The sequence below is a fragment of the Scatophagus argus genome, chromosome 8 (genome assembly GCF_020382885.2).
Source record: "Scatophagus argus isolate fScaArg1 chromosome 8, fScaArg1.pri, whole genome shotgun sequence".
Lineage (NCBI taxonomy): Eukaryota > Metazoa > Chordata > Actinopteri > Scatophagidae > Scatophagus > Scatophagus argus.
Genome location: NC_058500.1, coordinates 36,116 through 105,283, shown reverse-complemented (window position 1 = coordinate 105,283; position 69,168 = coordinate 36,116). Strand labels below are relative to the sequence as shown.

General features: G+C 43.6%; 8 protein-coding genes across 15 annotated transcripts in view; 4 read left to right on the top strand and 4 right to left on the bottom strand.

The window, feature by feature from the left end:
• plxnb3 (plexin B3) overlaps window positions 1–1,645 on the top strand; it is a 61,417-nt gene extending 59,772 nt beyond the window's left edge. For 2 of the 3 annotated variants that reach the window (XM_046397478.1, XM_046397480.1), the window contains one exon: window positions 1–406. This exon is cut by the window's left edge and continues 1,943 nt beyond it. The gene's annotated coding sequence lies outside the window, so the exon portion shown is untranslated. Of the gene's footprint in view, window positions 407–883 lie in introns of those variants that run through there. The other variant, XM_046397479.1, reaches the window with a different exon arrangement.
• A 2,905-nt stretch (window positions 1,646–4,550) lies between these two features.
• Window positions 4,551–18,496, top strand: srpk3 (SRSF protein kinase 3). Of its 5 annotated transcripts, none has more exons than XR_006844042.1 (17): window positions 4,554–5,067; window positions 5,742–5,829; window positions 7,518–8,413; window positions 8,996–9,104; window positions 9,197–9,284; window positions 9,523–9,610; window positions 9,696–9,802; window positions 10,147–10,312; window positions 10,847–10,872; window positions 11,231–11,323; window positions 11,857–11,911; window positions 14,853–15,071; window positions 15,313–15,410; window positions 15,531–15,638; window positions 15,894–15,963; window positions 16,079–17,380; window positions 17,512–18,496. XR_006844042.1 is itself a non-coding variant. In XM_046396367.1 (17 exons), exons 1-17 carry the CDS (start codon window positions 5,058–5,060, stop codon window positions 16,495–16,497), a joined length of 2,499 nt encoding a protein of 832 aa, XP_046252323.1. In that variant the 5' UTR covers window positions 4,562–5,057; the 3' UTR covers window positions 16,498–18,496. The 5 variants fall into 5 exon arrangements, 4 of the variants coding, with proteins under 4 accessions (XP_046252322.1, XP_046252321.1, XP_046252320.1 ...); XM_046396367.1 differs by having other exon boundaries at window positions 4,562–5,067; window positions 16,079–16,171; window positions 16,313–18,496; XM_046396365.1 differs by having other exon boundaries at window positions 4,553–5,067; window positions 5,745–5,829; window positions 16,079–18,496.
• A 4,158-nt stretch (window positions 18,497–22,654) lies between these two features.
• Window positions 22,655–26,135, bottom strand: tsr2 (TSR2 ribosome maturation factor). 2 transcript variants are annotated; one of them, XM_046396369.1, is made up of 6 exons: window positions 25,978–26,135; window positions 25,208–25,298; window positions 24,681–24,772; window positions 24,400–24,558; window positions 23,369–23,441; window positions 22,655–23,231 (listed from the first exon to the last, which is right to left on the bottom strand). In XM_046396369.1, exons 1-5 carry the CDS (start codon window positions 26,053–26,055, stop codon window positions 23,406–23,408), a joined length of 456 nt encoding a protein of 151 aa, XP_046252325.1. In that variant the 5' UTR covers window positions 26,056–26,135; the 3' UTR covers window positions 22,655–23,231; window positions 23,369–23,405. The 2 variants fall into 2 exon arrangements, with proteins under 2 accessions (XP_046252325.1, XP_046252324.1); XM_046396368.1 differs by lacking the exon at window positions 23,369–23,441.
• A 5,966-nt stretch (window positions 26,136–32,101) lies between these two features.
• Window positions 32,102–53,049, bottom strand: grm6a (glutamate receptor, metabotropic 6a). Its single transcript, XM_046396370.1, has 16 exons — window positions 52,652–53,049; window positions 51,081–51,710; window positions 47,087–47,303; window positions 46,147–46,282; window positions 45,863–46,017; window positions 45,627–45,767; window positions 45,322–45,522; window positions 41,619–41,758; window positions 41,288–41,410; window positions 39,611–39,875; window positions 37,471–37,706; window positions 37,218–37,379; window positions 36,841–36,990; window positions 34,363–34,503; window positions 34,135–34,247; window positions 32,102–32,221 (listed from the first exon to the last, which is right to left on the bottom strand). The coding sequence occupies exons 2-15, from the start codon at window positions 51,663–51,665 to the stop codon at window positions 34,161–34,163; spliced, it is 2,739 nt and encodes a 912-aa protein (XP_046252326.1). The 5' UTR covers window positions 51,666–51,710; window positions 52,652–53,049; the 3' UTR covers window positions 32,102–32,221; window positions 34,135–34,160.
• An 839-nt stretch (window positions 53,050–53,888) lies between these two features.
• On the bottom strand, window positions 53,889–56,316 carry rad51c (RAD51 paralog C). Its single transcript, XM_046397260.1, has 4 exons — window positions 56,107–56,316; window positions 55,338–55,581; window positions 54,967–55,183; window positions 53,889–54,865 (listed from the first exon to the last, which is right to left on the bottom strand). The coding sequence occupies exons 1-4, from the start codon at window positions 56,222–56,224 to the stop codon at window positions 54,365–54,367; spliced, it is 1,080 nt and encodes a 359-aa protein (XP_046253216.1). The 5' UTR covers window positions 56,225–56,316; the 3' UTR covers window positions 53,889–54,364.
• Window positions 56,317–56,991: 675 nt separating this feature from the next.
• Window positions 56,992–61,975, top strand: abt1 (activator of basal transcription 1). Its single transcript, XM_046397261.1, has 5 exons — window positions 56,992–57,126; window positions 60,195–60,496; window positions 60,649–60,824; window positions 61,423–61,605; window positions 61,700–61,975. Exons 1-5 carry the CDS (start codon window positions 57,101–57,103, stop codon window positions 61,877–61,879), a joined length of 867 nt encoding a protein of 288 aa, XP_046253217.1. The 5' UTR covers window positions 56,992–57,100; the 3' UTR covers window positions 61,880–61,975.
• Window positions 61,976–62,047: 72 nt separating this feature from the next.
• comta (catechol-O-methyltransferase a) lies at window positions 62,048–67,042 on the bottom strand. The gene is made up of 5 exons (XM_046397262.1): window positions 66,200–67,042; window positions 65,844–65,961; window positions 65,555–65,703; window positions 63,211–63,342; window positions 62,048–63,124 (listed from the first exon to the last, which is right to left on the bottom strand). Exons 1-5 carry the CDS (start codon window positions 66,359–66,361, stop codon window positions 62,879–62,881), a joined length of 807 nt encoding a protein of 268 aa, XP_046253218.1. The 5' UTR covers window positions 66,362–67,042; the 3' UTR covers window positions 62,048–62,878.
• Window positions 67,043–67,867: 825 nt separating this feature from the next.
• cdk16 (cyclin-dependent kinase 16) overlaps window positions 67,868–69,168 on the top strand; it is a 12,609-nt gene continuing 11,308 nt past the window's right edge. Inside the window, exon 1 of the mRNA XM_046397035.1 lies at window positions 67,868–68,052. The gene's annotated coding sequence lies outside the window, so the exon portion shown is untranslated. The remainder of the gene's footprint in view (window positions 68,053–69,168) is intronic.

Genomic DNA, 69,168 nt, shown 5'->3' with positions numbered 1-69,168 from the left:
CAATCCAGTGGTCTTAAGGGCAGCCTGACAGATCATATGTCCCAGTGCATCATGGGAAGAAAAAATAATTTTAATGTTTCCGTCTTTTTTGACACAGGAGGCAAAAGAACGGCAACATAGACGAATCTTGACTTATTTATGTACTTAAGCCCCACATAGCCCAGACTGAACCCAAACAGCCTGAGCGCACTTTAAAATATAAACCGCTCATACAACATTGTTATATTGCAGAACAACAAGCATGATGTCTTGCTAGGTTGAAAATAATCTCAACTCGCTCATTGACTTACCTGAGCAGAGTTTGTTGTGCAGACTGCTGTTTTCAAGGCCAAGAATTATCAGTTAATTTAAAGAAATGTCACAAGTTTATAACTTGTTTGTAGCTGCTATGATTTTGGCTAGCCAGAAATCAGAATCAGAATTCCTTTATTTATCCCTGGAGGGAAATTCTTGTTTTTTGTTTTTTTTTTCAGAAGATGGCTAGCATTACAGAGACACTAGGTCTTTGTATATCCATGTAAAGAATGTTGTAGGAGCTACAGCTATCAGCTTCAAATGGAATTCTGATTAATAAAGGAATTCTGATGTCATTGACAGGATGTTAAAAGCGTGTAGTATCGTCAAACAAAGAGAGTTACAGACACGGCTTGCATGAGACTGGGTATGTTAAACAGTTAGCATACCATCAGATATGTGGCTAGTTAACTCATGTCAAAACAATAATGATAATTTATATGAAGTTAGTTGTTTTATCTCCAGTTATCTTCAGACAACGTGGACTACATGCAATGTGTGGATCCTCAGCTGAGTGTTTGATCTGAATACATTATCAGTGTCACAGGGAAAGTTTGACTGAACTCTTCCACTTTCTGTACCTTAACAGAAAGCAGCACATATAGAAAACTGTCCAGACAAAAACTATGAGGCTACAGAGTCAACCACCTGGAAAGTCTCCTGTCAGAGTGCACTTGACATCCACAAGGACCGCAGGTCCAGAGGTCGGAGGTTTGGATTCAGTCTGGGGATTATCAGCTGTGTCTCCATGGCAACAAGTTGTTGTTTCGGGTGTTGATGTGTTTTTTCTGTGTGAAGTTGTCATAAAGTGAAGATTCTACTGGGTGTTGACAACCCTGTCAGAGTTTTATTTAATCTGCATGTCTAACTCAGCTGTCAGCCATACTGTGGGACGGGATACATCCTGGACTCTCCTCACAGGACACTTCCTGGGTTCTGTACTGTTTTTCAGTGTAAATGGACTCTGAGACTGAACCGATCAGACAACAAATAAACTGACAGCTGTCAGTGGTCGTGTCTGCTGCCGAACTGAAGCAGGAAATTGCCAGATTTTGTTCTAAAATGAGATGTTTGTTGAATAATCTTCCAGCCGATTGATTGCAGCTTCTATGCTTTTCTTCTTTGTCTTCTAATATTTCTTCTGATAATTGCTGTTTGAACTGAATGTCTCTCATCTGTGTTTTTGCCTTGTGTGTTTTTTGAGCCTGTGTTTGACCTGTAGTTGTAGTTCTCTGATCAGATTAGACTTCTGCATGCATATGATGGTGATGATGATTATTATGGCGATTTATAGTGCTTCTCCAATACCTTTTTTTAAGTAAAGATGAGGCAGAGCTCAAACTCTGCCTCGTCACTGATGATGTATGAAGATGGAGGATGAATGTTGGACTAAGCTTGACCTCGGACCTCCTGATCTCTGTACAGTTTTATAATCTTCTGGGTCATGATGAAACAGATTCTCAGCTCTGATTGGTCGAGCTCTATTTGTTACTGAAACAGTTTTTTTCTACAAGAGAATAAAAAAAGGATTTGTATAAAATAAATCAGGATCAACCATAACGAAGCTCTGACTGATTTCCTACTGACTGTGTACAGTTTGCTAACAGTGTGTAAATGTGCCTGTAAATACCCGTCTGAAAATTTTGATGATGATGATGAGCCAGTCTGCAATGGAAATGTGTTTTTATTGTTAAATGGCAGGAGGCCAAAACAGTTTTTATCATGCAAAAATAAAGTTATAATTTTAACAGTTCTCTATGTGTGAACTTTATGTTTTAGATCTCAGTATATTTGTGTTGAAACTATTTTTAATACCTGAGATTTTTTGATACCTTTGTATCAAAGTACCTTTGTAAAGTCTTGTGTTTTATCCCCATAAGCAAGTAAAGTCACAGTGAAAGACAAGAGAACCATAGATCCTCAAACTCCATGACCTCTAATGACTATATGATCTATACATATAGGCAGCGTCTGTTCCACCTCAGACGCCTCAGAGACTTCAGGCTCCCCCTCAAGGTGCTCAGGAACTTTTACACCTGCACCACTGAGAGCATCTTGAGTGGGAGCATCACCACATGGATGGGCAGCTGCACAAAGCAGGACCTCTCGGCCTTTAGGAGGGTAGTTAATCAGAACAACTCTACCCGACCTGCAGGACATTTACACCAAACGATGCAGGTCGAGAGCCGAGAAGATCCTCAGGCAGCCCCATCACCCCGGACACTCACTCTTCTCCCTGTTGCCATCAGGCCGTCGGTTCTGCTGCCTGAGAACCAACACTGAGAGGATGAGGAGAAGCTTCTTCCTCCAGGCCATCCGTCTGCTCAACAGTGAGCGTTAATCTGGACAATCCCACTCCCACCTGCACTACATGTAAATACTGCACATGTTCACATTTTTAATTTTATTATTTTTTTAAGCGTTCTATTTTACAATATTTAATTTTACTCACCTATTTTTTGGTAGCAGGGACATAAAGAATTTCACTGCACATTGTACCGTGTATGATTGTGTGTGTGACAAATAAACCTGTCTTGTATCTTGTATATAATAGAAAAAGATTTTTTTCCAATCTCTAGCTCATATTCCCGATAACATCTTGTGTGGAAAACATCTACGTCTTTTATTTTCATGATTTGTTTTCACACAAATTGTGCATATGAAAATGTCATCTTATTATTATTATTTGGGCTCTACATTTTGGTCAGTCGGTTATTTTACCTGAACACAGGATGTGAGCACATCTTCTATACCTTTTATCAGTAACCTGTATTCTGACCAGCTGTGTCACCACCTGGTGTGACAGCTGCAAACCTACAGAGGCTGGAGAAAACTGCTCAGCACAAGAGCCGGATGAGGCTGCGATCTGTGGACAAGCTCCAACCCCACATCCTGTCATCTCTGTGAGGGGTTGACACCTCACAAATCTTCTGTCTACAGCCCGGTCTCATGGTGACTATACAGCAGATTTAGATCTACACCTCTACCGAACACCCGTCAGCCAGAGTTTATTTTATTCTTGTAGTTTGGCTGCTGCTCTCTCCTGTGTCTTAAAATCTGGTTATTATAATTTCATAACCTGAAAACAAAACAATCTGAAAATTCTGCTTCACTGTTGTGCCTCTGATGAATAAAGAACCCGAATTCGTCTAATCGCATTCTCTTGATTTGAAGCCAGACGTCCTTCCACATCCAGACCTCTGGGGCCCAGAATAGCTGGATTTAACCCGCTCAAGACTGTGGAGATGACAGTGGACTTTAGGAAGAACCCACCCACCTTACCGCCTCTTACCATTTTCAACAACACAGTGTCTACTGTGGACTCCTTTAGGTTCCTGGGAACTACAATCGCCCGGGATCTCAAGTGGAAGTCCCACGTAGACCTAATCAGGAAAAAGGCCCAGCAGAGGTTGTATTTTCTGCGACAGCTGAAGAAGTTCAACCTGCCTCAGGAGCTGCTGACCATCTTCTACACCTCCATCGTCCAGTCTGTTCTCTGCACTTCCATCACTGTCTGGTTTGGATCGGCCACCAAACAGGACAGAAACAGACTGCAACGGACAATCAGATCTGCAGAAAAAATCATCGGGGCCGACCTGCCCTCCATCCAGGACTTATACCAGTCCAGGGTCAAAAAACGGGCAGGAAGCATCACTGCAGACCCCTCACACCCTGCACACAAACTATTTGATCTGCTTCCCTCTGGTAGGCGTTACAGAGCTCTGTATGCCAAGACCACCAGACACAAAACCAGTTTCTTCCCCCAGGCTGTCTCCCTGATCTCCCGTAAACCACCTGCCATTGTGTGAACCATCACACTGTTTGCACTACCTCATTCCACTGTTTGCACATGTATATATATATATATATATATATATTAAATATTTTATTCTTCATTTTATTATTATTATTATTGCTATTTTGTATGGTCACACATACTTGGCAAATAAAGCTGATTCTGATTCTGATTCTGGATTTGCCTTCTGATGGACCATGCAAAGACAGCAGTTGTTAAGGCATCCTTCAGACGTCAGAAGAAAGGGACAGAGAGAAAGATGAGAACAGTGAGAGGAACGAGAGACAGAGGGGGACAAACTGACTAAGGGAAGACAAGAAGCGACAGACATCGAGACAGTTGGACCTGATGATAAAATGATTTTTTTTTATTATTTTTTTTAGTTATTGGTGATTTTCTGATGTCATTTACCTGTCGAGATATTCAGTATCTTCATGAGAGGGCCGTCACCAATCGGGCCCCATGTTGAAACGTTCCATATCCGCCACTGGTCCCAGTTTTGGTCTAGTCTGAGCGTGGCCGGTCACTGCGCGTGCGCAAACCCCGGTGTCGGATGTCAGAGTGCAGCTGTTGAGCTCATGAACGGCAGGACCGAAGCATCAAAGAAAACACACCCAGAACAAGTGACTAGACTTGGTGTTAACCCGGGACTGAGGCGGTACGGAGGTGGTACTGACCGGGCTGAACTACTGCAGGGAGAGCTAACGGAACTAAAAGACCGTCAGTCGTTATCTAACGGGGCTAAGGGGTTAACTGACAGGCCACTGGCTCATGTTCACCACGCTGCACCGCACTGACCCGTTCTGATTCGGGTCAGTTCCTGGATGATCTGAACAACCCCCCAGTCGGATCGTCTCCGGCTTTCACTGACGGCTAACGGAGGCTAACGAGCAAACTGACAGACTACCGTCAGCCCAGCCGTGATAGACTGCTTCTACCCGGTTCAGTTTGAGGAGTGGAAGCCAGAATGCTGATAGGTAAAGTACTCGTGACTCGGGTCGGAGTCTCGGTTCCGCTGTCCGCGTTGTGGGGGCAGCTTGTGCCTGATTCGGTGACGTTTAAATCGGCACACTGACAGCAGAGAACGGGGCTAACAGGCTAAGCTAGCTTCCATTAGCTAACGGTACCAGCCTGCGACTGCAGCTGCTGACACTAACCGCACATTATGGTTTCTGGTGCAGCCGGGCTCCATTCGGAAATCTGCCCTTTATACCCCTGGCTTCCCAGCAGACCAGCAGAGGGTTTTTTATCCGCTAGATGAACATCGGATGGTTAATTCGGCACGCGTTGTCCTCCGATTGTCACTCAATGGACTTTTCTTGCTGGTTCACCGTCCATCATGTGTTAATCGTATTGGGTTATCTTGGGTTGTCCGAAATTAAACTTTAAAGTAAATTGAATTTATATTTTTTATGTATTTTCAGTATGACTGAGTCTGTCATACAATCTGGTGTACTGTATGAGTGAAAAACGGCCTCGTAGTTCGTTTATGAAACTGCTGCTCATGTTCCTGCAGTTATATATGAACCACTAAACTGACAGCTTTTTCTGTTGGGTTTGGTGTGTGGTTGAACCTCGTGTTGGTGAGCTGTGTTAAATGGCAGACTGTGAAGTCTGGATGTGACTCTGACCCCACTGTTCCTCCTCTCAGCAGCAGCAAGTGGAAACGCTGCCGCCACCGGCAAGAAAGCCCGACGGAGAGGCAAGAAACACCGGAAGGTCCGAACAGACGTGACGGGGTGAGGAACGAGCAGAGACGTTAGACACACACGGATGACCTCCACACACACACACACACACACACACACACACACACTTAGAGGCTAAATTTAGCTCAGTGTGTGTTTACGGACTGAGCTGTCGCTCTCTGTCTTGATTCAGTTTTTGGTGTGATGAGCTTTATTGACTTGATGGTTGAAATGCAGTGTTGTTTACTGCTCAGTGATTAAACCGATTTTACGGTTTGGCCGAACATCAAACAGGATTGAAAATATATCGGGCGTGTGTGTGTTATAACCTGTTGCAGTGTAGTGAAACTCCACTTGGTCAACGCTGGGTGCAAAGGCCTCCTTTCTCTCTTTCTTCTTTCTTAAGGGGAAAATCTAAGAATTGATTTAATGCTATTTCACGTCATATTTTCCCTTTCAAAACTTTGTTAACCACACAGAAGTTGTGGGATCCTTTATTTATCTGTTAGATGTGTAATATTAACCAAGTAACAAATCCACAGCACATTTTGCACTGTAACTCAGAAATGTTGCCAAAGACAAACTGGGCTACTTTTTATCATAAATAATCAATTTAACACTTAAAACGTTAAAGCCAGCAGTCTGCAGTGGCTTTCAGTGAGCTGTGGAGTTCCACAGGGCTCCTTCCTTGGTCCGGATCTTCTTCTTTTGGTTGATAGCATCAGGATACTTTTTTAGATGTTTGTGGGTGAGTCTTTATTACAGACATCACAGATGACAGAAAGTGATGGATGTTGTTGTTCATGGTTGGCACCTCAACCCACCATGTTACACCAGGAAACATGGAGGTGAAAGAGATTTCCCTGTGTTCCCAGTCCTTTTGCTAAGCTAGCTGGTGTCCTGCTGACAGGAAAGGTTTGGAGCTCGGTCTGGACAGACTCAGCTCCAAGAATAGAACCAGAGACGAATCATGATCCCACAATACACACAGACACACACGCACACTAACACACACACGCACACACACTCACACTCTTTCTCTCTCTCGTTAGTCTATTTCAGTGCAGCTCAGGCAAACCTCAACAATGTCCATGACTCAGAGATGTCATGGAGCAGGTGTGTGTGTGTGTGTGTGTGTGTGTGTATGTATGTGTGTGTGTGTGTGTGTGTGTGTGTGTGTGTATGGACAGACATATGATCCACCCTTTCCAGGTGTTCACAGTACACATTTTAGTGCATCTTTGTACATCACTAATGAAGGCTGCAGTGTAATGATTCTCCAGTTCAGGTTTGTGATGACATGCTGTGATTAAATTCATCTTTGTGTAAGCAGTCCTTTTGACTTTGATCAGACATCTGACAAACAGGGTTGTTATTAACCCCATCACACTGTCATGACATAGAAATTAGATCATTATTTGAGGACTGAATAAAATATAGCAATATTAATAAGCTTTTTATATTTAGGCTATGGTGGGTAGATCAATTGTTGTAATGATCAAGTAAAAAAAGAAATTCGATTCAGTTTATTCATATAGTGCCAAATCACAACAAATGTTGTCCCCATATCATTGAAATACAGAGAACAAAGCTGAGAGACGTTCAAAGTCTAGGTTTTCATGCTCATCACTGAGTGAAGTGGGAGTGATATCATCTGGTCTGAGAGTTTCGGGACCCAGCGCTATTAGGTGAACTCCTCAGAAGCCTTGGTTTTTTATCTTATTTTCCTCTGTTTTCAGGCCTAATGATATCTGTGACCATCAGAGTCTAAACACCCCACCAGACCCATTGAAGAGTTGCCCCCAAACCACTGAGCTGCCCCTCCAGAATACTCCAGAAACCACCACATCACCAGGAAATATGCAGAAGTGTACCAAAGGCCTCCATGAATCCACTATAGCACCCCGACAAAACCTCCAACACACCACCACGTTACCCAATGAAACCACCTTGCTGTCTTCCCCGAGTGTTCCACACACCCACTCACCAACGCCCCAAACTGGCATCGAAACCACACCTCCATTTCTGGATATAATAGATACCCCTCTTGTTAGTACCCTCCAGACTGCCCCACTGCCCTCTTTAAATATGACAGTCGCTGTGACTCCTCAGATTTTCAGCCAATCATCCCCCATCACATCTCAACATCCTGCTCACAGTCCCAGCCTATCACCACCAACTGTTAAGCGAACTGTTAACCTGAACTCGTCCAGCCCACCTAACAGAACTCAAGATGCCACTCTGTCTAATGGCCGAACAGATCTCTTCAAATCACCTCCAACTGGACCACACTACGTTAACCACAATGCCACTGAATTACCATCAGTGTCTGCCCGGTATCCCAACAAAGCTCCTCCCAGTCCTCCATTAAGCCCCTCCCACCCTGACCCTTTCCTGCTGACCTCGGTCACCTTCACATCCAGTGTCTCCTCCCTCCTCTGCTCCCCTGTCTGCTCCTCTTCTGCCTCCGGCCTCCACTCTCTTGACTCTCTGGGCCCCTCCGTTGGTCTGGTTCCCATGACGTCATCTGTCCCCCCTCGACTGACCACGCCTCCCCTAGAGTTAACTCCGCCCCCTGCACAGCTGCTGGGATCTGATGATGAAGAACAGGAAGACCCCTCAGATTACTGCAAAGGTGAGAATTGATTTCTAAATTCCTTTCAGACAACTGAACTGACTAGACAACAGGTCAGTCACATGACTCCTGTACAGCCTTTAAAAATAGGGGGTGGGGGTTCATAGTGAACATGTGTGGAGGCTGCAGTGTGGCACTTTATCTGCTTAGTCTAAAATGCATTATATGAGAATTATTGTCCATGAGCTGCAAGAGATTGCTGAGTCATGTTGTCTTTGCTGAGTCATGTGATGGCACATCAGGCTGGGCAAATTGATCTCGACATGTTCACACCGTACTGACCTGACCTTCATTAACAGTTTCATCACTGCACTAGCTTTCTTCCTCTGTGTTGTGCCACGTCAATGGCACAACTGAACACACCTGTTGCATTTAAGTGAAACTAATCTAACTTTCTATTGAACAGTTCGGACCCTCACCCCAAACCCAATAACAAACTCCTCTCAATGACCAGACTAAGTTCCAGGCTAAGTTGGACACCTGGCCTTCCTACCGATTCCTGTTTTGTAATTGCAGTGTCTCCAGAGTGCCCCTGTCCCTGCCATATTCTCTGCAATTTGTTCTGTTTTGTTTGTGTTTCAGGTGGTTACTACCCAGTGAAGATCGGTGATCTTTTTAATGGGAGGTACCATGTGGTCAGAAAACTGGGCTGGGGACATTTTTCTACAGTCTGGCTCTGCTGGGACCTGCAGTATGACACAATGCACACACTCCTCTTGTTTTTGGATTTATCAGAATGCATTACCGTCATGTCGCATCCCCTGAATCTGTGTCTGTGTTTAGGAAGAAGCGTTTTGTGGCGTTGAAGGTAGTAAAGAGTGCTCCACATTACACTGAGACGGCTCTGGACGAGATCAAGCTGCTCAGATGTGTGAGTCTCATTCACACACACTGGTTATAGTCCAGTCCTGGGCCGAGGACTGGTACCGGGCCGTTCTTTTTAGTACAGGACTGTAAGGAAATGATCAGATTTCAATAAAAAAACAACTGAATGAGTCAGTGTTGTCGCAGTAATGACAAATGATAAAGTCTGTGGTCTGTACTGCATCAATCCTGCATCACATTAAACCAGGTCTTCAGTATGCAGTAACCAGTCTGTCTGTTCACAGGTGAGAGACAGTGACCCCTCAGACCCCCACAGAGAAACTATTGTCCAACTGGTCGACGACTTCAAGATCTCTGGGGTCAATGGAATTCGTATCCTTTTGTCTGTCTGTCTGACAGACTAGCACTCTGTCTGTGTCAGTCCTTTGTGATTGACTTGTTCCTCAGCTTCTCTCAGATGTTTGTATGGTTCTGGAGGTTTTGGGCCATCAGCTGTTGAAATGGATCATTAAGTCAAACTACATGGGACTTCCTCTGGCCTGTGTGAAGACCATCATCAGACAGGTAACACACAAATACAGAAATACACATCACTGTGTACACATGACTTGTCATGTGTCTTCAATGACTTGGACATATTGACCTCAGAAACTTGGACATCTTCATCTCAGCAACAATTTGGGACACGTAGTCAGTGACTGACTTCCTTTGACCTCAGCATGATATTAGGATATGTTCGCTCAGACACATTGACCTGAGCAGCGATTCAGATCAGGTTGACCTCTGCAGCAACCCAGACACCTTGACCCCGGCAGTGACTCTGATGTGTTGACCTTTGCACTGACTTGGACTCATTCGTCTCGGCACTGACTTGGATACGTTGAAGTGACTCGACTGTGTGCTTGCAGGTGCTGCAGGGTCTGGACTACCTCCACACTAAGTGTAAGATCATCCACACTGACATCAAACCGGAGAACATCCTGCTGGACGTTGATGAGGTCTACGTCAGGAGGTTGGCAGCTGAGGCAACCATATGGCAGAGAGCTGGAGCCCCACCCCCTTCTGGGTCATCAGGTGAGCAGCAGGGCATGTGATTGTTCCAAAGGACAAGACAGAAAACAGTGACTGGTGGTGTGACATGAAGTGCTTGACTCCATGCTTCATGTTGTCACATCAGAGAAACAGGTACTAAGAACTATGACAGAAAGTCAATGTAAACGTTAGGAAAAACAAGGTGAAACCTGAGAACAGGAATTGGTGACCATAGTGACCACGTGTGGTGACATGGTGACTATGGTCAGACTTCAGGAACCAGTCAGTTAATCAATCAGGTTATTTGTGTCTGGACTAATTCATGAAGTTTAACGTAATATTATCTCAACCGACACGTTTTGTCTTCACTGGAGACAGTCAGCAGTCTTACTGGAAGCTGTGGCTTCCACTGCTGAAACAGACATCTTCATGTCTGTTTCCTGTCTGTCTGCTTGCTAAGCTGTCTCCTTCTTCTCTTCCTACAGTTTTCACCTTTCTGACCTGTCTTTCTTCTTTATTTCTCTCTGTTCCTATCTCTCTCTCTCTTTCTCTCTTTCTCTCTTTCTCTCTCTCTAGTTAGCATGGCTCCCAGGGATCTGCAGGTAAGTGTCCAGGTGTGATGCCTGCTGTGTTCTCATTGGTTACTGCTGGGTCACATTGAGAATTTGTTTGAGGCGACATGACACTGAAGTAAAAAGCTGTGAGTGAATTGGATAACCAACAAACAAACAGTAGAGGTTTGTTGAAACAGCAGCTTGTGTGCTTCCTGTGGGGTTTTATCAGATGTTGTGTTCCTCAGCTGAGGGTTAGGGTGTGTGTGAGCACCTTAACAAGTAGTGTTGATGTGTAGACACTTCACTCCCTGCCTGCCTGGCTGCCTGCCTGCCTGCCTGTCTGCCTGTCTGTCTGTCTGTCTGTCTGTCTGACTGTCTGTCTGACTGTCTGTCTGTCTGTCCATAGGTTGGCAAGCTGTCCAAGAACAAGAAGAAGAAGTTGAAGCGGAAAGCGAAGCGTCAGCAGAAGCTGTTGCAGGAGAGATTAATGGATATACAGGTACGGTAGCACTACTGGAGTACTGCTGTAATAGTACTGTAGTATTGCAGTAACACTGCTTAGACGTCAACCTGCTGCTGATCAATCTGTTGTCATTGCACATAAAGGCGTTCTCAGTGTCCACAAGCTCGTTTCAGCTCATCTGTAGTTCTGTTCTGATGTTTTATTGTTTTATTTTAGTATTGTCTTATTTCTAATTGTCTAATTCTTTCCATATTCTATATGTTATACTTCTTCATACTCTATATTTTACTACTTGATCGATCTATGTCTGTCTGTTCTGTTCTGATGTGTATGTGGCTCTCACAGTTTCATTTTATTGTGTTTCAGTCGATTTTATTTTAACTCGTCATTGTTTTTAAATGTTGTTCCAGTGCTTTTCATCACTTGTCTTACTGTAATACTACTGTAGCTGTTCTTACTTCAGCCTGTACCAGCACACACTACTACCGTTGAGCAGCCTGTCATAATCAAACAGGAAGTCACAAAATGTTCCCTTCAAAATAATTGTTTCCTTTCTGTCCTCTGTTCAGAGGATGGAGGAGGAGGACGGACTGTTGTTCCATCCCGACGACACCGACAGTAACTGTGAGTACACACTCTTACACACTGAGTGTGTCCTCATGAGCTTCTTAGTTTTGCAGTATGTAGATGCAAATACATTACAAAAAGTAGTATGATTAGATGTCCACATTATCCACAGCTACAGTTAGTTCCATATATATTGGGACCAGTATAAGTTTTTTGGCATTTGGCCTCTGTAAACCACCAAACTGAATTTGAAATGAAACACTGAAGAGGTGAGCGAAGGGAAGGCTTTCAGCTCTAATTCAAGGGGTTACATTAAACATTTAGGAATTACAGCCATTTTTAAACACCCACCATTTTTGGTGGTTCATAAAAGAAGGGACAAACTAACATAATTAGTAAAATGTCTGACACATGATGTGGTTTGCTTCAGATCATGATCTGTTCCTTTCCTTCTCCATACTTTTATCTTCCCATAATTCTGGAAGTTAATCTTGGTTTCATCAGTCCAAAGAATCTCATTCCGGAACTTTGCAGGCTTTTTAGGTGTTTTCCGGAGGAATGTAATATGACCTCTTTGTTGTTGAGCATTAGGTGGTTTGCATCTTGTTGTGAAGCCTCTGTATTTACTTTCATGAAGCCATGTCTTGACTTTAAACTTTGACAGTGACATGCTTAGCTTCTCAGCGGGGTTCTTGACTTGGCTAGACATTGTGGATTCTGTATTCATCCACTTTAGTTGTCTTCTGTGGTCTTCCAGGCCTTTTGTTGTTGCCAGTTAATTCCTTCTTGTTAAGAATATGCCAAACTGTTGTTTTGGCCACTGCCAATGTTTTCGCTTTCTCTCTGATGGGCTTATTTTATTTTTTTCATCCTAATGATGGCTTCTTTCACTTGCACAGACACTTCTGTTGTGCACTAGAAGGAGCAGTTTGGTTATTGGAGAGTCAATGATTATGGGGGATAATCATTAAAGCAAAATCAGTGTATGCTTTAAGTATGCTTTAAAAATCGGGGCACCACCCTGTCACCAGGGACCAATAGCCAAATTAATAAATAGGAAATAACAGTCTCTTAAAATTATGAAGGATGATTCCGAGCACTGACTGTCATGAATTCAGCTTTTATTACAAGTACATTCACATTAACCACAGACAACGACAGGTTAAACTATAACAGGATTTATTAACCAGCAACAACCATCCAGAGATAAGTATCACTTTCTAATAAACACTATTATAATCTAAGTTTTTATCTATCTATGAGTGTGCATGTATATATGCATAGGTGTATATACATGTGTGTGTGTGTGTGTGAGAGAGAGAGAGAGATGGCGATGGAGACCAAGATGGCGGAGGGATGACGCGGGGGTTGTGTCTCTCGAAGCCAAGATGGCAGGTCGTCGCGTGAATGACGTCAGCAAGACCAAGATGGCAGCAGAGTGGCACGCAGGGCTTGCAGCTCAGAGCCAAGATGGCGATTGCCCACATAATGTGGCTAATGTGGCAAACAAAGACTACGAAGGCAAAGACCCTCGAGCGTCACGTGTCTCGCGAGGAGATTCATGATCGCGTACTCAGACCTCTAACTCATGCCCATGTAAAAAATGTGAGAGAGATAAGGATAGAAGAGGAACTTAAAGAATTAAAAACCCAGTAAAGATCACCACTTCAGTTCTTTTGAGTCTCACACTATCACCACACAATAGCAGAGTCAGTAAACCGGAGTTTATCTGCTCAGATATTGGTCCTTTAACTGGTGATGCGCGAGCTCACTGAACTGATGAGCTTGGATGATCGTTAACAAATTAAATGAATGCAGCACTTACAAGTGAAAATCACACATCAACAATTCTACCTTAATAATGCCTGTATTGCAATTAAGTTCTTTGAATTCTCTGCCCAGACATAAGCCTCTTACTGTGAGTTGCTCCGGTCCTTCGGAGTTGGGAAAATTAATAGTCCTCTTAAACGTCCACAGCACTGTCCTGAACGAGGTGCTAACGGTCTGTTACTTCGCTCCTCTGGCGAAGCGGCATATCATTGTGTGTCCCTCGGCGGCAGCGGGGAAAATCACCGGTGAAGAAATTAACAAACTTTGTTTCATCCTTAACAAAGTGGGCCCACGGCTCGTTAATGTGCGATCAGCTGATTGCAGTGATCCACGTTGGAAAAAGAAAAAAAGGAAAAGTTACAGTAAAATACAGCAGTCTGTTTCTCGGCCCGCGAGTTGAAAACTGTGACACAGGATTTTAAAGTGATGATAATAATCAAATGTTTGACTGTTGCCCCCCTTTCGGCAGCTGGACACCTCGGAGAGCCTAATAGCTCTCATTGTCACAGCAAGCACAGGGAAAAAGCCACGACTGAAGGTCGCAGTGAACTTTTATTACCTGAGTGACGTCACCTCAGGCCCCCGTGGAGATGGCTGGACCACAGCTAAAGTCCGTGCCGGTCCTGAGTTTGAATTTAGGATTTATGTCTAGGTGTGCGTCATGGAGGGAGGTCTCTAATGGTCAGTTACTCTCGTTCAGGTCTCTTGGGTTACATGTAGGCCACTCTATTGTTCTCATGAGCACATGGCTAGAGATCCCAACACCTCTTTGGACCTCATGTTGAGTGTTCCAGTGAACGGCTGCCAAATGCAAAATGCAAATATAACACTGGGAACCAACTCCAGACCTTCATCTGCTTGATTTGTCATGGACTAACAAGGGAACAGGCCATACCAGGACAGTGAAACTGCTTGTCAGCCATTTGTCCTTTCATTTACAAGCCAATAGAAGAGGCTCACCTCTTCAGTGTTTCATTTCAAATTCAGTCTGGTGGTGTGCAGAGGCCAAGTGGCAAAAAACTTATACTGGTCCCAATATATATGGAACGAACTGTATAATGCTACACTATACTACATTAACTGTACAATATACATACTCAGGTCGACAGGGAGACAGACAGACGGGTGAAGAGGTTCTATAACCCTTGTACTTCGTCTTTGTTCTCAGGCTCTTTTATCATCAATGGCAGCACTTCTTGCTCCGCTGCTAACAGCAAGACGAGCCCAGAGTCCACCTGCTCCTGGACGGAAGACATTTGTAATGGCCACACTCTTGGACGGTTCTCCAGCCCTGCCTCCGGCCTATCAGGGCTCTCCAGCTCTGTAATGTCGGCAACGTCTGAGTCAGCACTTTCAACCCAGTCAGGATACTCTAGTGGACGAGATGGTGAGAAAACACACACACGTGCAGAGTACATCTGCACATGGTATACACACAGTTTACAGTTTACACTAACTGTAGTATACACGCAGTATACTACAGTTAGGTGATCAGTCAGTATGTACTCCTTCAGAAACTGTCAGAGAGGTTGAACAACAAGTGAGAGAGTCAGGGGACTCGTGAAACAGTCTGTCCACGAGACTACTTATCCTGAATATTCTAACGTCCTGCTGTTGGTGTGTTTCAGCATTCAGCGCCTCAGACTTCGTCCTCAGTCCTCTGGATCCTCTGAACGCCCACAAACTGAGAGTGAAGATCGCTGATCTGGGAAATGCATGCTGGGTGGTGAGACACCTTCATCTCCTCCTTCTCATCTGTATGCAAAGGTGTGGACATCAGACCAATCAGATGGCACCTCTGTGTGTGTGTGTGTGTGTGTGTGTGTGTGTGTGTGTGTCTTGTCAGCACAAACACTTCACAGAGGACATTCAGACCAGACAGTACAGAGCTCTGGAGGTTCTGATTGGAGCAGAGTACGGCCCACCTGCCGACATCTGGAGCACCGCCTGCATGGTACACACACACACACACACACACACACACACACCCTCCTGATGAGCCTGTTTTTCTATCAGACGGGGGACATTTCATGTTGCTTGTCTTATGTTTTTTTTCACTGTTGCTCTCTGGATGTTTTGTGTTCTCACTGATGTTTCTCTCTGTGAAAGTATAATCAATTATGTTGCAATAATTTAATATGGTCTAGGTTTTCTCCAGACGGAGTAAATGAGTTATCGATTAATCAGTTACAATCGATTGGTATTTCAGGCATTTGAGTTGGCGACAGGAGACTACCTGTTTGAACCTCACTCGGGGGAAGATTACACCAGAGATGAAGGTACTGCTGCAGTATATAAGTACTACACTCCAAATACTCCTGTGGTCAGAACACTCCTGACACGCAGCACTTCTCTGATTCTTTCGGTGTGTGTTTTTCCTCCTTGTGTGTTCAGATCACATTGCTCACATCATCGAGCTGCTCGGTCCGATTCCGCTGCCCTTCGCACTGTCTGGCAGGTACTCCAGAGAGTACTTCAACAGGAGAGGTGAGACAGGCTGGAGGAAAAATTGCACCTTGGGAGTTGCGATTGACTTCTCCCTTCAGTTTTTATGTCCACAGGAGGTTTCATGTGATCACAAACTGAGTCTCTCTCACGACCTGCCTCACGTCTTTATACCTGTCTCAGGTGAGCTGCGGCACATCTCCAGCCTGAAGCCCTGGGGTCTTTTCGAGGTTCTGCTGGAGAAGTACGAGTGGCCACTGGATCAGGCGGCTCAGTTCAGTGACTTCCTGTTGACCATGTTGGAGCTGCAGCCTGAACGCAGAGCAACGGCAGCACAGTGTCTGCAGCATGCATGGCTGCACACATAAACACACTTTACTGTACACGCACAGATAAACAGACTAATACACATACGCACACACACACACATACATTAAGACAACAACATGCACGTTGTGGTTGAGGAGTGGTAGATGTGTCTCACTCACTGTCAGTGTGGAGTTCATTTGTTTTAGGAAGTTATCACCTTGACTGTCGGACGGCTGCTGACTCCTAAATGGGCTGGCTGACTGTACAGGTTGATACCTCTGATCTAAATGTCTCTCTGAATATGATGTGTTCACTGTCATCACGTTCAGTCAGTGAGGGAATAAATTGCTCTGTCTGTGTTCAGGTCTGGACTAACAGGGTGTTGAATATGGTGTCCATCAGGGATCAGTTTTTGATCCCCTGCTGTTCCTCATTTACCTAAATGAATCATCTAAAGCAACATTATGTCAAAAGACTGTGCACCAAGCCAACTATGAACAGAACTTTGTGGTGTCATAAGGTGATGGGGTCATGAAGTAAGCAATTTTTGCTATGTGGCAGTCAAAGCGTGCACAGGTGTTGCACAAACACATGCTAATGTAATGCATGGCTATAACATGCTACCAGCTAACCCCTTGACACTGTGCTAACAGAGCCAAACATTGAGCAAGACACAACTTAGCAAGCAAGCCAACTAATATTCTTCAGTAGTCCAACAGGAAGAAGTCCAGCTCAGTGTCTACCTTACAGACTTTCACAAAGCTCTCGCAGACAGCTAAAAGCCAGTCCAAACTTTACTCGTGTCTCTTCCACAGTCTCCCTTTTCCCTTCTTAGCTTCCTCAGTCATCTGCTGCTTCAGTCTCTTCGGCTTTATCTTGATGTGGGTGCAGGCTGGAGCAATGATGTCCCAACAAAAAGAAAAAAAGTATCTGTGGGAACATGTGAGTTTGGCTTTCAAGTGGCTGAAAACATAACAGAGGCTAGCTAGTTTAGCTCTGTACCATTTAGGACCAAGTTAGGGTAACTTGTCTTATCTTTTTCCTAGCTTTACATATGTTGATGTTTCCCACAGCTGCAGGGATTATGAAAACGGTAACACACAGATGGAGGAAGAGATTTAGTGCTACCTCAAACAGGCGTCTACACCTGGTGAGTCAGACTGAAATCCTCCCCCTGCAGTACAACACTCATTTAATTAACTAGTAAATACGCTTAGCAGCTGTTAATGGTTACTTTAGCAACAATTTGCTCACTGGGCCATCAGTGACACTTCTAATGTCCACCTGGGATAAAAGTACTGACACGATTCACCTTATCACAAGTCAGGACACCACGATGAGTTTATTTTTAAGGTAAGAAGTTATATAATGTTGCTTTTATGTGACGTGATGCACTACAAAACAAAGATGCCAAACTCACTGCCGCAAACTCACTACAAGATGACAACAGGAAACACAAGCAATGGCTTAAATTCCTCTCGGCCCCAGAGCAGCAGTTTCACAGAGAGGAAATAACCTTGACCCCTCAAAGTGCTGGGGAATTAATTGACAATTAGACCAATAAGCAGATGGATAAAATATGATCAGTTCCATTCCCTAAAATTATACATTTTCAGCTTTAATTTTCAATCTGGTTAAAATGACATACCTGTGAAGTGTACAGGTGTGTTAATGTGGGTAACTCTCACGTTACACACTTCCTGTTGTTTCCCGCAGAATTCAGTTTATTTTTAACATTCTTTCTTCCTGTCCATTATGAAACCTTATTGATTACTGAGACTCCTGAACCTCCCTGACGATGAGATTTCAGACGAGTACATGGTAGCCTCTGATCACAGTATTGATCTCTGTAGCTCAAAGTGGAAGTGAGTTGTTTTTGCATCACCTCTTACTTCTCACCTGTTTCTATGTTCATATGATGAATAGTGCCTTGAAAATGACCTTTGACCCCAGCCCCTCCTTCACGTCACAGTGACATCACCAGTGACATAAAGAGGTTTTTCTACACGTGTCTATTTGTGTGAAATGTTTCTGTGAAAATAAAGATGAATGAAAGCTCATCAGAGGTTTTCTTTAACCTGTGAACTTAGGGTTTTGTTCAGGTAGTACGGTAGACGCCTGCCATAATATGGAGTCCTCACCTGCATTCTTTGTTATCTGAATTTTTAACACATAAAAATACAGAATGTTATTATGATCAAACTCCGTGTTTTAATGTTGCCAGAACATGAAATCTCTACATTGTTTGTGCAAATATTCTTCCATATGTAAAACCTGGTGTATCATGATGTCAGAGTGTAGTGAGAGAAGTTTCAGTACAGTGTGAAGTCAGAATATACTGTGATCCATCCATTTTCTACACCGCTTATCCATCCGACCGAGTTGTTTCGGGACGTCGAGACTCTGGCGTGTTCAGGTCAGCGTACTCCGTCATTTCCTGTTTGTCGTGCGCTGTGCTAAGCGTTGCATTGTTACACTGCTGTGCTCTATGTCCTTTTTAAGTTAAAACTCTTTCGTTGTTGTCCATATTAGAGCTCATCTACACACTAAAAGCTCACATTACTGTTGTTAAGCACTCGCCTCTATCTTATCACTTCAGTCTTAAGCCTGTAGCTTCGTAAGTTACGCTTGACTATGACCTCTCCTTCTTTCTCCCCCTCTGCTGCTCTGTCCTGCCCGGTGTGTCAAATGTTTAGCTATTCTTCCTCCTTCTTTAGTGATAAATGGTATTTGTAGAAACTGTAGCCTGTTGGTTAGGTTGGAGCCGAAGCTTAGCGATTTGGAATGCCGGCTCCACACCACTGAAACCAAACCGCTAGCTGCAGTTAGCCAAGCCCCGTTAGCCGGCGCGGAGCCACATAGCTTAGCTGTTAACTCTCCTCCGGCAACTCCCGAGCAGCCGGGAAACCAGGGCCGGTAGGTGACTGTTCGTAGAAGGCATGGCTTCAGACCAAACCCCGCCGAGTGCCACCAGCCACTTAACGTTTCTAATAGCTATTCCCCACTTGGCGACACACCCGCCGAAGAACCGGCTCTGATCATTGGAGACTCTGCTTTGCAAAACGTTAAGCTAGCGGAGCCAGCGACCGTAGTCTGCATTCTTGGGGGCAGAGCAGGTGACACTGAATCAAATTTGAAACTGCTGGCTCAGGCTAAACATAAATACAGTAAGATTGTTATTCACGTCGGCAGTAATGACATCCGTCTACGCCAATCGGAGGTCACTAAAGTTAGTGTTGAGTCTGTGTGTTCATACGCCAAAACAATGTCGGACTCTGTAGTTTTCTCTGGACCCCTGCCCAATTCGGCCAGCGATGAAATGTATAGCCGCTATTCATCCTTCAGTCGCTGGTTATCGAGGTGGTGCCCAGCAAACGGTGTGGGCTTTGTTAACAATTGGCAGGCCTTCTGGGGAAAACCTGGTCTAATTAGGAGAGACTGCATCCATCCCACTTTGGGTGGAGCAGCTCTCATTTCTAGTAATATGGTCAATTTTATCAGCATCCCAACACCCTGACAGTTCAGAGCTGCAGTGCTACACACTTCTCTGTGCTTCTCTTAGAGCAGTCACCTGCCCAAAACCCCATAGAGACTGTGTCTGTTCCTCGTTTATTTAGACCTAAAACTAATGTACGCAGTAGAGGAACTGGTCAAGATAATCTGATTAAAATTAGCCATTATTATACCGGATAGGAGAATTAAATGTGGACTGTTGAATATCCGGTCCCTGTCCTCAAAAGCTGTTCTTATTAATGAGCTCATTTCAGATAAAAATATTGATCTGTTTTGTCTAACTGAAACCTGGCTGTCTGAGGATGGCACAAAACTTATGGTTGAACAGACAAAAATCGATTCTGTGCTCAAAAAATATCTTCCTCCGCCTTTCCCTTAGTCTGCCTCAGCCACACTCGCTCAAGCTTTACACGTTAAAAATGTGTTATAAATGTACCACAAAGGTCAACCTATCAGAGAACTTGGAAGGTGAAAACTTGTCATTGGCTGCTGTCATTCTGCTCCAATCACATCGCAGCATCCACATGGGACACTTTACCATGGAGCTCAAAAGTGTGACGTGGCGGAGTAGGAAAACCGCAATGCATTGTGGGCTTTACGGGCAACTGAAAAGCGTGTTTACACCGGCCGCATGCGTGACGCTGCTCTTGTGTCCTGTTGTTTTATTTAAACAAGTTAAAACGTGGTGCAAACGTGCCGCGTCGTTCACGTGATCGCTTCTGTAAAAACAAACGATGGGCTGAGATCGTTCACGTCTAAAGCGCGGGGAGCGCGTGTAAGCGACAAGCACCTGGCCGAGCGGTGTGCCATCCTCAGGAAACGCTTACCGGGAGATCTGGTTTTGGCAGACCGTGGATTTAACATCGGGGATGAAGCTGGACTGATGTGTGCCGAGGTGCAAAGCCCGGGCTTCACAAGAGGACGTGCTGGACCCGAGACCTGCGGAGGAGACGCGGCAGCTCACCTAAGGGTCCGCGTGGAAGGAGTTTGGTATGACTCACCTGAGCGCAGCACACCAGGGAGCCTGCTGGGTCCACCTGAAGGTGAGGAACTTTCCTTCATTGATAAGACTGTGACTGTGTGCTGTGCTGTAAGTAACACGTCTCCCAGTGCCGCCATTAAACAGCGAGGCCCTGCGATAGCACACAGTGACTGACCGACAGAGTGAGTGCATTGAAGAGAACACACTGTAAACTGAACATAAAATGAACGGCTGCTAATCTTCCTCTGCTTATTTCTGTTTATGCTTAACATGTCATTGATATGTCAGGCACAGGAAAACCTCCTCACCTGCTACCTGCTCATATGACGACAAAAACCAGACCTGCACTTTACAAGGAAAGTTACTAAAACTATGCCTGATGGTGATAATAAATATTGTAGTTCAGTGGGAATATATTAAACTATATTCCCACTACTTTAATTGAGCCATAAGAAGTCCTCTGTGAACCATTTACTCAGGCAACAATGTGTGAAAACTTCTTGTTTCAAAGTGTTTTCAGTTTATTACAGACATTGTTGTGCAGTGCAGTGACTCTGTTAAAGTTCCAGTAAGAGTGCAGATAAGCTGCCGACAGCAGAAGACTGCGTGCAGACACATAAATATCACTTTAAATGAGGTCATTCCTAAATTCTTCACCGGTGTAATAACTAACGCAGCTGACGAGAAGCTCAGCTTCGGACATTTATATCCAGTGTCCAGTCAATGTGCTCATATGGATCCGTTCCACCAATTTTATTAATTTTTTTGAGGAACAAAATGCAAAAATTGCGACCGTAACACACAATGCATTGCGATATCACGTGCCCATTCCAGCCACAAAGAGTTCTACTAAGACCGCAAAGTAACAAGTCTTATTAAGATAACAGCGAAAAGTTTGTTGCTAAAAATCCAGTCAATTCTCGAGGCATTCAATGCAGAAGTAGTTCCTTCAGAGCGTAATAAGATTTTGGTTCACGAGTGGTGGCACAGTTCAACACGTGATCGTGTTACACCAATAGAGTGCTCGCTTTACGTCAACAGAAGGGGAACATGGCTGCCCCCATGGTTTTATTCAACGTTACTGATAAAGAGAAAAACAGCTGAAAGTCCTCTGAAGTGGGTCACATGGATTCTAAACAGTGCTGCATACGTAGCCGCCTCCTTTTTGCTGTTAGCTTAACAAGACTAGTTATTTTTAATGAACTAAAGATTGTGTAGTCCCCAGACTGTGGGGCGGAAATCAGTTTCTAAGACTTTTCGTGGTTCACCTTGCGGTCTAGTAAAACTCTATGGTAAAACTTCCCACGTGGATGCTGCGATGTGATTGGAGCAGAGGCAGGCAATGACAAGTTTTCGCCTTCCAAGTTCTCTGATTGGTTGACCTTTGTGGTACATTTATAACGTGCCAAGTTTGAGCAAGCGCCACTGAGGCAGACTGAGGGAAAGTCGCATTGTGAGCGCGCAGCAGTCTGCCTGAGCACGGAGGAAGATATTTTTTGAGCACAGAATCGATTTTTGTCTGCTCAACCATAAGTTTTGTGCGCTTGATCTTAATTTTTTGCGCTCAAAATTTCCCTGTGCGCGCTCAGAATTGTTGCGTGAATATAATTTCATAATTCTGGAGTGAGCCTCCTGCGGCAGCACTTAGGCATTGATCTAATGTTTCAGAGGCCAAGAACTAGAATCTAACAGGAGGATGACAAATAAAACATGACTACTGCTTTATGCACCAACATACATTTATTTACAGAGTAAAAACAAGGCTCTGCTGTGTGGGTGCACCCTACAGTTTAGTTTTGATGAAATAATACAAACAAAAACCTCTGCAACAAAACATGCGAACATGAATACCTCATTGTTCAGAGCTGTTGACTGAAAGGAAAATAAATCAAATTGTCTCCCCTAAATTTCTGCACCAGCAAACTATATTTTAGTATGTTTTTGTAGTCTTTAATTTCTTCTTCAGTTGCAGAGTTTTGGGAAGAAATTTTTTGTTCAATTCAACAACCTTCACAGGACACACAACATCAGCTTCAACAGGTTTAAAAAAACCAATCAGAGTGACTCTGGTTTCGACAAGCCGTCAGTATCACAGTTCATCTCCCGTTAAAAGCACGGGATCCATTTCAGCCACAGAGTCCCTTCCTAAAGGCCAACAGTTCACACCGCTCTTCATCCTCCTCCTCCTCACTTCTTCTTACGGACTACAGTCCAGCCATCCTCTTCGTCCTGAGGAGGAGGAAGAGGAGGAGGAGCTGTCCTGCTGACTGATGGACTGGATGATTCGCAGTCCATCGCCTGAAAACACAAATACATTCATTAGAGTTTACACTCATTGCGTCTTGAGTCATGTGACTGATTATGTCAGCAGAAACATGAAAATGTGTGACAGTATGAATTCTGTCAGAGATTAAGTCATCACGCTGTATTCTCACTTTACTGCATCTGAACAGCACTTTATTGTTCTGGTCCTCATACAAACAAGGGATCTTCACCTTTAAGCTCCACCTACACAGGTGAGTCAGAGGAACAGGAAATAACTGAATTGATCATTCCTTGTTCGCTGACGGTGAATTAAGTATTTTCACTTTCAGTCATGGCCTAGAGGTTGGAGAAACGACTTGTGACTGGAGTGATGCTGGTTCTCTCCCTGGACTGGCAAGAAAAATTTGGGTGTGGGGGGTGGGGTGGAGTTCAATTCAATTCAATTTTCAATTCAATTTTATTTATATAGCACCTTTTACAATCAAAATTGTCTCTAGGTGCTTTACAGAAACCCAGAGCAGACAGTGGCAAGGAAAAACTCCCTTTTAACAGGAAGAAACCTTGGAGTGATGATCAACGCGCTCTTCCCCCTATTATTAACGACTGACGTGCCCTTGAGCAGGGCACCTATGCCCGTAACTGCTGCCCGGGCACCTGACAGCGGCAGCCCACTGCTCCTGTGTGTGTGTGTGTTCCCTGCATGTAATTTGCTGGGTGTTGCATGTGTGCTCAATGGGGTAAATGCAGAGGAAAAATTCAGTGTATGTAAAAATACACATGGACATGAATATGAATGTTGACAAGCGACAGACCTGTGTGATGACACGCCGGACCTTTCATCATTTCTTTGTATCTTAGTGCAGTTGAACTTGTGTGAGTGGATGAAGTAAGCACAGCCGGTACTTCAGTAAAATCAGCAATACAAATGCTTACAAATGCGTACAAATGCTCTATTACAAGTAACAGTTCTGTTCGAAGTACCACAAGTCAAAGTACTTGTCATGCAGTGACATTATTGTAGCAGAAACAGTGGAGGTTGTGTCCACAGCTCAGTCAATCACATTTATCTTTTGGCCTCTGAATTACACCTGCTGTGACACACACTTCTTTAATCATCATTATGGATACCTCCTCTGACTCACCTGTGTGAGAACTGACCAGTTACAGGTGTGTGTGTGTGTGTGTGACAGGTGATATGTACCTGTGTTTCATCATCACTGTTGTCATCAGACTGTGTGGGCGGGGCTGTGACCTTTGCCCTCTGACTCATCTTCTGTGTCAGAGTGTTGATGGTGTGTTTGAGCTGCTGCAGCGCCCCCTGCTGCCACTGACTAAACACCTGCAGCAGACTGAGAGACACCTGCAGACATACAGATGGTAAGCACGTGACATCAGTACATTTGACTGGATGACCAGCTGTGCATCACTGTGACAACACAAACATCATGAGGATACATCTACTCCTAATCTGAGTGTGTGTACCTGAGGCAAACTCCCATCATCCACCACCGTATCAAACTCCTGATCCATCAGGTGACTGATGAAGTCCTCGACCTCATACTGCTGCAGGTCAGCTGACCTCACACACACACACACAGGAAGTAATGTGAGAGTAAACAGTAAAATAAGGTAGAGAATGAAGAAGAATTAAAAGGTGAGTTTGGAGTCATGTCTAATATTGAGTTTAATAATCACATTGTTTTAGCTCTGTGCTTGGTCTCCACCTCCTCAGGGAAACATCTGCTCTTTATCTGCTAAATGCTGCACTTTGTCCACCTGCTGGTCTGTTGTCTGTGGTCTACTGTCTGCTGGACTGTTGTCTGCTATCTACTGTCTGCTGGTTTGTTGTCTGCTAGACTAACAGAAATATTCATTTAGTCAGAACTAATGAAGTACAGCATGACTCTGAGCTGCTGTAACGTACTGTACATAATGTACATTCAAACCGTCAACAACAATCACTGACAACAATACACACCTACTCTCAGGTCTCTTGCATGGGTACTTACCGTTGTCATGGAAATACTGCTGGACGACATCCACCATCCAATCAGCTTTCTGCTGCCCGTATACTCCTCCAAATCCATTATCCACAGCGATCTGAAAACCCGCAGAGTTAGAGACCGGAGAACAACAAACTATCACCATTCAGCCAGTGTTTTAACTGCAGTATTCAGCCAGTGTGTGGTTTAAATTTACTGCAGTTACAAGAAACTTTTGTCTTAGTACTTAACCTGTAAAAAACAGATCTAAGGTCTCAGCGCAGAGATGAACATTAGGCCAAATGAAATCCTGAGAGCAGTTACCTCACAGTTTGAGCCAAAATATTTTAGCACATGACAAACGAATTCATGTACAGATAAATATGAAAAATGTAAGACAAATTCAGTTGCTTCAATTGTGTTCAAGTACAGAGAACTGACAAACGACGCAACAGAAAGCTGAAACGTCGTGCTGGTAGCAGAAGCTTTAGCTTCACTTTGGGCTACATGTGAGCCGCACGATGATGTGATGACACGCCGGACGTGTTGATGATGTGTTGCTAATCAGTCAGCACTCAGCAGCTGAACCCGCTGAGCGGAGCTTCAGACCGGGAGCCCGGGTCGCCCACAAGGTCCTCAACCCGGGGATTCATGGAAACTCAGCAGCCTGTTAGCTTTAGCCTGTTAGTCTGATCCTATCTGATCCCTGCTGGGTGTCTCAGTGACAGTCTGACAGCGTTTCGACTCCCTGCGGTTTCCTGTCTATCGGTCAGGTGTACCGTCGGTCATACATTTACCTGCAGAACAGGCCAGGTGTGCAGCACGGCTCTGACTCCATCGGTGAAAAGCTCACGTGAAGCTGCGGAGGCCGCCATGTTGGATCTGACAGACAGGCGCTGTAGAGTGAAGAGTCTCGATCAGACAGAAGCAGCTGATCCTGCGAGACCACTGGAAACATTCTGATAATAATAATAATAATAATAACACTTTTGTTAAGTAGCACTTTGAATCAGGAATCAGCAAAATAAATAAAAAAAATATAACAGGCCCCAGCAAACATGAACAGCTATATGTGTTGAAAATAAAAGAGAACATTAGTTTTAAAAAAGTGTTTTAAAAAGAGATTTAAATGATGCCACAGATTCTACAGGTGTCAGATCCTCAGACAAAGCAACTGAATGTGTTTATAAATAGACTTACCTGTTCAGCTGTCGGTAAAAGGTGAGTTTGACTGACATCCTATTGGCTTATTACAATGCATTTTCCCTGTCAGAGCAGACCACGCGTGTGTGTTTCTGATGTTCACAAATTAAGTTTACATATTTTCTGCTGAGGGATCTGAATTATCACAGAAGTACCAACACACACATAAACAAAGAGAATAACAACAACATGAATAAATAACCAGTCATGATTTGTGAAAGAGACATTTTTCAAATGGATTTTTTGTTTCTTTTAGCACCAAAACTGAAGACTCATCTGGTTCCTTCAGACTGAAGAGACACCTGCAAAACTCAGGACAGGACATTACAGTTCAGTTTAATGTCAGGAGTCTCCAGCAGGGGGCAGCAGCTGATCTCAGATCTCACACACTCAGTAAACCACGTGGAAGACATTTAGCTCGTCTTTTACTTGACTTTACTGAGTCAGCATGTTGGTAAATCAGCTTGTTATTTCATATAAATTCAGTCCTGATGCAGACAAAACACAACTGAAAACATTACTAACATTACTAAACCAACTAACCAGTTAACTAACTGACTCAGTAACCATCTCAGTCTTTGAGTCCAGCAGAAATTATGTTGTTCATTAATGTCCACAATGGATAACAGCTTGTTCAGCGTCCTGCTCCCCACCACGGTCTCAAAAGACTCCAGCCTGAGACCGAGTACAGAGCCAGCCCTCTTCATGATCTTATCAAGTCTGTTAGCGTCGCTGGCTCTGATGCTGCTGCCCCAACACACCACAGCAGAGAAAATGGCAACAACAGACTGGTAGAAGATCTCCAACATCTTGTAATGTGTAATAGTTTTTTTTGTTTTGTTTTCTTATTAAAAGTAAAATCCATTTTTATATAAATGGATTGTTTAGTTTAATTGTTTATTATAATGTGTACTAACTTTTGCTTTTCAAGATTCAGCAGGTTTATTTGTCATTACAGCTGTGCATGTGCAGTACACAGAGCAATGAAACAATGTTCCTGCAGGATGGTACACTGAAGAATACACATATGTACAATTAAATAAAAATATAAAAATATAGAATAAAAATAGAAACATAACATAAAAGAGAAAAATATGCACAGATATCCACAGTATATACACAGTTAAGCACAAGACCGACAAGACAAGGTGCAATACAGAAAGACATTTGAGTGTGGATGTTAAAGTATGCATAGTGCAGAGGTGTACACAACTGTGTGTGTGTGTGTTTGTGTATGTGTTTGTGTATGTGTGTGACTGTGTCCGTTCTGTCCCTGGGAGTTTAGGAGTCTGATGTGTGAGTCTGGTGGTGGTGGACTGAATGCTCCGGTACCTCCTGCCAGATGGCAGACAGCAGGGTGCTTAAAAAACACATTTAAATCATTTTAAAATTCATTAAATGTTTATATCCCTTCACTGTCATTCAACCTTTAAAACCACATTACGAGGCTAAAGGGGAAAGCAGTGGAATTTTAAAGAGAAAGTTCAGGGATTTGGGCTGGAATGTGTCTTATCTAAAACACTGGTTTGCAACATGAGGACCAAGAGCCCCAAAAGGGTCTCAAAATAAATCTGAATGCTCACAAGCTGATTAACACAACAGTTAATATGCCTGGAAGGTGTAAATATTGATATATAATTGATCATTAGATTCATAAGACTAGACTGTAGCATGAAGCATCCCCTTCAAGGTAAAGCAGCATTGACATTAGACAAAGAGTCTTCTTCTCCTCCAATCACCTTCCCCCTGCACACCTGTTCTGCATTGCTCTCCAATCAACTCTGGCACCTCCTGTGACTATTTAAGGACCAGTCCTTTCTCCACCTTTGCTGGATTTTTCTGTTTATGTTGTGGTACACTTGTCAGACCACCATCTCAGCTTTGGTCTTGCTTCTTTTGTGGATGCCTTGGATTAATTTTTGTGTTAAGGTTAGCTGCCTTACTTTTGCCCATCCTACCCAGTTTGCTCTGATGTTGTTTCTTAAGATAGGATAAGATAAGCATCTGGACCATGACAAGTCCAGATGCCCTGAGAGTTTACTACTCAAGATAAGAACTTTATTGATCCTGCAGGAAATCTTTATGCCAGGGTTGCAATACAAAGAAGCATGCAAAAGTAACAAGTAATCTTACTTTTTACTTTTGACTAACCTACACTGCTGTAATGGGCTACTGGATGCTGTAATTTTCCTTGGGATCAATATCAAGTATCTATCTATCAAACAAAATATAAAAATAACAGAGTACTATAAAAATAACAGAGTAAACAAGAAAGAGTACAAGAAAAGAACATATACATGAGATATACATGGCGACGGATAAGGTGTGGATAGTGCAGGATAAATTTTACTGTCCTATATGAAAAGTTTGATAGCCACAGGGAGGAAGGACTTCCTGTGGCGTTCTGTGGAGCACCTCGGTGGTCTCAGTCTATGACTGAAGGTGCTGCGGTAGGATTCCAGTGTGGCATGCAGAGGGTGTGAATGTTGAGCAGTTTCCTTAGCAGTTCCACTCCCAGGACAGAGCCAGCTCTCCTGATGAGCTTATTGAGCCTGTTGGCATCAGCTGCCTTCACCCTGCTGCCCCAGCACACCACAGCATAGAAGATGACACTGGAGACCACTGAGTGGTAAAACATCTGCAGCATTGTCCTGCAGACAATAAAAGACCTGAGTTTCCTCATGAGGAAAAGGCAACTCTGCCCTTTCTTGTAGAGATACAAGATAGGTTTATTTGTCACATACACAATCATACACGGTACAATGTGCAGTGAAATTCTTTGTGTCCCTGCTACCAAAAAATAGGTAAATAAAAAATTTTAATTTAAAGAAAAAATAATAAAATTAAAATTAAATTTAAAAAAAGTGAAAATGTGCATTATTTACATGAGTGGTATTTACATCTAGTGCATGTAGTGCAGGTGGGAGTGAGATTGTCCAGATCAACGCTCACTGTTGAGCAGACGGATGGCCTGGAGGAAGAAGCTTCTCCTCATCCTCTCAGTGTTGGTTCTCAGGCAGCGGAACCGACGGCCTGATGGCAACAGGGAGAAGAGTGAGTGTCCCGGGTGATGGGGCTGCCTGAGGATCTTCTCAGCTCTCGACCTGCATCGTTTGGTGTAAATGTCCTGCAGGTCGGGTAGAGTTGTTCTGATTGACTACCCTCCTAAGGGCCGAGAGGTCCTGCTTTGTGCAGCTGCCCATCCATGTGGTGATGCTCCCACTCAAGATGCTCTCAGTGGTGCAGGTGTAAAAGTTCCTGAGCACCTTGAGGGGGAGCCTGAAGTCTCTGAGGCGTCTGAGGTGGAACAGACGCTGCCTGGCCTTCTTAACAGTCCTGTTAATGTGCAGTGACCAGGACAGGTCACTGGTATTGGTGTTCACTGTCCAGTTTATTGTCTATGTGGACCCACAGATACTTGTAGTAGTCCACAATGTCCACCTACGTACCCTTGATGTTGATAGGGTTGTGGGGGGTACTCATCTTCCTGAAGTCCACCCTCAGCTCTTTAGTTTTCCCTATGTTGAGCTGCAGGTGGTTCTGTCCACACCACTCGACGAAGCTGTCCACCACACCTCAGTATTCAGCTTCCTGGTCATCGTGATCAGACCACAGTGGCAGAGTCATCCAAAAATTTCTGCAGGCAGAATGGTGAAATCAGAGGTGTACAGTGTGAACAGATAGGGTGAGAGGACCGTCCCCTGAGGTGCCCCTGTGCTGCTCAGTATGGTGTCTGAGGTGGTGTTCTGCAGCCTCATGTACTGTGGCCAGCCAGTGAGGTAGTCCCCAATCCAGGTGATCAGCGAGTCATTCACCTACATGTCCAGGAGCTTACTGCAGAGTAGAGCAGGTCTTATGGTGTTACAAGCACTGGAAAAGTTGAAGGACATGACTCTTACAGTGCTGCCTGCCCTGTCCAGGTGCGTTTAGGCTCTGTGCAGCAGGTAGATGATGGCGTTCTCAACTCCAATACGTGGCTGGTATGCGAACTAGTATACAGGTATGGTTCCACCACTGATCGGACGTGCTTTAGGACCAGCCTCTCCAGTGACTTCAAGGCGTGTGATGTCAAGACCACGAGTCTGTAGTCACTGTGTGAGTTTGCGTGGTTGTTCTTCGGCACAGGGACCAGGCATGTTGTTTTCCACAGAGCAGGAACAACCGTCATGCTCAGGAGTGGGGGAGTAATCTAGGAGGTGTGATGACCCCTCGAGAGGTGTTGGAGTTGTGGGTGAGGAGTGGGGAGTGTCCACAACATCAAACCTGTTGAAAAACAGATAAGAAAACTTTATTTGTCCCACAAAAGGGAAATTGCAGTGTTACAACAGCAGGATACAAGAACAGCACTGGAATAAGAGTTACAGGATTAGAAATATAAAGGATAATAACAATAAAAAATATAAGAAATATAAACATATAAACATAAGCATAAAATAGCATCTACCTATCTAGAGCTCAACTACAAAGCTCTGCATAAATAATGATTTCTCCTTGAATGGCCTGTTGGAAAAAAGACTTTCTAATTTGGATGTTTGAGTTTAATTTAGACCCAGTGCACTCACCTGCTGCTCACCTTCTTTGTGGGAGAATCTCCCAGAGTGTGAAACGCTTCTTACTCACATTCAGTTCAATTCAGTTTATTTATATAGCGCCAAATCAGAACAAAGGTTGTCTCATGACACTTTCCAATTAGAGCAGGTCGAGATGGCTCGATTCTGGGCCAAAGCTGTGCCAAAGTTGATCAAACTGCTGAGTCACATGACACAACTCCCAAAATAAATCTGCTCATAACATATACATAATGGTCGCTAAACAGAAAGCTGCTTCCTACTGTGCCCGATGGATCAAAATTTGTTTGAAGAGTTTTTGTCTGGAAACTGCAATATTTATCTCTCGATGGTTTACCTGTCCTTCCAGGTGAGTCCTGTTGTCTCAGGTGTCCATGTTGGATGGGTGAACTGATGGAGAACCTCATTCCCTCTCACCTCAAGTTGGTCAGCTGATGTACGATGTGAACATTAGACTGTATGCTGCTGTTAACAAGCCCGGTGGTTCAGTGGTTAGCATGTCACCTTACAACAAGAACATTTCAGTTCTCCCTGTCTGTGTGGGTCTCATCTCAGTGCTCAGGTTTCCTCCACCTCAGAATCCCGTAAGCTAACAAGTGAAATTTTTCGGCAGGTGTTGCTGTTACGCACTGCTCCCAGCAAGAGAATAGATTTCTGTTCCTGTGACAGTAAACCTGTTTTGATTTATTGGATATTTGTTTTTATCTGAGTTTCAGAATGAAATGAAAACTGTGATCAATCACAAATCTGTTACGGAATCAGTTACACAGGACTTAAATGGATTTATTAGAAATATGCAGGTCATAGAGTGACAGAACATTGGTGACATATTGTGATTTCATGTTTCAGTGGCTTAATTTTTACAATAAAAACTTCAGCCAATGATTTCAGTGCTTCAAAATTTTGACAGTTGACAAAAAGTTCTCTTGTGTTATTTGTTCATTTTCATCAAAAAACACACCAGACTGTGGCTCTGAAAAAAGAACACGCTGAAACCAGGATTTGGTGTATGTGTACAGTTTTGATGGTTCAGTTTTCTGACAACAACACTGAATATGTGAATGTCTGAGCTTCACCTGAACGCACCACTCAGAGACACCAACAAAAAAGAAAACCTCAGAAGGGTACACATGACACCCAACTTCTTGCCTGTACCACAAAGTTCCAAAGTGTTGTTATCATTGTGTGTGTGTGTGAGTTCGTGTTGGGGAGGCATGTGATGATGATGATGATGTCATCAGGCTCTCGGCAGGGATTGGTCAGCAGCTGCCTGAGAAGACAGAATGAGAACATCAGTGAGGGGTAGGTGCCTTGCTCAAGAGAACCTGAGCAGCAGCTGTTATTAGTCATCAGTAAAGTGTTGGCATTAATTGGGTGAGATGCGGTGATGTTGCAGCAAGGCTCAGATGATGAACAACACAACATGATAACAACAGCTCTGACTGTTAACTAAAACACTCACAGAGCTTATCATAATCACATGTTGTGTTCTGATAGGAGATGTGAGGTACTGATATGTGTGTATATTTATTGATAATGTGCTAAAATGTGAAGGACCTTCAGGCAAAATCAGTATTAGATTAGAAGAACTTTGAGTTCCCCTCAGGTCCATTTTTTATTGTGCAGGGAACAGTCCTCTCCAACTGTCAGTCTGATGTGTTAATGCCTTGCTCATGGGCACAAAGCAGCTCAGCTGTTAACATCAATATGAATCTTTAACAAGCATCTGAAATATTCAGCAGTTCCTTCATAAATATCTGCAGCAGCTTCCAGGTGTCAGGAATCATCTCCACTGTGTTCAATGCATTCGTTAGCTCCACCCATTGGCCATTTAAAAACAAAACCCCTGTGTGTCAACCATCACACCAAGGAGAAGAAAAACACAACCACTATGATGATAAAAAAGAGCTATCATCTATTTATCCTTCAGCTGTTCTACCTTTCCAATGCATCCTGGGAAATGTAGGTCATCCTTCAGACACAAGTCTGCCTAGAGGTTGGAGAAGCGGCTTGTGATCGGAGGGTCGCCGGTTCAATTCCCCCACTGGACGGGCAGGAAAAATTTGGGTGTGGTGGAGTGATTAATGCAACAAATGCCCCCCCCCCCCTTCATTAGCCGGCTGATGTGCCCTTGAGCAAGGCACTTAATCCCCCAATATGCTCCCCGGGCGCTTGATGCTGCCCACTGCTCCTGTGTGTGTTTCACTGCATGTAATTTGCTGGGTGTTGCATGTGTGTGTTCAACTAAGGATGGGTCAAATGCAGAAGACGAATTCAGTGTGTGTGTGTAAAAATATATATACTGTCAATAAAGCTGATTCTTCTTGTTCAAATCTTGGTTTTCCAGGTGAGTTTGCTAACGTCTGTGAATTGGCAGTCAACACAAATTACAGCTGAGCCTGCACTTTGACATATACAGTATAAAAATGGCAGATATCTCTCTATTGCCTCCCACTGTACAAAGTAAAACCATATCTTAGATACGATAGATCAATAGATAGATAGATAGATACTTTATTGATCCCGAGGGGAATTCAAAGAAAATCAAGAGATACAAGTGCTGCCATCTTGCTCTGGTGATGCGATTTGGAGCCAGAGTCTGTGCAGTAGTGATCGTGAGGTGTAGCCATGGTAGGAAGTTCCGACCACACACCCATCTGAGCCAATCAGGAGCAGCACTCAGCTGTCTCGCAAGTTTCAGCCCCTTTTTATGGCATCAAAAAACGAATTAAAACCAAATTGATCAGAAAACTTAACACTAGAACAAACATCAGTGTGATAAGAACTACCTGAAGTGACAGAAAACATCTTTGGGAAAAATTCATTGACGTGTTTTTAATTTGGCTCATGTTCCATCAGCTAACATGAGGGGGCTTATGAGCTGCCAACAAGGGCTGTCTCAGTCTTTGTGGTGTTACTTGTGTGGTGTACTTGAATATACAAATGTTACATAAAGGAGGACACGGTGATCTTGAATGTGTTTGAGTGTGGCCCAATGGGGTTATGGGATGAGGTCATGTGAAAGGGGGCATGAGGAGGAGTTCAAGGAATTTGAGTTGAAATAAAATAAAGTGCTACTGATGTTAGGACACAGTTCATCCCTTGCTTACTTCTTTTAAAAATAGAAGATACGACAACTTGTTGAACTGTGTATAGTCTACATGTAGTGTGTAGTTTCAGTACCTGTAATTTGTAGTATGACTGCAGTGTTACTGCGATCTGTCTGGTTCAATCTTTGTCTCTCCATTCTGTTTTTCATTTGATTTTTGAGATAATCTGGCAGCCTGGACAACAGCCTAAAACACAGAAAAACAGCAACTTTCAGGGAATACAGCAACACAGCAACAAACTGAAGAGGCAACACAGCAACACTCAAGCAGCAAACCAAATGGAGTAAAGCTGTGTTCAGACCTTGAAGCTTCTCTTCCTCTTCTGGACGTTCTGTTCAGGGTGTAAAATGATGACATAAACTTTCGGCAGGTAGAGCATCCCGAGAGAGACGAATGCGCTGAGAGACATGGACACAGTCAGTGTGGCTGTCTGGATGAACATCTGTAGAGACAGGAAGATGGAGACGTCCACTCCTTAGCTCGTGATCTCCAGCATATTCTCAGTAACCATTTAGACCTCCTCAAGAACCACATGAACCAACTACAGAAGAACATTCTCAGTGATGACAAGAACTAATTTAAGACTTTTAGAACATTCTTACATATCTCCTGCACATCCACAAAGACCACTAGAACTTTCCTCAAGGACAACCAAAACCACTGAATGATCCTCTTGAACCTTTTCAGTGACCACAGGACCCCGTAAAGAACCAATATAAACACTCACATCCCTCAAACTACTTTATCTATAACCATCTGTAACCTTCTCACTGGTCTCCAGGATCCCCAAAACCTACAGGGTAATCAACGACATTAGGGATCACAGTAACCTCATCACCACAAGATCTTCTGTACAACACACACACACGCACACACAGAGTTAATCCTCCTGCAGCTGTGTGACTGTGTGCATTTGTTCTGTCACACACAAAAGGACATTTACACACACAGAAGAACATCTACATTTAATTTTACACATATTTTTCTATTTGATTATATTATTATTTTAGTTATTTTGAACACATGGGTTTTCACAAGAAACAGCAGCAGGATTTCCCATGTCATAATGGTCCTGGGCTCAAACAAGGCACATGTGAACAACAGCTTTGTATTTTCTGTTGAATCCATTTTCCTTTCTGTTTTCAGATGAAAATGTTGGACGGATTTCTGTCCTTTTATCTGTTTGTTGAAGCTCTCTGTAACTTAGTTTAAACCGAGTTATTATTCTACTGTTACGCCCTGTGTTGGTTTATAATCTGTCCAGCTGTTCCATTTTGGGTCTAATTTTACTGTCGTTTATCTCTCTTAGCTGCATTAAAGTCTCATTGTCTCTCCCTGAACTCACACTGAACTGACAACAGAAAAAGCAGCTTTCGTTTTGATGATCACATCACAGTTTACTTGTTTCTCCTCAGAGGAAACTGAACTTAATCAGGTTTACTTGTCAGTCCAACTCGAGTGGAAATCGAGGAGAGGCGGACAATGAAAATTAGTGTTCAGACACTGTAGTTTCAGAGAAATCACAAAGTTCTCACTTTCAGACTGTTTCAATGATGTGTTGTTGTTGACCTGTTTAATTAACCTCAGAAAACCGTGGAGGACATCACTAGCTATAGGGAACCAGAATCCCCCACAATCTGGAGAACCATCAAGTCACAAATAATCTGGTAAACTAACTTTGCCTGACTTGTATGTGCATCTGGGCAGATTAGGGGAAATGAGAAGATCAGGCGAAACTATAGGGACAGACATTACTGAAGGTGAGGAGGTCATAGCTGCATCTTGAATAATCTTAAAGTGCTGGTAAAATGAGTGTTGGTAATAGAGAAAATTCACATGAACTCTGCTACAAGTTGGAACAACAACTCTGAAACTTCCAACCCCACACATGCACAACATGTTTTATTCACATCCACTCTTCTATGTCACAGCGTGGCGAGGTATTGTCTTGTTTTGGGTTTATGTCTCCTCTCGTTTCAGGTCACTTGCCCTTCCTCATGTGTCTTTCGTTTGATTGTCTCCCTGATTACTCAATTGTATCCACCTGTTCCTCATTACCTTCATGTGTTCAAATAGTCTGCATTTCCCTTGTCTTGTGCCAGTGTGTTTCGTCCGAGTACGTTCACCCCAGCCTTTCCTCAGCCACAGCTTTGTTTTGCCCTCTAACAGAGTGAATTTTTGTTGTAACTTTCATTGTGTAGGTTAGCTTAGTTTAGGATATCTTGATAGACTTGTGTTTCTTTTTCCTCCGTAGGAGTGATTTTGGTTTCCTTTTTAGATTATATATTTTCTCAGTTAGGTATTCCTCGTCTAAGAGTGATTTTTCATTCTTTGTTATTTTTCCTAGTATAGTTCTTGCCTCCTTTTGGAGTGATTTTTAGTTCTTTAGATCAGAAGCTCTTTTCCTTACTTATTTTCCTAGCTTTTTGTTTTTATCTCCTTCGAGATATATAAGGTTTCATAGTGGAGTGTCTCTTACCAGAGGAGACACACTTTAGCCGTAATTTTTATAGCTTTTGGGTTATTTTCACTCTGTCTTGGGGAAGTCATTAATAAAGTCTGTGCTTATCCTGACCTGCTCCATGTCTGAGTCCTGCCTGAGTCTGAACCTTACATTCTACATCTCTGATCTTGACATCCATTTAATCTCATTTTACAAACTAATTTATGTTTTGCAAATAATTTTTTTTTGTTGTTTCTCTCTTTATTTGCTGTGACTCCTCCCATGACAACTAGTCTATCCTGATTTTAGTTTGTCCAAGTTTGTCCTGGTTCTCACCTTCTCAGTAGACTGAGCTGTACCAAAGAATATTGGCACAAAGGCGAGCCAGATGATGCAGGTGGTGTACATGGTAAAACCAATCGGCTTGGCTTCATTAAACGTCTCTGGAACACCTCGACTCTTCACCGCGTACACCGTACACGTTACCTAGCAACAGGAACTATACAGGTTACCAAGCAACAGGAACAATACACATTATCTAGCAACACTTGATTAATACGTGTTACGTGTCAAAATGACATGAGTAGGGAGGTTTACACAAATCAGGGGCAGAAAACAGATCACCTATTTTTTTCTGAATCAGTTTTTGTAAGAGCTGCTATCAATAACAGACTAATAAGAGATCAATGAAGGACCAGTACTGAATATGTTACCATGAGCACAATGCTGTAGCTGAGGCAGCAGATGATTGAGAGATCAGACATGTCACACTTCAGGATGCCTCGAGCCAGGTTAGGGTTTGGGGGGCGGAGCTCTTCATAATCGATAATGGTGTGAGGAGGGACAACGGCGAACCACACAAACACACCGAGGACCTGACACACACACACATACAAAGATAAATCTGACTCAGGGGACAGGCTGCTGAAACAGAAGCAGGAAGTGGTCTAACATCTGTACTCTCACCTGGACACAGATGAGGACGAAGGTGATAATGAGCTGGGAGGTGGGGCTGATGAACTTTGGTGGGGTCACCGACCTCTTGCCTTGTTCAAAGATGCGATAGATGCGGTTGGTTTTGGTCAACATGGCTGAGTAGGTGATGGCCATGCCCAGACCCAGCAGGAGGCGCCGAAATGCACAAACCACCACACCTGGCTCCGCAATCATCAGGAAGGTGATCAGGTAGATCAGGAAGATACCTGCGGAGACCATATGTTAGGATTGCATTTCTGTGTTTTCCTTTTTTTCAGTTTTTCTCTCTCTCCCCTTCCCTTCTCCTTTGTGTGTGCTTGTGTGAGTGCTGATCATTACCTGTCCAATCCGGAGTGGAGCTGGGTGGAACTGAGAAGCTCTCCAGTCATCCTCTGACCTGCACATCTGCACCTCATCAACTCCCATCTGCTCTCCACCGTCAGCCTACCCGGCTCTACCTCTCCACCTTCACCAGATTATTGCTATACTTCTAGTGGTATTTAGCGAGGCTCTTTGTTCTTTTGGCTGTTCACTGCATGATTTACCACTCTAACTTTTTATCTCTTCTGTCCAGGTTCACTGCTCACTTCTGCCCACTCAGTCCACTTGTCCAGCTCCACTCCGGTTCCCTGTACCTGTTTTGTGTGAGAATGAAGTGCCACAAAGTCTCTGGAAGACAGCCTGTTAAATTGGGACTTTGTGTCAGACCACATGCACTCACCTGCTGTCCGGACCCAATGGTCAGCTGAGTTCATTCTTGCCTGTCATCCTGATTTGAACATTTTGAAACCTAATCAGTAAAGAGTAGGTTGCTCTTTTCATTCTTGTCCTCATCTGCTAATTGGAGTCAATTTGTGTAAACTAACCCTAACAGCATAATAAGTATAATAATATTTTTTTTAAATAAAATAAATAATAAGCAGTGGAAAACAAAGTGAAAGTTTTTCTCTATCACTCAAACAGCACACTGAAGAAATCCACTTTTTTTTTCCAGACTGCTGTCTTGTTTCAACCATAAGTGGGAACACTTAAACATAACATAATTCTCAGTGTCATATTCAGATTTTATATTCTTGAATGTTTTGGTCTAGTCCATGCCTCGTCAGCCTGATGTATTTCATGGAGAAACACATACAAGACTCTACTGTACATCAAAAACTTCTTCCACTCAGCCTTTGAACTGTTAGAAGGTGCAACAATGGTCAGCAAAGTGGATCTCAGTGATGCTCACCATTCTTAGGGAAGGGGTTTCATCATGTTGGGGGTCAGGATTTAAGTGCCCCTGCAGGCAGGAACATTTGTAGAATGTGCAGTATTTGTTTATTTAATAAGATATCCATTAGCTGCTGCCTGTCTACTACAAGGTGATAAAACCAACATGACACACTCTACACATCTACTTCAAATAAAACAATATAACTGGAAAATAGAAATATTTAATACAAAATAGACCACATTCTGTCATGCTCATGGTGGGAAGTTCAAATGCATACCTTTCTTCCAGGTTCCAAATTGTATAAATGTAATCTCACAAACTGTTGATAAGCAACTGAAAAAATAATGGAAACTGAAAATCCTCAGGGACATCAGGCCATATTTTAGGGTAACATTTTTGATAACCCATTAGCTACAGTTAGACAACAGCTAATGTGTATTACGTACAATAAAGCATAATTAAATCCTGAAAAATCAGTGCACTTGGACTCAGCAGGATTATCAGGATTTAAAGACCTATTTTGCAACAATTCCAGTCCTTACACTTTCAATCCAGCTGTTTATAGTGGTTTATAGTTTATAGTGGAAACCCCTACACCCCAGATTTTGGAATTGTTGCAGTCCTTTCTCAAGTCAAATCTTGTTGACTGAAACAGGGTGAGGTCAACATGCAGATTGATGCAACATCAGCAGTAATGTGGAGCTGATCCTGAAGGCGCATCTCTGGATACAAGAATGAATCCTTGTTCCAGTCTGCAGTGGTGGTCCATGTGTCTGGCAAAGACTGAAAGAATGAGATGGTGGAGAACCACTGCTCCTTCATGTTGAAAGGAGGTTTTACTGCTACAGCCTGATGATGTACTGAACTACATGTGTAGCAATACTAGGCTGTCTACCTGTGGGCAGTGGTACTCACCTGTCAGAAGTACATAGCTGAGCTCCCTTCCTGATGCCCTGACAATAGGCGTGTCATTGAAACGAATGAAGGTGATCATCACAGCGATGGTTGCTAGGATACCTAGCATGGCAAGGGAGGCGGGCACTAGGGCCCAGGGGGAGTTCCACTCCAGTTTGATGATTGGGGTTGGGTGACAGGTGGTTCTGTTTGGGGCAGGGCGCATGTCTGACGGACACGTCTCACAGGTAAACTCATCAAGCTGGTACTGATACCCATCACAGAGCTGCAGACAGGCAGACCCACAGACAGTTAGAGAGAGAGACAGAGACAAGTTAGAGTCAGACAGATCAATGAGAGAAAAGTCAGAGAAAGAGAGAGACAGACATTTCACCCAATTTCAAGTTTACTATTTGTGTCTAAAATACTATATACATATATGGACTCTGTTTTGGGCCCACTTGTGTTTATTATTTACTTTTTCCTGCTTGGCCATATCTTTAGGAAATTTGGCATTCAATTTCACTGCTGTGTGGATGACACCCAGCTCTATCTATTCAGGCCTACTTCTGTTCTCTCACCCACTTCCCTGCCCAACTGTTTACTGGTATTCAAATCCTGGTTCTTTATCAAACTGATAAAACAGAGGTTGTCCTCGAAAGCACTAAATCTACTTTAGCTAAAAATTGGTTTTGTATGACTACTGAAAATTTCACAGTTCTCTCGTCCTTTAAGACTGAGACGGAGTGGCTTCCTGGGCAGCATCATCTACACCAGGCATGTCAAACTGGTCCACAGGAGGCCCGATGTGGCTGCAGGTTTTTGTGCCAACCAACCAAGAGCACACTGTTTGACCAATCAACTGTCTGAAGATGGAGATCAGTTGATTAAATGAGTCAAGTCTGGTGTGCTGCTACTTGGTTGGAAAGAAAACCTGCAGCCACACCGGCCCTCCTGTGGACCAGTTTGACATGCCTGATCTACACGATGCTTACTGAAAACAGCACAACTAATCTCATTCACATCTCGTATTGACTGTTGAAGTTTATGAGGACACTCAAGTATCCTCAGCTGCTTTTGTCATGACCAGAACTCCGTACAGAGAACATGCCACTTCTACTGTGAAACTCCACAGTTAAATATTGTATTATTTCAAGATTCTGCTTCTCACCTTTGAGGCCTTTCATAACCATCTCACACTCTCATAACCTTTTCTGCCATCCAAATCAAGACTGAGCCTTCAGTCATGCTGCCCCCACCTTTGGAACTTTGACCCTCAAGACACCTCACCTCTTTGTAGTAACATTCATATTAGGTTTTGCACTAATGGTGATGATTTTATGCTTAGTTATTGCATAAATGTATCAATAAATATTGTAAATTCTGTTTTATCCTGTTTTGATGCACTACTGATCGCTTTTGCAGATTTTAAGGTGTCCTTGAGTACTTTGAAAGGTGCCTATGAATAAAATGCATCAGATCAATATTTGGAGAGAAAAGTATGTCAGAAAGAGAGACAGGTCAGACAGAGACAAGTCAGACTATAGATTAAAAGCTTATCAAAAAGACAAAAACAACCGAAATGGACTGGAAAACGTTGCCAACTGATCGCTGAAACATACGTTCCGTTCAGATGTTGTGTGTAGTTTATTATTATTAGATGTATTTCAGTGTTGTAGAGGAGGGTGATGGTTCTACCTCACAGTGCCAGCAGCAGGGAACCCCTTTCACCATCTTCTTCCTCTCTCCTGGTTTACAGGGGAAACTACAGATGGAGTCTGGAACTGATTTATCTCCTCCAGACCACTGCATCTCTTCCAACTGTCAGACAAGTAGAAAGAGAGAGAGTGAAAGCCGAGTGGAGGGGGGCAGAGACAGGTGAGAGACAGCTGGGAAAAGAGCGACACAGACAGAGAGAGACAGACAAGTATACACAGAGACATGGGTAGAGAGACAGGAATATGTAGAAAGAAAACCAGCAAATGGTGTTTAACATCTCATCTTTCTGTCGGTCCAATCAGCTTCTTACGTTTAGTCTCAAATTATTGGTCCACTGGCCAATGACACGATAACCAGGATGGCTGTGATTGGTCATCTGAAACTGGAAGATGTCGTAGCGACCAGGAGCATCTCCATTCTCATTGAACAAAACAGTTGTCCCTGCACTTCCTGTAGGACAAACAAAGACACCGACAGGTCACACAGAGATAGACAGACAGGTCACACAAAGAGGCAGACAGTTCATACACAGAGAGAGACAGACAGGTCACACAGAAAGAGACAGACAAGTCACACAGAGAGAGACAGACAGGTCACATACTGAGAGACAGACAGGTAACACACAAAGAGACAGAGAAGAGGAAAGAAAAAAGGAGGTGTCGATGGTCCAGTCCTGTGCAGGTCCCAGCTGACTCTGACTGAAACCTGATCCTTTCAGACAGTTTGAGCTGCTGTCTGACCTGGTCAAGACCAAGAGATAAACCCTGTTAAAACTAGCTGAAGATCCACACAGATAGAACATCAGGTTCATTATCTATGACTTTATTAACCTCAAACAGGGCTGAGGACAGACTGAAGAAGACTGAAGATTCAGTTTCTTACATCCATCAGTGACTTACAGTTTAACAACCAGTTCAAATGTTTCATTTTTTAGAATAAAAACAGCAGGAACAAAGATGTTCTCTTCTTCTTACTCCTCAAAGTGTTTTCAGCAGCTGTTCAGTTTAATTATTAACACACAGTAACACACACACACATACACAGTGAGACGTTGAGTCCTCAGAGGAAACATGTGAAGTGCATTAACTTATTTTTAACTTTAACTGCTATTATCTCTGAATGAAAAAGCCGCTGTGAACAGCAAACTGCTGCTTAGAGCACACAGAACATAGAGAACACACAGAAAACACAGAATACAATACAGAACAACAGCTGCAGCAGCTGTTCATAAATCTATTGTATATAACGTACTCAGTGACCATTGATCAGTTTCAAATTTGTTACCAAATCAGATGACACCAGTCACAGGCCACAGACCACAGTGTCCAATCAGATATTATCAAGAAGTCACCTGTAGCAGATCCATCATAACATCTAAAGTCCTGTTGAAATGAATATCAAGCTTCCTTGAGACAGGACAGGCACATGGGACATGAGGCTGGGAGGGATTTGATTTGAACACTGAAAAGTCAGCATGTAGTGATGCTGTACACTGGTGGGACCACGGTATTCATCAGGGAGAGACAAAGCTTGAATACTCCAGGTAGACAAAGTCCCCATCTTTCTAAAACTGAAGACAGGCCAAGGGGTGCAACCAGGGTGTTCACACACCAACACCTACAGCAGAACTCACTTCTACGGAGCTGATTCTTAAATATTCACATGAGGATGCATGCAGAGAAAGACAGACAGACAGACCTGTGGGCAGACAGGAAGATTTTGTGGCGTGCAACTCTGGAAGCTACAGATTAAATCCTCTTGGATTTCCAACAGCTGCAGCTTCTCATCTTTATAAAATATGGATTCGAAGTTGAACAGGATGAAGCGGCTGCAGTTTGTTTGTGCTGCTCTGAAAGTCTCTATTCAGTTTCTGTCTGAACTTTAAACTGACAGAATAACATTTCTGAAGACTCTCAAGATCTTGTTTAAACAATCTGCACTGCATGGTCTGAAGTGTGTTTAGGGCATGTCCGACTGCCTGTTGCTGTGGAAGGTATGTTGTCCTTGGCTAGCTGACCCCGTGCTTCCACCATCTCTGTCACATCCACCATCCCATCAATAGCTCCACTTGGCAGCATATGAGCAAATGCAACAATACTGAATGGAGGAGGAAGAGCATTTCTGTTGCTTTCTGTATGAAATACTGACTAATGTTTATATGATAATGTTGAGTCAGTGTGTACCTGACTACCTAAATTAATTACACCAAATACACAAAGAGGAGTTTTACATAAAAACCTAATTAAGATTAACAACAACAACAACAACACAGTTCAAACAAACAGGAGAATTAAATGTGAACTGGTAAACATTTGATCTCTATCATTTAAAGCTGTACTGGTAAATGAATTAATATTAGATTATAATACAGATTTATTTTGTCTAACTGAAACCTGGCTTCGGGCCAGAAGATTATGTCATCTTAAATGAACCCACTCCCCCCAGTCATATTCATACTCAGATTCCTCGAGACACCGAGTAGGTGAGGAGGTGGAGTTGCAGCCATTTTTGACCCTAAAGCCTAAAGCCAACTACCATTCATTTGAAAGCCTTATTCTTAGTTTTCCTCATCCAACCTGGAAAACAGTACAACCAGTTTTTATTGTTGTAGTGTACCGTTCCTGGCTCGCATGAATTTTTATCTGAATTCTCAGTTTCTATCAAGTTCATCCACCCATTTTCTATACTGCTTATCCATCAGGGTCGCAGGGGACTGCAGCCTATCCCAGCTGACTCCGGGCGAGAGGCAGGTTCACCCTGGACTGGTCCCCAGTCAATCACAGGGCTAACACACAGACAACCACACACACTCACACCTCGGGGCAAAGTGGAGCAGCCAGTTAACCTCATGTGCTTGTTTTTGGATTGTGGAAGGAAGCCGGAGAAAACCTACACATAACACGCAAACTCTGCACAGAAGGGCCCAGACTGGGATTTGAACCTGGAACCCTCTTGCTGTGAGGCAACAGTGCTGACCATCGCACCACCATGCGACCATTTGGAAGTCTCGTCCTTAAAACAAATAAAGTAATTATTGTGGGTGATTTTAATGTGGACAATAACAATGATAGCATTTGTGGAGCATTTATATCTTTATTAGATTCAGTTGGCTTCTGTCAAAACGACTCGTTTTAATCACATGCTCGACCTTGTTCTAACATATGGCATTGAAATTGAATATTTAATAATCTTCCCATAAAATCCTTTCTTATCTGACCATTCTTTAGTTCAGTTCAATTCAATTTATTTCTATAGTGTCAAATCACAACAGTTTTAATAACTTTTCAGTTTTTATCACCTGACTACAAACTACTAAAAATTCTTATGCTAGATGTCTATCTCATAGTGCTTTGGCAACATTTAAGGAAGTGATTCCATTGGATTTAGTTCAATATCACAAATCTAAAAGGGACTCTCATGTTAAGATAGGATATTCATCTAGTGTGCTATTCTTCCACTGACCTTCACTGGTCTCCATATCTAAACCATCAACTCGTTTCAGTCCTTTAAAGTCAGTAGCTGTTGTCAAACCTCTCCCTAAAAAGCCTACTCTTAATTCAGAGTTTTTAGTTAACTAACCTTATATCGCCAATCAGCTTTGTGATTTCCTACTTAACGATAGCTTAACCTTCCAGTGATGTTTTATTACTGGGGCAGCGCTGGTCAAAGAGAAAAATGACTTGTTGTATCAGATGAGGGTCTTGTCTTATTACAGTTCTGTCGTGGGTCTGATCCAAGGTTTCTGCCCGTTAAAAGGTAGTTTTTCCTCACCTCAGTGTTTGATTGAGACTTACTGTATTTGGAAAGAGATAACTTTCACTGTAACTGTGCCAAGTGTCAATGAAAAAGAGCTGTAATACAGCAGTTTTCAGCCAGCCTCTGTTACCTCTCATGTCTCAGTTAAAGGAGAACTGTTGTTGTGTGTAGACTTGAGCCCAACCAAATCTAGCTGCTACCATCACACCACCTGCACTCTGACTGGAGCTCCCACGCTTTTTGGTGTGTTTTCTTACCATTGAAGTTGACAGCTCTGATATAGTGAAGCAGCAAGCGCCCCTCCACAGGGTCCATGTTGCTGCAGACTCCGGAGCTGCCGGGACACAAATCCTGGTGCATGCTGTGCAGAGCATAAGCGACAGCATAAACGGCATCAATCACAAACTGAACCTTCCCCTCCTGCTCGTAGGAGGAGTCCTGACCAATCCTCTCGTCACCTGCAGGGACACAAGGTGTACAATCATATGAGAGTGTGTTTGTCTTGACTGGCAGATGTACCCCCTACACCCCTTCCATGTCCCACTTTGAGGTGTGAACGTGCCTGTACATTTTTTCTTGTCAGGGTCCAGTCTGATTCCAGGTCGGGTCAGTTTACACCGGAAGTCATCCTCCCAGAACTCATTGAACCAAATGTTTCTGCGGTTGTTCTCCAGAGAACGAGACGTGAAGTACTGATCAAAGCCTGTAAAACACACACACAAACACAAGGAGAAACACACATTAAAACACACATGCACACAAACACACAGCTTGAGATGCTTTTGTATTTTCTTTCACCGTCTATCGAAGCCCGTTTAGGTAGGATGGTGACGGCACCCTCAGCAACATCCTCCAGCTCTGTGATTGGTGAACTCTTTGCTCCCCAGCTGTCGGACCCCACAAACAGGAAATGACCTGTCAGGTTAGCACGCTTTGCTGCCTCGAGGACACGCCTACCAGGAAGAGATGGGAGGAGTCAGGGTGGAGTCATGTGACCATACAAGTCAAAACCTATGACAGGAGTGTGGATCAGGAGCTGAGGAGCTGATCTGTGGTCAGTTTTTTGTTGTTTGTGTCTTTACTTGATATCGTCTTCATTGGCGAAGATGATCACTCCTCTGGCGTTACTTGTCTCCATGAGGCGTTTGATGATCTTGTCAAACTCTCCGGCTGTTGGCTCACGTGGAATCTTAACCGACTGAGCGATACAAACCCCACCTGACAGAGAGACAGACAGGTACAGAGTGAGACAGACAGGTTGACTGAGAGGCAGTCAGTTTCATATCACATCTAGCAGGGGTTAAACAGACAGAGAGAGAAAGACAGACAGAGAGCTTTCAAACCTTTATTGTCAGGATATTTCTTACATACACCGAAATTCTGCAGTGAAACACACAGGAACAGTGGGCTGCCACTATCAGGCGCCCAGGGAGAAACTGGGGGGGGTTAAGTGCCTTGCTCAAGGGCACATCAGCCTACTAATGGAGGGGGGATTGGATTAATCGCTCCACCACACCCAATTTTTCTTTCCTGTCAGTCCCAGCGGGGCAGCATCGAACGAGCGACCCTCTGGTCACAAGCTGCTTCTCTGACCTCTCGGCCACAGCTGGCCTCAGACAGACAGACACAGAGAGACAGAGAGAGAGAGATACAGACAGACAGAGACAGATAGACAAAGACAGAGACAGACAGACAGACAAAGACAAAGACACAGATACAGACAAGACAGACACACAGATAGACAGAGAGAGAGAGACAGACACACAGACAGATAGGCAAAGACACAGACAAGACAGACAGACAGACATACAGACAAAAACACACAGACAGAGATTGACAGACAGACAGCATTAATCTGATTTTGGACCTGTGAAGTTGTCCATATAAAAATGAATGGATTTTTGGGACATTTTTAATCAAGAGAAAACTTCAAATCTCTTTATGAAAGGTCAGCATGAAAATCCAGGGCAGAATGAAGAAAGTCAATAGAATAAAACAGAACAAAGAAGAACCATGACAAACCTGCCTCTCTGGAGATCTGCATGAAGGCGTCCACTCCGCTCTCTCCGTAGTTTCCCTCTGAGGCAAGCGTGGACACGTAGTTCCAGCCTAGAGCTTTGACAATGTCCAGCATGGCCTGAGCCTGGTACGAGTCCGGAGGAACCACCCGAGAGAAAAAGTCGTACCGGTTATTATCGCTGAGCTCTGGTGCTGTCGAGGCATAGCTCACCTGAGGGATCTGAACAACAGACCAACAACACTTTATTTTTTTTCACATTACATTACATTACATTACATTGTATTTGGCAGACGCTTTTTAAACCCAAAGCGACTTACATGTTGACAAGGTTACAAAATTATTTGCATATACGCTCAGGGTCCAGTTTATTAGGAACACCTGACGAAAAGAGATGTAGTCATTCTTGTAATTACCACTCCTTCATGTAATAGATTGTTACAGAGAGGCAAAATAACAGAGCTGAACAATCTTCATTATTTATGTTCACTCTCATGCTGCTTAAGAAAAGCAAAATTGATGTCCTCACTTTTCAAAAATCCTCTATGAAAATGCTGGGCAACATGACAGAGATAAGGAACACACACAAACTCACTTCACTGTTGGGGAAATAAAACACTTATAAACCCGAATCACTAATGAAAAAGTCAGCTGTTCTCCATCTGCGGACATGACTTTTATGGCATTGAGTCTGAAATGTGTCCCCGAAAGTTACAACCCCCCCAGCCCAACACACACACACTCACAGAGGATTAGTGTTGTGTAACAGCCTGAGCTGAATGTGTGTCACAGCCTCAATAAACTGAATAATAATCACATTAACACACATCACTGTGTGTGCGCAGATTAATGAAGGACTCCACATTAACGAGCTCCTAAAAGCAGACCTTATTATGACAGTCATCATCATCATCATCATCATCATCATCATCATCATCATGATGCTTCAGTGGAGCGAAACAAACCTGAACATCAGCTCTGTGTGTTCAGGTTTCAGGTTTGATGTTCTCTGAACAGAATCAACTGAATCTGACTCAAACAGAAAAATCATCTGACAGTCTGAAATGTCAAACAACAACCTTCTGACATCACAACCCTCACTCAGTGATTGGTCAGTTGTGAGGTGATGGGTAAAGTGAACAGGTGTGAATCAGGAGAGGAGCTAAAACAGCAGATCTGCATGTGATGGATTCATTGTGAGTGACATCACATTGCATGAGGAACACCTGCAGTCACTTCAGACACACCTGCTCCAGGTGTCTTCCAGCTATGTCCAGGTGCGCTCCCAGTTTGATCTCAGATTCTCCACCTGTCTGAAACGGATCACTTCTGTATCAGCCAAAATCACCATGGAAATGTAGACTAAAATATTGTTATGATGCATCTTTGTGGCTTGTTGCTTCCGCTGTCTGATTTTAATAAATGACAGTTAAAATAATTTAATAATCTGATGAAAACACACACACACAATAACACGCACAGTCATTAAAAGCTTTCATTAGAGACAGTCAGTCATCCAGACACAAACGGTCTCTTTAAAACATTAATCCAGCAACCAGACTACTTCATCCACTCACTGTCTGTCTCTCTGGCTGTCTGTCTATCACGAAAGTTCCCCCAGGGATCAATAAAGTATTTTTTATTCTGAATCTTTGTGTTGACTAATCTGTCTGTCTGCTAACCTGTCTGTGTGTGTGTTGTGTCCTCTGCCCTGAGTTTAGATTAGCTTGACTCTGCACAAGAAACTGAATTTAGGAAAGTACAAACTGTGTGTAGCAGAAGGAAGGATTTAATCACAGATACAAAAATCAACTGGAACAGAGTGTTGTTACATTGTTCTGTCTGAACAGTTTGCTCCACTTCAGATCCTCCACTAAAGTGGAAAGAAATCCAGACTGAACCTGAGAACAACAGCAGTTCTTCAGTTCAACTCTGATTTGTGTTGATTAGAGCTTGTGTCCAGTTCACTTTGAAGTGCTGGTCAGATGCTTCATTATTTATACAGTAAACCTGACCAGTCAGGTAGTGTATGCAGAACCACCATCTGTCAGGTTTATTCCATATTGGTACATAACCACAGATCAATGAACTGACAAACAAATGTGATACCAGCTCAATACATTACATGCCAGTGACCATGTTCCCAGCAACCAGCCAACAACCAATGGATTGAAGAGCCAGCTGGGTTTATATTCAGTGCTAAGTCCCCTAGAGGAGTCAATATGTCCTTCATGATGTAACTTGGACCTCCTTCCAGCTAAATGTTTTAATGATCACTGGGAATCTCTAAGATCAGTAATGTTGAATATTAATTAAAAATGTATTGATCGCTTACAACTGGTGCTAGTTTTAAGATCCCTATGGTTTAATCTCAACTTAATCCAGAATAGTTTCTAACCTTCCACTTGTTTCAAAGTTGTTGAAAGAGTTCAGCAATATCTTTAACTTTTCAGGGCCTGTCAGTCTGAAACTGCACTTAACAAGGTGTCACACTGACATGTTTAGCATTGTGCAGATTCAGAGTTGGCCTCTGGGTGTCTCCTACTTGACCTCAGTGCAGACCTGTTTGGTTCTGGTCTGATGCAAGTTAAAACCTTATAAAAGAATGCTGGATGTTAAATATTGGGTCTGATGTACCCAATATTTAACATCCAGCATTCTTTTATGTTCTATATATGTTCTTACATGTATAGTTCTATGCTTTTCTCTTCATATCTTCCACTTCCACTTCTTGGTCAAATTAAACAGTTAGAGAATAAATTCTCCATCTCTGTCCTAATCTGTGTCTCTGCACCTGCCAGCCACTGTCTCCAGTCACCTGACTTTCCCTGCCCACCTGTTTGCACTGTTCCTCATCAGACCTGCAGACATTCAAGCAGCTCATTCCCATCACACTTGTTTTGTTCTGTGCCTTTGTGTTTGTGTTTGTTAGTTTATGTCTTCAGAAACATGGAAATCCTAGTTAGATATTAGTTCATTTCCCAGCAATTATCTTTAGCGTGACCACATGAATCTGTCAGTGGTATATGGATGGTATATGGACTGTGACACATGTCACATGTATCTCGAGTCTAAGCTGTACAAAGCTTCAGACACATGAGACATTGATGAACAGTCATGCGTTCTGTCGTCACATTGATGAACGCTCCTGTCATCTTCATCTTATCTGTGAATATTTCTGAAACTGGACTACATGAGGTTTAAAGTGACGTTTTGAATTTTGGCTGCATATTCAAAGTCTTTGTGTTTTTGACAGCATTTCACTGACTTTAAATTTCCACATGCTGAAGCATAAATGCTTTTTAAAAAATTAAAACAGATGTCTAAACATTTACAGTCAGTTTGAACTTAATTTAATAACATAATTTTATTCCCACCAGCCTCCAACTGAATACATTTAAAAAATCTGATATCACAGGATTCCAGCAGGAGTCTATCACCCAGGGAAGTTTAGTAACTGATGAATAAAATGTAAAAGTGCTGTGTTTTTAGATAAACATCAGATTTGGTTTGAACTGGAGGCTGTGCTTTTTATTTTCTCGTCGCCATGGAGAATCATCTCATCAGAGCTCCACTGATGATGGATTTTTCAAACCAGGGTTCAGAGTGTTTTTACCTGTTATGTCTGTCTATGTACCTTTCTGCTTCTTCCCAGGTTTGTCTGTCTACTTCTAAGCAACTGTTTATCATCAATAAACCATCCTGCCGCCTGCCGAGACTGTCTGCATTTGGGTCCAACTGTGACTCGCTCAGTCTAGTTATCTCTGGGACACAACTCTCCCTCTTTCTCTGCCACAGGACCTCATCCAAACTTCTGGATCTGGATCATCACACTTCAGGAGACACAGCTTCTCCTCTCTCTAGCTCTAGTTTCTCTGTGTAAGTACACTCCCAACGCCATCCATGTCTGCAGGTTTCCAGGTCTGAGGATGGTTTATCTGTCTTTGTACATTAACGGGTGTATTACCTGTTTATTAATTGTATGGCTATGGGATTTACCTCAAACAGCCTCAGTATGTTGGCCACCATGATGGACACGGAGCTGGCCGATGCCCCAATCACACCCACCACCCTCTCTGGTTTCCGGATTATGGGCGGTTCTCCATTGGAGCAGCGGATGTCAGATGTGTCTTTCTGGATCAGCGCCTGAACGAATGTGAGCGACTGTTCCAGGGCGTAGGTGTCTCTGGAGCAGGTGTCCAGGATTCGAGCACCCAGCGTGATGTTGGGCAGCAGCTCGGAATCACTGTTGATCTGGTCCAGAGCATACAACATTGCCTCCATACGGTGGATGCCCTTCTCCTTCTTCAGCTCTCCACAGGGCAGTCCGTGGGGGCCACGGGCATGGATGGGGAACAGCCCCCCCAGGGTGATGTCACCAGGTATCTTTATGGAGTGTGGGTGGAAGTGCTGATGGGAGGCGCCCACCTGAAACACCTCTCCACCAATCCAGAGCAAAAAAGACAGCAGGAGGCGGGACTGCAGGAATGACTGACAAGATGTTTGTCCAACCCAGAAGGAGACAAAAAAACGATGATGGTGATGGAGGAAGAAGGAGAAAGGGCTGAGACCTGATAATGTCATACTGAAGTGATGTTCAGGGGAGGGTATTCATTCTGCTGTGGACACCTGAGGAGACATCAATCAATCAGTCAATCAGTAAGTGAGTCAGTCAGTCAGTCAGTGGGGAGCTTGATTTCAGGGCATCAGGTTGTCAGTGACATTGCACCAGAGCGAGCAGCTGATTGGTTGAGAAGCAGGCTGTCTTGACATCTGATTCAAACCATAGAAAAGTCTCTAAACATCACTGATCTCAGGTCAGCTGCTCAAACCAACTGAATCAAGTCACTGCTACACAAACTCTCACTCTTAGAAACTTTTAAAATAAAATACCCCTTTTACATGTGTTTTACCACAGACTTTTTATAAAGAACAAACCCTAAACAAACAGCTTGAAACATTAAACACACAATATGAACAGAAAATGTTCAATACTGACAAAAACACAAGAACCAACCAACTTATGTGACAAACACAAATAAAATCAAAACAAAACTCAACTAAAAGCCTTATTTTCATTATTGATTCATCTGCAGTTTATTAATCAATTAATATTTGGCTAAATGATTCAGTTCGATTTCTATAAATGAATTGACTTTACAGAGAAATTATTTACATTATTTTACATGATTCCACATATGAATTTTAACATTTTTACAAACTGATGTTCACTGATTCCTCTGAGCTCTCTGACATATTGTACAGGTGACTGATTGATCTGATGATTTGCAAAAAAAATAAACAAACAAACAAAAACCACCAAAACCAAGCAAACAAACAAACAAAAAACATCGGATAATTCTAATAAATAAACTCACCAAATTCATTTACATTAATTAAAAACAGCTAACAGTTTTTCATCAGATGAAAATATTCAATAATTCATCTTCGGCAGTAACATCACCGTTTACACCAGGTTCTTTGAGCCGCCCTGGTTCCACTGGGATACAGCCGCTGTTAAACTGGTATCGGTCTGTTTGTGTGTCTCAGAGAATCAGAGCGGAACCTACCGGAGCGGGACGTCGTCTCCTCCCGATGTGAAGGCTGTCCTGAAGCCGTTCGGCTGTGGTAAAACCTCCGCTGTGAGTCCGTCAGATGGGAAACTCCGCTTCACCTGCTGCTGCTCCTCCAATCAGCGGAGGACTACAACGGCCTGTCTCTCTCCGTGTCTGTCTGTCTCCTTCTGACTGTCTCTGTCTCTAATTAAAACACGTTGCTGTGTGTGCGTGTGCCTACAGACTCGTCTGTCTTTTCAGTTCTGTCATTTCACTCAGAGTCAATCCTCATAGTCAGATAAAATCTCTGATCATCAGTCTGTTCAGTCATTGGTTCAGTGACCTCTACTGGCCACTAACCTGTCTGTCTATTTACCTGTCAGTATGTTTACCTGTGGAGACAAATGTTCAGTGTTCACCTCCAGGGGCCCATTTCAGAAGGCAGCTTTATTGAAAACTGAGTAAGTTAAGCCTGAAATGAAGGAAACTACATAACTGTTAACTCAACTCAACTGTTAACTTCGACCCTGAGTCATTTCCTCATTCATTCAGTCACGTTTCAGTGGAGAACAACCGAGTAATTATTAAGATGTGATTTTGAGGCCCACACTGCTTGCTTGTCTCGCCCCGATGACTCCTTAGTTGAGCGGCACCGTTTTTCTTCCTTGGTTTCGGCTCATCTCCTGTGCCTGTCAGAGGTGGAGGTCCTCCACCCGTTTTCCAGGGCTTTGCCCTGCTTCTGTTGGCTGAGTAGAAGTCAAACGTCACTTTCCTCAGCTCCGATTAATGAAACAGAAGAGGACATCATGTTGAAGCTGCTGCACACTGAAATAACCACTGAATGATGTTTACTTTGTTTAACGTGTCAGATGTTATCACAGTGAGGTGATAACCCCCCAGAAGACCACAAACAGGAGGCCCCTGATTCTCATTGACCGTTGCCATGGTGAATCGTAGTATCGGGGCTCCAGTCATGATGTCTAGTCTAGTCTAGATGTCTATAGTCGTGGTGATTAACTCAGAGTCAACCTGCTCAGAGCTGATTGGACCGACTCAGATCAGCTGTTTTCCATCAGAGTTCATGGTTTGACTCAGTTTGTTGAACTTCCTTCTCTAAATGGGCCCCAGATGTTTAAATTCACTTTGATTCTGACTCACTCACACAAATGAGAACATCTGTTGTGGAAATAGCAGCCTGTAAGTCTCATTGGTTTGAAGTTAACAAATAAAAAGGAGGCAGCAGTCAGGACCCTTGCAGTGCATGATGGGATAAACACAGAGTTTTTTTTATAGATTTATTTATTGTGACAACAAGTGCACAGTACATGCATCCACCTGAACACCTGGTGCTGCTGAGAGAAAAGGTAAAATAAGCATCATAAACAGCTCCAGGATCAGTGAGTCACACTAATAGAAATAACATTTCATCATCTCATATTCTGGACTTGGTCAACCCCGCTGTGATGAAGAGATCGTTTCAGTCGGTTCGAACAAAAATTAGTGTCAGTCAGTGGCCCATTGGTGGTCTGTCCTCAGTCAGCAGTCCAGCTGTGGAGGTCTGAGCTCTGACTGTGGACAACATCAGACTCCCTGAATCAACTGAAGGTTAATAAACTGAATCTAACATTAACACTTGTTGTTTTAAACTTCACTGAAGATAAAATAAATACTGAATCAGGAGCATAAAAACTCTGCACAGCCTCTGAGTGGCTGACAGTCTTTGACCAATCAGCAGCTGGTGTCCCTCTGGTTGTCAGCTGATTGGTCGGTATGTGTCCGGGGCCTTTTCCTCTGGAGCTGCTCTGAATGGTCTCTGTCCCTGAATCCCTCAGAGGTGATCTGGTATTGTAGGGTGGAGTCCATGTGACTTGGAGATTTAAAGATGGCAGCCAGTCGCTGTGACCCTGCCCAGTACAGGAGGAGCCTGATGGTGGGGGCGTGGCCCCAACTGTCTCCGAGGGCAGGGACCAGCTGCGATTGGCTGCCCCGTAGCCGGGTGGTCATGTGGTTGGTTATCACCACGGCAATTTGGTGGCTGTTTGCCAAGGAAATGAGCTGCTGGGCGAGGCCACTGAGGAGGCGTGTCCTCTGTGACAGCTCGTCAAAGCACCGCCGAAACGGAAACGCCACACTGTCAACCACCAGGAGGCGGACCCTTGGGTGGGATGACAGGAAGTCAGGCAGCAGGTGGAGTTCGGCCAACAGCTCCATATAGTCATCACAACGCACCTGAGAGAAGTGAGGAGACAGGCAACCAATCAGAATGTGTGTGATGATATCACTGTAACACACGTGAGTGCTTTGTTACTATGACAACTAGTCATCATTACCAGGAACACGTTGGACAGGATGGTTTCCACTGTGAAGGTTTCCATGGCGACTTGTTGCTGTTCATCCTCGGCCAATAAGGAACAGTGTCGGATGGCGGCGGTGGCGATGTCGACAACTCTCTGAAGCAGGAAGCTGCCCTCAGTGTCGATGTAGACCACCTGACCTCCGATGCCCCCGAAACATGGAGGAACCTGAACGTCCACCGCCAGCTGCAGGCTGAAAGAATGATGTCATCAGCGAAGATCGTCAATAACTTTATTGATGAGTCAGTCACTGATATGACAGACTCTTCAATAACCCAGAGACTCTGAGACATGACAGGAAAAAGTGTGTGTGTGTGAGTGAGTGTATGTGTGTGTGTGTGTCTGACCACAGTTGTGTTTTTCCAACTCCTGGAGCTCCACAGATTTCTGTGGTTTTCCCGACAGGAAGTCCTCCTCCGAGAGCAGCATCCAGCTGAGAGGAGAAGGTCACGATGCTCCTCAGCTCCTCCTCCTTCTGCAGGAGCTCCAGAGCTGTCAGAGAGGCTGACCCTCCCCCTCCTTCATTACCTGGTCCCTCCCTCCCCACTGCCTGCAGCACCTCCAGTGCCTCCTGCTGAGACAAACAGGCCTCTGCAACAGAGCACAAAAAAACTCGAGTCAGACATCGAGGAACTTTCTTCCTCTGTATTTCATCTGACTGACTGAAGGTTTCATGTACTCCTCTACTCTCGCCATCTGAACAGAGAAAATGAGATCTGATGAGTTTTTGTGGTTTTATTCAAACTCTAAAGTCATCTGATTCTGATCCCCTCACATATCAGCTTACAATTCGTTAATGAGTAGGAACGTAATTCATCCGTTTCACTTCAACTTTATTGCACAGCATCATCTCGTACAAGATAGAAGCACTCAGACGGTGCATTTGGTTAAACATATAATAATTTGTATTTTCGTGCTTTATGTTTGTTTATGGAACTGTAAACTGAGTTTAATATTCTGCTCGGTGTCGTTTCCATAAGCCAGGAGATTAAAATCCGAATCGATCCCGTTTTCAGAGGTGAACCATTTAGAACTGCACCGCTGATAACCGCAAGGCTAAAACTGGCGGTATTTTGAACGGAGTTTGGTAAGAGAGACGCGGAATTTAAACGTTACCTTTGCTGAGTTGCGGCGGTTTGAGGTGCAGCAGGTCTGCGGTGAACTGGAAACCAGCGCTGACCAATTTAACCTTCACACTGGGACTCAGAGACAGACTGGACACCGGTCTCTGCATCCTCACTGCTAAGCGCTAACATCCACTTCAAAACATCACGCCATGACAACTATCCCAGCATGACTTTCACCTCAATGCAGCGTCACATTATGGACTGAAAAATCAAATAGTTCCGGTATGACTTTTCAAAGTAAGGGTTCTTCGCTCCGCAGGCACCGCTATAACGAGGGCTAATATACCTGAAGGTGGCTACAGCAACCGTCTAGAGTTTAAAACTTCTCATAAAAAATCGGTCGAGTTTGCAGCTTACAATAATACATTGGACTCCTGAGCAGAGATGTTCAGATACTTTGAGCTGGCAGAAATTGTGAAGTTCGTCACTCTGTCGCACTATTTAGACCTCCTGTCTCCTCCTGAAGCTTTTGCACAAACTTACTGGGCTGCACCCTCAGACTGTCTTCCACAAAGCATCCAACCAGATTTTTGAATTATCAGAACCTGAGCCCACAGTGCATCAAATGGACATTTGAGCATTACAGCAGCACAAAGGTATAGTAGACTCAAAAAGCAGAATTAGAACGAGAAGCAGTACACGTGCAGTACCTACATCTAGTATTGCATTTGAAGTCTGCAATCAAATATCAAACAAAGTAGTAGCAACAATTGTAATAGAATACATATGTGTATAAATAAAAAATACACTACATACATGTCGTTAATAAACTAATCATCAATAAAATAAATTATTTGTGTAAAAACACAAGGGTCACTGCTGTTTTTCTCCTTCCAGGCTTTTCTTTCAACTCGTTTTGTCACTTTGACGACAAAACCGGAAAATGTATATCAGCTGATTTTTCTGACTTCACACTTTGTTTCGTCATTAAGACGCGACGGAATTCGACACGTGAGAGCGAGCAGAGGTGTCTTGAGGTGTTGATGAAGAGTTTAAAGTCAATCTGGAGGTAAGATTTGATTTTTATCTAAAGGATAAAGAGTTAAAGACGTTTAAACGTGAGAGAAGGGAATCCGGAAGTGATTCTGTTTGATAAATCAATAAACTCTTCATCAGCGGTCAGAAAGTACTGACACTGTCCGACTTGACCAACTTTTGTTTGCTCATCTCGAACGATTATGACGTCAAAATCTATTGTTCAATAATCAGAGTATTGATCAGTTATTTGAAGACAGAACAAAACACCTGGCCAAAGAGCGCAGTTGCAAATGAACACTGACACCAGGACAGAGAAGCTGACCGATGTGTTTTCTTTGTGTATAAATGAAATGAAAGCAAGATACAAGATACAAGACAGGTTTATTTGTCACACACACAATCATACACGGTACAATGTGGAGTGAAATTCTTTATGTCCCTGCTACCAAAAAATAGGTAAGTAAAATTGAAATGTTGTAAAATAGAACGCTTATTAAAAAATAATAAAATTAAAAAAGTGAAAATGTACAGTATTTACATGTAGTGCAGGTGGGAGTAGGATTGTCCAGATTAACGCTCACTGTTGAGCAGACGGATGGCCTGGAGGAAGAAGCTTTTCCTCATCCTCTCAGTGTTGGTTCTCAGGCAGCAGAACTGACGGCCTGATGGCAACAGGGAGAAGAGTGAGTGTCCGGGGTGATGGGGCTGCCTGAGGATCTTCTCGGCTCTCGACCTGCATCGTTTGGTGTAAATGTCCTGCAGGTCGGGTAGAGTTGTTCTGATTGACTTCCCTCCTAAAGGCCGAGAGGTCCTGCTTTGTGCAGCTGCCCATCCATGTGGTGATGCTCCCACTCAAGATGCTCTCAGTGGTGCAGGTGTAGAAGTTCCTGAGCACCTTGAGGGGGAGCCTGAAGTCTCTGAGGCGTCTGAGGTGGAACAGACGCTGCCTGGCCTTCTTAACCAGGACAGGTCCCGTGTGATGGTCACACAACTGTCCACCCTCTCCACCTCAGACCCGCCGATGCAGAGTGGACGGATGTCCTTCTGCTGCTTCCTCCTGTAGTCCACAATCAGCTCCTTAGTTTTGCTGACGTTCAGCAGGAGGTTATTCTCCTGGCACCAGCTCTCCAGGTGGGTGACCTCCTTCCTGTAGGCCTCCTCCTTGTTGTGGGAGATTAACCCCACGATGACTGTGTCGTCAGCAAACTTTATGATGATGTTGCTGTCTGATGTGGACACACAGTCATGTGTGTACAGGGAGTACAGCAGGGGACTCAGCACGCAGCCTTGGGGGGATCCAGTGTTGAGGGTGAGGGGGGATGAGTTATATATTATATAGTTATATAAACTGGACTCTAACTGGTCATTTGGTGGACACAACTCATATCTACAGCCGTTATGATGTTCAGATGATTTCCAATCAGCACAGTCAGCAGCTGATCTGGAATCAGTCTGAATCAGTTTGTCTTGTAAGCAGCAGTGACTTTTGTGAAAAAAAAGCAATTATATATATGTAAATATATTATAAATACATAAACATCACAAGTACTTATGATGTCATATAAGTAAAAACAAAATAAGGTGTTGAGTATATTACAGATGTTAGATCTATTGCATGTTATTGAACAATTATATCTTCTTCTTCTTCTTCATTAATGGTTCAGTGTCCTAACATCCCACAGAAAAAAGCTGTTTTTCAGTCTTTGTTCTGCTTATGAAGCATCTTTATCTCCTTCCTGAGGACGCTGAGCAGGTGGTGTCGGGGGTGGAGGTGGTCAGAGAGCTATTTGGAGAGCTAGCGATGTCATGGTGGGAGGGCAGAAAGCAGCCGACTGTCAGCTGACTTTAACTCTCTGCAGCTTTTTCTTGTCAGCTGCTGTGCAGCCAGGATACCACACTGTGGGGTGGGGGGGCACGGGGGCAGCGGGGCAGCATGCTCTCCATGGCAGAGCGGTAGAAGGTCACCAGCACTTTTCACTTTTCTTCTGAGTACTCTCAGGAAGTGGAGTCGCTGCTGGGCCTTCCTCACCACTGCTGTAGTATTTGCTGTCCAGGAGGTGTTCTCTGAGATGTGAGACCTTTTCCGCAGAGTCAGTGTTGATGTGGGGAGGGCTGGGGTCAACTTGGTCTTTCATGAAAAGTCCACGACCACCTTGTTAGTTTTTTGGTGTTGACAGTCACGTTGTTCCTGACACAGGCACTGCAACTCGTCCCTGTATGCATCTTGTGTGCTCCTGTGAGGAGATGGTGTCGTCCTTGAATTTTCTTATTGTGTGGATGGGAGTGCAGTCATTGATGTAGATGACATACAGGAGTGGACTCAGCACACAGAATTTTGGAGAGACAGTGCTGAGCATGAGGGTGGAGGACCTGTAGGGTGTGGATCTTACCAGTCTGTGGGTGGTTTGCAAGGAAGTCATTAATCCAGGCCTGTGTGGCTGAGGTGAAATCCAAGGCACCTAGCTTGTCTATGAGGATATCAGGGATGAAGGGCTGAAAGACGAACTGCATCCGGGGCGTTCCAGATAGCTGAGAGCAGCACGGAGCTTGGAGATGGCATCTTCAGTTAATCTGTTCGCTTTGTATGCGAACAGATGGGGATCAAAGGCAGGAGGGAGGCTTTGATGCGATGTAACATGAGCCTCTCAAAACATATTGTGACCACTGGTGTTGATGTGATGGGCCTTTGAGATTACTGGGATTAAAATTTTTGGGAACTGGGATTATGGTAGTTGACTTGAGACAAGGTGGTACTGTGGCGTGTGTGAGGAAGGTGTTAAAGTGTGAATAAATAGAAAACCAGGACACAAAAACAGCAGAGAAGTCAAACTAAAGTGAAACAGGTGGACAGGTGTGAGACAGCAGACAGATAAGATGGTCACAGCTTGTAAAAACATTTATTTTTTATTATTTAAAATGATGAACCGGACTGTGCTGTTTGTCCTGTTATGTGTAGAGTCAGCTGACCTGTGGTCAATTTTATAATCCACCGCTACATCGTCATGCTGTTAAATCAGTGTGCAGTTTGTTCTTTACATCTGCATACCAACATCTGCTTACTTTTGTCTGTTTGTGTTCACATTTCCACTGTCTGCACAGAGAGATGGAGAGAAGAGAGGAAGAAGAGAGAAAGAGTACAGCTCAGAGAGAGGAGGAGGAAGGTGACGAAGAGGAGGGAGCTGCTGGAGGAAGAGGAGATGGAGATGATGAAGATGGTAAAGACACTGCTGGGATGAAGAAGACCAAACAAAAAGGGGCTGAAGTGACTTCTGGTCCAGACAAGAAGTGTGTTCCAGGTATCATCTACCTAGGTCACATCCCGCCGAGGCTCCGACCCAAACACCTGAGGAACCTGCTGTCGCCGTATGGAGAGATTGGACGCATCTTCCTGCAGCCTGAAGGTAAAATCAGAGTTGAGAGAACGTCTGCAGAGCAGACGGACTCGTAACGTGAGTTTTAATGACTTCTGGACATTGGAGCCAAGCAACATGTCTTCTGTTAGCAGACTCATCTTTACAGTTTGATCAGATTTAATGAATTTTCCTTCTGTCAGACCACCAGGTGAGGAGGAAGAAGAGGAAGTCTGGCTCGAGGAGGTGTGATTTTACTGAAGGATGGGTGGAGTTCAGAGATAAACGAGTAGCAAAGCGAGTGGCAGCGTCTCTCCATAACACACCAATGGGAACCAGGAAACGGCAGCAATTCTTCTCTGACCTCTGGTCAATCAAGGTAAAGTCTGACTGGCCACAGCTGACATCACAGTCATAGATAGACAGATAGATACTTTATTGATCCCGAGGGAAATTCAAGAGGTCATGATCACATTTTCATCTTTTTCAACAGAGAGGAGATGCTGGTGTGACCGCATTTAACATAGTTCAGTTAGCAGAAATGTTGATGCGTTTAGCCTGGATTTCCGACGAGTTTGTCAGCATGGTTTCTATTTCCATATTGACCAAACATGAACACTTCAGATGTTCATTGGGGACAGTTTGTGTTTATGTGGTTGGTGGGGGGGTAGGGGGGGCAGGCAGTATTTTTTGGTCATTCAATTTTGCTTTCAGAAAATGATTTTAAAAACCAAACAAAATGAGAAGTTTAAAATAAAAAATGAAAAGGTGTTTAACATGGCGAGAAAGTGAACGAAATTGAAAATTCACATAGCATAAAAGAAAAACAAATGAAAACCATCCTGTTGTATTCTAAGAGTGAATGCAGTTGTTTATGAGAATTTCACTGTCAAATGTCTTTGGAGTCTGTTTGAGATGTCCAGTGACACCAGGGATGAAACTCTAACCAGAACAAACTGTCCTGTCTGTCTCTGTAGTACCTGCACAGGTTCCAGTGGACTCACCTAAGCGAGCGGCTTGTCTATGAGCAGACCGTCTTGCAACAGAGACTCAGGACCGAAGTGTCTCAGGCGAAGAGAGAAACAAACTTCTACCTGAACAACGTGGACAAGAGCGCTCACCTGAACAGAAAGAGGAAGAGACAGAGAGATGGACAACAGGTAATGAGCGACACATTCACTCACCTGAATCCACCTGCAGCTTCAGCTTCAGTCATCATGTTGATGTTTATTTGTTGTACTGTGTTGTTGTCAGATGGACGAGAGGACGTGGGACTTCACTCAGCGCAAGACGGAGGATGAAATTCAGATGAAGAAAAAGAAGAAAAACTCTGTTAGTCAGAGACACCTGGACAAGGCCCGCCTCATCCAGCAGAAGACCCAATCAAACGTCTCTCTGTTGGCCAAGATTTTCAACTCCAGCAAATCAGAGTGACAGCAAAGACTTAAAATAAAGACTTATTTTTCAGTTTAACTTTTGTCTTTTTGTGGACTTTTGAAAGCTGCTGTAATAAAACTTTTAAGAATTTTGTGGCCATGATGGAATATTTTCCCACTAAAATGTTGCTGTGATGCAGTGAGTCTGTCTGGGCTGTTGGGTTGAGTTATGCTTGAGGATCAGGTTCTAATGGATCTACAGGATCACTGCTGTGTATAAAATGTAAATAAAACTGAATTCCCCTGACAGATTTTTTGTATGTTTATCTCCCAGTTTGTCATAATCCCTGACCCCACATCACCTCTGCCTGTCTGCCACATGCCTGATTTACCTGTGCAGGTGTTTGCACAGGTAAATCTTTCTTTACTTGCTTGTGACTCAGCTCCTCGCAGAGACAGTTCAGGTGTTTCCTCAGCTGGTTGCTCTCAGCTGACCAACCAATCAGTGCCGACAGGTGTGTTTGTTGTAATGAAAAGTGCAGGAATCAGCAAGTGGTTAATGTTTTAATTTAGAGTTGAATGAGAGGAAAAAAGATTTGTCAAGATACATTTTTTTCATTTACATAGTGGTCTTTAATAAATTATAATGTAACCATTTCTACATAATCTATTCTTATGGTTAAAAACACTAAAATATAACTTCTCATAAACAAAATAAGGAGCTGATGGTCAGTGTGATTATCAGGAGAATTTCTGTGTTAAGTCACATTCATTCAAGATCCTTTATAGAAAATATTTTAAACGTGGACATAGAACGGAGAAAACAACTTCAAAAACATTACAATAAGGAGGGTTTGTCCAGACAGATTTACATATAGACAAACAGTCAATCAGTGTGTTGAAGGACAGTCAGTGTTAGCCTGGAGTATAACATCGACGAGGATATTTCAAAGGACAAAGTCATTCATGTCAACAACTGAGCCCCAAAAGAAAAAAACTGTAGCTGATGCGGTTTAACTGAATGTTTATCCCCTTGCAATGTAAACAAATTCATGTGTTATTTATTTGCTGTTGCTGTTGTTGTTTGTGTGGAGACCAGGGGCCTGTCTGTCTCTACTTTTCTGTCATCCTGGTACTCAGATCTCTCCAGTCCATCCAGGACTCTGGTGTACTCCAGGTGTGCCTGGTAGAATCTGCTGCTGTACTTCAGGCTGGATCTGATGTAGCTCAGATAGTCTGGAGCTCCAGGGCAGACCACATTATCAGCCAGAACCACTGAGCCCCGAGTCAGCAGACCACAGTCCTGTGGGAGATGGGGGATAGGTGTGGGGTATAGGTCAGACCATACTGCAGGTATGAGGTCGGGGGTCAAAGGTCAGGGGTCATTACCTCCAGCAGTCTGATGTCAGGCAGGTACCGATCCTTCCAGTGGTCAAGGAAAACAAAGTCAAATGACTGGATTCCAAACATGCTGGCCATCTTGGGAATTAGATCAGTGGACTCACCTTCAAGCACACACACCTGACAGAGTGACATCAATTAGTAATTAGATCAATAACCATACAATATCCACTTTCATTCACACAGTAAAGACTGATTCAAACCTATTTATGTTTCTATCTGCTGTAGTGTGTACGTACAACATGTTCAACATGTACAGACAACACATGAGCTTCAAACCCTTCACCACACTGTTGTGTGACACAGTGTGTGTGTGTGTGTGTGTATTTGAGGTTTGGATGTATGCAGCATCGGCTTTGCTACTTTCACAGCCATTCAAGATATCTGACTTTGACAGAGGGAGCACATCAATATGCTTAACTGTGAGTATTTCTACCTATCCCATTCGTAGCCAGAAGGCCCAAGATGCCCACCAGTGTGTTTGGCAGATGTTGGAGACAGCAGAAACAGACCTCAGCAAAAAGAAAGTTCTGGATGTGGAGGTGAGGCAGAATGTTCAGCAATCAGGGTTATATTCAGGTTACAACCTTATCCCTCAAAACACCTGTGCTGCAGAATGGTGACTGTGCCAAGGCTTTGCCAGGATATCCTCCAAGGAGACTTCACCACATTTGATCTGGATCATTTGATCATTTGATCTTGATCTCTATCAGATCCCAACATGGGAGGGACTCAGTTGTTTACATGCAGACTGCATGTGACTGGTGGGAGCTAGAAATCTTCTTCAGCTGTGAGGGTAATGTCACGAGGAATGCTGTTGCTTCCTCCAGCACCTCACAAACTTCAAGAGCAACCATCAGCACCAGCAGTAAACTGGCAGAGGACCTAAACCATTTCTTTGCATGTTTTGAGGTAACTGAGACAGAGACTGGGCCCACACCACCTACAAACAACCTGGCACTCAATGTCAGCACAGAGGAGGTCAGGAGAGCACTCCATGGTGTGAACCCCAGGAAGGCAGCTCGTCCCATTGGTATTCCAGGGTGAGTACTGAGAGACTGTGTGAACCAATTGGCCAGGGTTTTTAACTTCCATCTTTAAGCTCTCTCGGTTTATCTGCACTGCCCCTAAATGCTTCGGATCTGCCACCATTGTGCCTGTCCCCCCAAAAAAATATCTGTCAGAGAGTGTCAGCCGCCACACATACAGATGGATCATTGACTTTTTTAACAGACCGTCCACAGTCATCAATCTTTTTTCTTGACCCTCAGCACTGCCCCACTGAACCCACAGACACCCATGACTGCACACAAATCAGCACAGCAGCACCACCATTAAGTTTGTGGACGACACTTCTGTTGTGGGACTAATACACAGTAACATAGCTGCCTGGACAGATGAAGTCCAAAAACATACTGCATTTTGCTGAGATAACAATCTGAAAAAAAAAACAACAACCCCAAAACATCAAAAAACAAAGGAACTGGTGATAGATGTAAGGAGGAAGAGGGAGGATCCTGCCCCTCCTTAGATCACAGGAGTTATAGTCGGGAGGATTGGATGATTAACACCACTGCCCTTGTGAAAAAAGCACAGCAGCAACTGCACTTCTTAAGGTCACTGGGAAGAGCAAATGTGTCCCATGAACTGCTTTTGTTTTTCTACAAATGTTCAGTGGAAAGCACCTTCACACACAACATTCTGGTGTGGTTCCAAAGCTGCACTGTGGCTGACAAAAAGGCTCTGGTGATGGTGATAAAGCCAACACAGGATGTTATAAGGACACAGTTTCACTAACTGACATATACAAAGCCCTGAGCCACAAACATAAGCCAGGACTGATCCCTTTCATTGTACAGCTGTGCAGTAACAGTAAAGACATTCTATTCTACTCCGTTCTATTACTGTAAGGTGATGTTGGGGTGGTGGTACACCTGAACACATCATTCTACGCTGAAGTCGTGTCCCACAACAGTCAATTTAATATTCTGCAGCCTTTCCATCCTCCTCTGGATTGTAACTGCTGCTGTATGATGTCAAGATCTTGACAGACCCACTGTTTGTCAGAGACCTGAACACTCTGATAAAGATTTCTCACTGGACTTTGGGAACTCCTGGTGTTATAGGTCCAAAAGTGCCCTATATGAGATTTGTGTCTTTTGGTTGAAAGACACAAATCCTTCAGGATGGCAACCAATCCTTGGTTGCCTTCAGAGTCTACTGTATGAACATGGCAGATGGCATTTCATTCTTCCTTGCTGTATGTGATGACCTCTGACTTTGTGCTGACCTAGGCTGACCTCATATTGACCTCTGACCCTTCCCTTCTGACCTTGTTTTGCAGTCCTGCATGTTGGATGACCTGTCGTGCCACATAAGCGTACTCGGGATTCATCTCCACCGTAATCACCTTTGTTGCTGGGGGCAACAACCTGGTGATGCGAACAACAGAGTATCCACAGTATGTCCCCAACTCCAGCACTGTGGAAGGAGACGTTTCCATAACAACCAAGTCTAAAATGGCTCCTGGGAGAAATTCACATGATTAGTGAAAATACACACACCATATACATATCTGTGTATGTATACTTCAGCGTGGATTGCTGTGTGTGTGTCCATACCTTTCTCATCTCCCACGTTCATAGCCCACTCTGTGTGTTTACAAAAGTGATCAATAGCTCTGATGACACTGTCCGGATCTCCTCTAATTGCATTTATGCTGACAGCCTGCAGGAGGCGCTGAGGGACAGACAGTCAAACTGATCAATAGGCAGTCTTCGTACCCTTCGTCTATTGTCTGATGACAAATTAGTATTTGGGGGCAATGGCTAACATTTTAGCCCTTCCTGTAAATGGACTACAAACACAACCAAAACCCGTCCAATATCAAAACCTTGTCCATGGCCAAAAGATATTTATCAGACAGATAAACAGACAGACAGGTAGTTAAACAGACAGACAGGTGGTCAGAGGTCACCTGAGGTCGTGTTGTTCCTGTCACAAGGTTGAGCATTGTCTCCAGGAGGACATCATACCACAACAGAGCCAGAGTCGAGTTGGACCGAAGCAACCAGGGAATCAAAAAACGACACAAAACACAAAGAACGGCCAGGACCGCCGACACTGTGAGCAGAGACATACTGAGAGAGAGTGAGACAAATGGCGGGAGACACGGAAAATGAGACAATACTGCTGCTGTATCAGTAGCATCAGTACCAGCTGTTGTACACAACACACTGAGTTCCTGTTTCCTGCAGTCCTCCGTCTCTCTCTGTCTTTCCTTTGCTGTCTGTCTGTCTGTTGTGTCTCTTATGTTGTTCCTCTCTGATCTGAACTGATAATAAATCTGCTGATCATCAGCTCGCTTTAATCCTGCCTCAGCCAATCAGCTTCTTAATCCTCCAGCTGTCTCTCTGCGCTTGGAGTTTCTGTCTCTCTCTCTCATTGTTTTTCAGTCTTCCCCAGTTTCAGATTAAAGTGTTCAAACTCTGGAGAACAGAGAGCAGCTCAGACTGTACTGTGACAGCATCAAGATCTCTCTGGTATCTGATCTGTAATACTTGAAACAAAAATTAATGTAAATCAGACATGCTACCTCTGTAAGTTTTCATGTGTATAGATTTATTGATTATTGATATGTAAATGTAGTCATATGTGCAGCTCCATGGCTAAACTATCCAGTAAAAACACGAAGCTTCACTTCACCTATAGACAAACTCAATATTAGATTAATAAGTTATTTCATCTTTTCATATTACGGGCGGCACGGTGGTGCAGTGGTTAGCACTGTCGCCTCATAGCAAGAGGGTTCCAGGTTCCAATCCCGGTCTGGGCCCTTCTATGTGGAGTTTGCATGTTCTCCCTGTGCCTGCGTGGGATGGATGGATGGATCTTTTCATATTCGCACCACACTGCCCTCCACAGGGTGAAGAGCAAAGGCCGGCTGAACGCTCATGTCAGGGGGCTTAAGTTACTGAGACAACTGCTCTGAGCATCACAGAAAGCATCACGGCGAACGTTCAAACAAGATTCAAGATTCAAGATTCAAGATTCAAGATTCAAGATTCAAGATTCAAGGATTCAAGGAGCTTTATTGTCATTTCACACACGTAGAACATGAGTGGAACGAAATTAGTTTCCCCGGTCCCAGTATAAGCCCAAAGCCCAATTGCCTAACAAACAGACATTATTCTAAGAAACTGAACACATATGTCAAATCTCAACTTTCTCTTCTGAAAAATATGAAAAGGTAAGAGTGAAACAAGTGACATAACAGTCGCAGGATGTACATTACAGTACAGTCAGCTGGGTGAGAGACTGAATGTCAACAGAAGTCTGATTTGTGATGTTGCACAAAAACAGACTGAGAATCCTCACCTTTAACTATAATCTCTAAGTTTATTCATTGTGTGGCCATCTGCAAATCTGAGACTGTTTACTAACATGAAAATGAAATATGACCCCTAAATATCCGTCTGAAATAAGTTTGAATGTTCACTTTTGATATTCATAAATGCAAAGTACAAAAACAGTTTGTTTGTTTATGATACTTAAATATGAACAAGACTGATGCAAGGACTATGACTTCATTCAGCGGAACGTTGACACACGTGTATTTATTATTTACGTTATAATACGTACCGGAGCGGCGTGCTGTGATGTCACCGTCGGTACGGTGAGAGTCCCCGTCAGGACGCACCGGAGGAGCGGAGCTGAGCTGAGCGGAGCAGAAACATGGCTGCAGATTACTGGGAGCCAGAAAGATCCGACACTTTGTCAGACTGATTCGACCAAAAGGTAACCCGGAACAGACCGGGACAAACCCTCCCGGTGAGTAATGCACACCGCCGAGCGTCATGTGTAACCGGTAACCGTTTTGTCACAGTCTGACGGAGCTGTTGACGGAGCAGCAGCTTCAGAGATAAAACAGGTCCGCCTCCGCGGCTATTTATAACGCATTGCAGGAAATAGACGGATCCCGTCCTCAGCACGCTTTTACTGGACCATAAGCAAACACACAGAACGTAGACAGCGTTGTTGATATCAAGAGAGGTGCAAACTGTTAAACACAGAAACACATATGCAGCTTTAATTATTTACATTCAAATGACGCACTGTGACGTCACAACAACATTCGGCAGAGACAGAATAGAGAGATACCTGTCAGTCAGGTGTTAGCATGTTAGCTGTCAGTAGCAATGTGCAGGGAGCCCAGGACTTGCATTTGCGTTTGAATAAAAGTGTCCTTCTGCTGATTTATTGAGTACTGGTTGTAAAATGCTGCCAGACATTTTTTACAGCTGGGTGAGAACTACAGGTGGTGACAGCAAGTCTTAAAAACTGACTGCTAACTGTGGACTTCACTAGTGACAACGCAACAGACTATAGATCATCTTGTCTGCAGTCTAACAGGTTATGCAAATCCTTGTCAAATCAATGGAGCTTGAAGCAGTCACACAAATTGTAGACCAACTTCTGCACTGCATACTAATATGGGCAAAGACACAGGCTAACAAGTGAATGCTAAGCTAATCTCCTTCCACTCAAATAATGTGTAACTGACTGAGCATTGAGCACAGGCTGTAGGTGAACTAGTTGGTAACTACACTATCAGAGCCAATGTAAGCTGATCTCCTCACAGACTATGGAACCAACAGGAAAGCAAATGGCAGGTGACATTATTATAAGAAACTACCTCAGAAAATCAGTTAAGTACATAAGAAGTTTTATTTATGCAGAGCTCTGTAGTTGAGTTCCAGATAGTTAAATGCTATTTTATGTTTCTTATATTTGTTATTCCATAACTCGTATCCCAGTGCTGTTCTTGTACCCTGCTGTTGTAACACTGCAGTTTCCCCTTTGTGAGAAATATAAAGGTTTTCTTATCTAAGTTAAAACAAACCTAATCAAAACTAAATAGTGGACACATTTAGCCAATATTTTACT

Excerpts from the sequence above, each read along its gene's own strand:
- srpk3 (XM_046396364.1), top strand. Across the intron at positions 8,414-8,995 it reads CCCCTCAGATTACTGCAAAG|GTGGTTACTACCCAGTGAAG; the intron begins GTGAGAATTGAT and ends TTTGTGTTTCAG. Across the intron at positions 9,611-9,695 it reads CTCTGGGGTCAATGGAATTC|ATGTTTGTATGGTTCTGGAG; the intron begins GTATCCTTTTGT and ends AGCTTCTCTCAG.
- comta (XM_046397262.1), bottom strand. The coding sequence starts at position 66,361 with ATGTCTCTGCTCACAGTGTCGGCGGTCCTGGCCGTTCTTTGTGTTTTG. Across the intron at positions 63,343-65,554 it reads ATGCAGGACTGCAAAACAAG|GTGTGTGTGCTTGAAGGTGA; the intron begins GTCAGAAGGGAA and ends TCACTCTGTCAG. Across the intron at positions 63,125-63,210 it reads CTGACATCAGACTGCTGGAG|GACTGTGGTCTGCTGACTCG; the intron begins GTAATGACCCCT and ends CATCTCCCACAG.
- rad51c (XM_046397260.1), bottom strand. The coding sequence starts at position 56,224 with ATGCAGAGACCGGTGTCCAGTCTGTCTCTGAGTCCCAGTGTGAAGGTT. Across the intron at positions 55,582-56,106 it reads ACCGCCGCAACTCAGCAAAG|AGGCCTGTTTGTCTCAGCAG; the intron begins GTAACGTTTAAA and ends GCTCTGTTGCAG. Across the intron at positions 55,184-55,337 it reads GTTGGAAAAACACAACTGTG|CCTGCAGCTGGCGGTGGACG; the intron begins GTCAGACACACA and ends TCATTCTTTCAG.
- grm6a (XM_046396370.1), bottom strand. The coding sequence starts at position 51,665 with ATGACATTATCAGGTCTCAGCCCTTTCTCCTTCTTCCTCCATCACCAT. Across the intron at positions 45,523-45,626 it reads TGACAAGAAAAAATGTACAG|GTGACGAGAGGATTGGTCAG; the intron begins GCACGTTCACAC and ends GTGTCCCTGCAG. Across the intron at positions 41,759-45,321 it reads CAGAGCTGTCAACTTCAATG|GAAGTGCAGGGACAACTGTT; the intron begins GTAAGAAAACAC and ends TTTGTCCTACAG.
- abt1 (XM_046397261.1), top strand. The coding sequence starts at position 57,101 with ATGAAGAGTTTAAAGTCAATCTGGAG. Across the intron at positions 60,497-60,648 it reads CATCTTCCTGCAGCCTGAAG|ACCACCAGGTGAGGAGGAAG; the intron begins GTAAAATCAGAG and ends TCCTTCTGTCAG. Across the intron at positions 61,606-61,699 it reads GACAGAGAGATGGACAACAG|ATGGACGAGAGGACGTGGGA; the intron begins GTAATGAGCGAC and ends TGTTGTTGTCAG.
- tsr2 (XM_046396368.1), bottom strand. The coding sequence starts at position 26,055 with ATGGCGGCCTCCGCAGCTTCACGTGAGCTTTTCACCGATGGAGTCAGA. Across the intron at positions 24,773-25,207 it reads GCAGTATTTCCATGACAACG|CTGACCTGCAGCAGTATGAG; the intron begins GTAAGTACCCAT and ends GTGTGAGGTCAG. Across the intron at positions 23,232-24,399 it reads ACAGTGATGATGAAACACAG|GCGATGGACTGCGAATCATC; the intron begins GTACATATCACC and ends TTGTGTTTTCAG.